Below are 72,089 nucleotides of genomic sequence, written 5' to 3' on the forward strand. Positions count from 1 at the left end.
TTACGCAATTGTTGTGGGTGTCGTTTAAAGCTATTCTTTCAAACCCCCATGAGAGCATGAATTGAAGCCAATTTTTTTTGTTCTTGTATTTTCTTTTATTGGTGCATGTGTTTTTGTTGGGAGAGCGTGTTCAAGGTAGTCATTTTCTATTACATTTGTTCAGCCTTTCTGACTGAAGTGCTGTTGTTGATTTCGTTGCTTTATATAAACTTTTTGAATGGTTAGCTAAGTTTGCACAGTTTTAATGAATAACTATCTTAGCTTCGCCTTGCGCGTACTTTGGATCAGATGCACGGCGTTACGCTGCTAGTGCACTTTTACAATATTTTTTTGCCTTTTAGTTGTTACATTAGGGCTTTTTTATTTATATTTCTGTAGCTTTGTTAACCAGTTTTACGCTCAATGGTTTTGCTGCGGAGAGACGGGGGAGAGGAAGTCTTAACTTCTTATTTATTCAATGAAAGTAAACAACAAATGTATGGCGTTTTTCCAAGTTGTGAAGTTGATCTGTGGCTCGACGTTTATTCATGGTGCTAGTTTTGCATGCATGGACAAGGGCACATCCCGAACACCAGGGTTTAACGTCTAGAATTACTAAACAAAGTGATTGTTTCAAAATATGCTTCTGACTCACAGAGCAGTATTTTTAGTGAGTGGAACGTATTCCTAACCTGCACATATCACCAAAAATATCTAAACTGCGCTCTCTCAAGTACGTCGAGGAGCGATTCGGAGTGCCGCTCGAACTGAGGCGATCTATAGACTTTTCCAATGGACTTTTTACGACCTGTGAGCATCCCCTTAACTTTAGCCGTCTATAACGTACGCTGATCATCATCATGGACAAGCCAGAACTGTTCCCGATCATGTTCATCCCGCCGCAGTGAAGGATCACCATTAGTGTGTGTGGTTCGTTCTGGCCAGGCTTCCGCTTGCTAATGAAGCGTCGATCACTAATGCTGCTTTCTTGGCTTTCCAAATGTTAGAGGTCCGTTTCAGTCAAGGATACATTTCTCAGGGGTATTTTTCTGCAGCTTCGCTGAAGTATGGGTGTTACCCGGCACGTATTCGCCAGGCTTATTGACCGCGCCGGCCATTCGGCCAGCGCTGCACCCCTCCCCTGCATTGATAATCAGCTGCCCCAGCGGGATCCACGCATCTTTGCTGGAGAACTCATTCGGCAGTTGCAACTTCGTCGGGTTTTACACCAGCAAGAATAACAGTATGGTGCGCTTAAGCTGAAAGCGTGAGACTTTTAGCTCACTCAAGTAGCCAAAATCTTGCTTTTGAACCAGGAGGAGAACGTCACCGCCTGCTACCCACTCCCGAGGCAACTGCTTCACAATTTTTTGCACGCCTAACTCACGATCCGCAGTGAACAAAGCAATACTGCATGAACGACTACCAACTTTGTCGGAGAATCGCACACATCTTGCATAGCAGATTTTTTGCACTCTGCCGGCGAACTATCAACAAAATGCCAAAGACTGGCAGAATTTTGAAAAAAAACTTGGAAAGGAATCTCTCCTTTCCCATTTAATACTTATGCAAAACAGAACCCGACGACCATCCACAATGTCATGAGCATTTTTTCTCAGCGGCTGGAAGAACTTCAATCCGTACGCCTCCGCCCTTGGCATACGAAATGCGTGATGCTGTAGATGGTGACCTGCGGGACACAATTTGGATGCTCATGCTTGAGGAACTACCGGGGCAAACTTGGCCGTTTTCAAATTATCTGCGCCATGCCGCTGTTCCCGACCTCAGGGAGATGAGAAGGGAGGAACGGCCATCTATTAAGGCCACCGTGTCCCATAACTAAGACTATAACTAAGACACCTAAGACAACTAACCATAACTAAGACACAAGCGCAGACACCGAAATAATTTGCACGTGAGCTTAGTGATTCCCATTTTTCTCGGTTTAAACTGGTTAGTTTAGTAAGTGTGAGAATTGCGAGAAAGCCGAGGGAACTTTTACAATCCCTATGTATAAGATCCAGCTCTTCCTTTCTCATTTTGAAACACCGCTTAAAACACTACCGAATTGGTAATCAATTTAGAAAATTAAGTCGCATTCGTGGCAAGCCGTGCGCAAAAAGTAGCGTTTCTCTAGTAGCCGAATACCTGTGTGGGGTCTCTACATTTTGTTTTCCCACCCTGCGAATCAATTCTTAACATATCTTTGCCGTACGCTCACTTAATTCCGTCGGGTCCTAGGTACCCTGCACGCTGTCAAAAAGGTTAATCAAGCCATGCGAAGAAAGCGCGCAATGAACCCGAAGCAGCGCCAAAAAGACCCAAAACAACTGTCGCTAAAGCAGATGACAAAGGCGTCGCGCCTACCCACCCGCCGGGGCGAGCAGTTACCTGCGTGTGGGGAACGCTGGGTAATAGCGCCCTATCGCCGCGCCGTCTATACTATGATCCGTGAGTGAAAATTGCCCTCCCCCCCCGCACGGGGCACCTTGAGTATTCATGGTGACGATGAGCAGCGACACCGCGGACCCCGAGCTCCCAACATAAGCCGTGTCCAACCGTGGCGATGTGTTTAAAGGTGAAGGGTAGAAGCCGTAAACGGTGGCCGTGGGAGCCTTGGTCAAGCTCCGGCCGATGGGCTCCCTGCCTGTCTACCAGGCAGGGAGCTCCGGGACCTCTTTGACTACCAGGGTAAGGTCAAAGGAGAAAGTACCCCCGTCTCCCTGCTTTCCAATGTATCATATGGCATTTTCGAACCCCCCCCCGCCCCAGACGTGATCGGCCCCCGAAAAGGGGCCGCACCGAAGGTTCCTTTCCACCACTTCCTGACTTGAGTCCTCCAAAACCGAATAACTATCCTCGCTTCATCGTGATGGAATCTGTAGACCAATGAAAACCTCTTGCTTCACAGTCGGTATTTCTCATTTCAAAGTTTCTTGACGGTATTGTAGGAGGGTCGTATAAGGCCAAAAAACATCGAACCGGTGAAATTCTTGTCGAGGTCAGTAGCCAGGATCAGGCCAAAAAACTTCTTGCTCAAACCAGCATCGCCGATCTGACAGTCAGAGTCACGCCCCACCGCAGCCTAAACAGCTCCCAGGGCGTGATTTCCGACTATGACCTACTGAATGAAACTGAAGCCGACTTGCTGGAGGGCCTTCGTGGCCAGGGCGTAACAGTGGTCAGGCGAATAACTATACGAAGAGATGATAAACACATACCAACAAAGCACCTCATCCTAACGTTTGACAGGTCGAGCCTTCCGGAATATATCAATGCAGCTTTCGTGCGATGTCCAGTCCGGCCTTACATCCCGAATCCGCGGCGCTGTTTCAAGTGCCAACGGTTCGGGCACGGCACGAACTCCTGTCGCGGCCGACTTACCTGCGCGAAATGCGCCCAGCACGACCACGCGTCCGAAAATTGTAACGTGCAACAGTCTCGTTGCATAAACTGCCAGGGTCCACACGCGGCCTACTCTAGGACATGTGAAAAATTTCAACTCGAAAAGAAAATCATAAACATCAAGGTAACCGAAAACATCACCTTCTCAGAGGCGCGGAAGAGGTTCGCCTCCTTCCCTCAGGGCAGGTACGCCTACGCAGCTCGCCGGGGGGCGGAGCGGCGTCTGGTTTCGGCGGGGACCCAGTACCGCGAGTCGGACTTGGTCCCGCCCCCGCCCCCCCCCCCCTGGGTTGCCTTTGGCAGCCCAACCCGCCTCCGCACCGCTCGCTGAGCCAGCAGCGGTTGAGGTGGCAACCTCTTCCGTTGGGACCGGTGCCGCTCTCATCCGTGCCTCCCCATCGTCCAGTGCGTTGGAGGGTGCCATGGCCACCACGAGCCCCGCACGGGCTCCCACCGCCACCACACCGCCCATGCCACTTCTGGTGCCTCCGACACCACCGGCGGTGGCGGCTCAAACAAAGGGCCCCCGAAGGGGGGCCAAGTCCGGGGGGCCCGGTTCGACGGGCACACCCAGGACATCAGACGACGAGATGGACGTCGTGCCGTTCTTGCCTTCAACGCAGCGCAAGGAGCGGCCTCCGACGTCCAAGCCTTCGGATAGGCCGCCCAAAAAGCCCAATCCAAGAGTCACAGCCCCGAAAGACGACACATAAACATACACAGTTCAGTAGCTCTCACACTAAATAATGGGAAGAGAAAATATTGTTCAATGGAACTGCAGAGGCCTTCTGAATAATCTTGACGACGTGTATGAGATTCTGCATACCAATCAGCCAAGTGTAATGTGTGTTCAGGAAACACATTTGAATTCTAAACACACAAATTTCTTGAATAGTTACCTGGTATACAGGAAAGACAGGGATGGCTGCACACACTCTTCTGGCGGTGTGGCCATAATCGTCCGGAAATCCTTAGCATGCCACCCTGTCACCTTGAACACTATCCTTGAGGCTGTAGCAATACGCGTAATAATATTTAATAGGTTGATAACGGTATGCTCCATATACATTCCTCCTGATGTTTCACTTACGAGCTCTGACTTCGAGGCGCTGGTTGACCAGCTGCCCGAACCATACATCCTGACAGGCGACCTTAATGCTCACAACACTCTTTGGGGCTCTTCTCGCACGGATGCCCGAGGTCGCCTTATAGAGAAATTCCTTACATCTTCAGGAGCATGCCTTTTCAACAATAAACAGCCTACATACCATAGCATAGGACACAACACATACTCATGTCTTGACTTGGCGATTGGCTCCGCAGTTCTCTTTCCTCTCCTCGAGTGGGCTGTGGCCACTGACCCAAACGGTAGTGACCACTTCCCCACCTCACTCACATACATAGGTAAAGCCCCACGCAGTCCATCTTCCCATAATAGGTTCAATGAAGCACGAGCTAACTGGAATACATTTACAGAGACATCCAAACTACACCACACATCTATAGGAAACCTACACGTCGAAGAAGCTACCCAACTCCTCACGGCGCACATGCTCGATGCCGCCGAAAAGTCCATTCCCCACACCGCTGGTGCCCCGCGCAACCAGAGGAGGCCGTGGTAGAATGAGGACTGTAGGCGGGCGCGAGAGGCCCAGAACAAGGCGTGGGGTATCCTTCGTCGGTACCCCACGTCGGGAAACCTCCTCTTGTTCAAACGGGCCAAGGCGTTAGGAAAACGTGTGCGCCGTGGGGCAAAACGAGAGATTTGGCGTACATTCATAACATCAATAAACTCCTACACAGACACAAGGAAAGTATGGACACGAATACGTAAACTCAAGGGACAACAAACACAAAGCCTGCCTCTGGTCAGCACTACAGGGGACACACTCGAAGACCAGGCTGACACACTCGTACAACACTTCCAACACGTGTCCAGTTCAGCACACTACACAAACACATTCCTGAAACATAAAGCCTGTTGTGAAAAGAAGTCCCTACGCGACAGCAAAAAATCACAGACTTCTTACAACTCCCTGTTTTCACTACATGAGCTGAGGGCTGCTCTAAGCACGTGTAAACCCTCAGCTCCAGGCCCAGACAACATCACATACACAATGATACAACACCTGCACGCAGACACTCTTCTAACACTCTTACACCTATATAACAAGATTTGGCTTTCGGGGCACATTCCAAACTCTTGGAAGGAGGCTATAGTTGTAGCTTTCCTGAAGGAGGGAAAGGACCCGTCGTCCCCCTCAAGCTACCGTCCTATAGCCCTGACGAGCTGCCTGTGCAAGCTCTTCGAGAAGATGGTAAATCGCAGGCTCGTGTACTTCCTCGAGTACAAAGGTCTTCTCGAGAGCTGCCAGGCAGGCTTTAGGGTGGGGCGATCGACGAACGATCAACTGGTAGCTCTTGACTCGTACATCAAGGATGCCTTCGCGCATAAGCAGTATTGTGTAACTGTGTTTTTCGACCTCGAGAAGGCCTACGACACCGCTTGGCGGTACGGGATCCTCAGTGACCTAAAGTCATTCGGTGTCTCGGGTAACATGTTAAACACTCTTGTCAGTTACCTGTCAGAAAGAACGTTTCGAGTGAGAGTCGGTGGTGCACTCTCAAGGGTTCACGTGCAAGAAAATGGCGTGCCACAAGGTGGTGTGTTAAGCTGCACTCTCTTCACAGTAAAAATGAACTGTCTTGGTAAGGCACTGCCACCCACAATCTCTTATTCCATGTATGTAGATGACGTCCAGATATCCTATAAATCATGTAATATGTCAATCTGCGAACGTCAAGTCCAGCTTGGTGTAAAGAAACTTGCCGGCTGGGCAGACAAGAATGGTTTTAAATTGAATGCTGCAAAAAGTTCCTGTGCTGTGTTCTCCAGGAAGCGTGGGGTCCATCCGGACCCAGACATTCATCTTAATGGCTTGTCGCTTCCTGTGAATAAGGAGCACAAGTTCTTAGGTGTGGTGTTTGATCACAAACTAGCATTCATTCCCCACATCAAAGAACTTAAAAATAAATGTCTCAAAACAATGACTATACTTAAGGTTCTCTCCCATCAATCTTATGGTTCCGACAAAGAACTCCTACTACGGCTCTATACTGCTTTGGTTGGGTCTAGTTTGGACTATGGCAGTGTGGTGTATGGGTCGGCGAGCAAAACGGCGTTGCGAATGCTTCACCCAGTGCTACACTTGGGGCTTCGTCTCGCCTCGGGTGCTTTTCGCACTAGCCCTGTGGAGAGTCTGTATGTCGAGTGTGATAAGTGGAGCCTTGAGAACCAACGAACGTATATGGACTTGCTTTATGCTTTTAAAATTTCATCACTCAATAATCATCCTTTTTATTCTGTCTTTAACGATACATCAACATCTCTGCTCTTTGCAAATCGCCCATCCGTTCCTCTGCCCTTTTCATTTAGAGTGAGAGAGCGAGCCTCGGATCTGAGCGCTTCGTTTTTAGATGTGTACAGGTCATCCTTTGCTAACAGTTTACCGCCTTGGCAAGTTTGCCCTGTGTCGTGCGACCTTTCTTTTATGAGACGTGACAAAAATCGTGTACCACGAGCTGCAATACTGCAGCACTTTCTGTCTTTGCAGTTTAAATACACATGTGCAGAATTTTATAGTGACGCTTCTAAAACCTCCAGTATGGTGTCGTGCGCTGCTCATGATCCAAACTTCAATGCAGCCAGAACCATGAGCGTGCACACAACAATTTTTTCAGCAGAAGCGTATGGAATTTTACTGATTGTACGACACATCCTTGAAAATCACATTCCCAATTCCATCATATATACAGATTCTTTGAGTGTTGTTCACGCACTGTCATCGCACAAGCCCCCCAGAAACCACATAGTTAATCTTGTATTCTGCACTATCATGTCCGTGTGTGCACAAAAGCATGAGCTAGTCCTCTGCTGGGTCCCAGGACACGCAGGGATCTCTGGGAACGAGTTGGCAGACGAGAGGGCCGGTGCTGCTGCACTCAGGAACACTGTGGACATTACAACGGTACCCTACACAGACCTCAAGCCACACATAAGACAACACCTGCGCAGAACATGGCAAACACACTGGGACGAACAGACAGACAACAAACTACATGTAATAAAGCCACACTTGGGACGGTACACAGCTGACTCACACAACAGACACACGGAAGTCGCTTTGGGTAGGCTGCGGATAGGGCACACCCATGCGACGCACTCGTACCTGCTGACGGGATCTTCTAGACCCCAGTGCAGCAGGTGCGGAGAGGCCCTATCCGTAGTGCACATACTAATCACATGCAAGGCACTTCACACAACGCGACACAAACACTTCAGAGAACTCTACAGACAACGTATCCCCCTACATCCATCTCTGTTTCTAGGTGACGATGCCATGTTTTCCGTTAAACGTGTTTGAGTACTTGTCAGATGTGAATTTTTTAAACCTCATTTCCTATCACACATAATCAAATCTGGCCCTATACACCAGCCATCACCATTGCCGTTAATTGATTTTATTGTTGTTTTGGCTTTAGTAGCCACTATTTTATTTTAGATACTTTTGTTTGGCGCTCTTTGCCCCAGCTGGCCTTGCGCCAAAAAACTCTAACCATCATCATCATCAAATTGCCCTCCCCATCGCCGGCTGCGCGTGCAGTTTCTTGTCCCACACCTCACAAAAGGGCCGTTGGCAGGTAGAAATAGAAATCTTCGCTTCTACCTCTTTAAGAAATCGTTAAAGAGCGCAATCGTATACACACCCTCCCTCCACAAAGCACGTGCCCCAAAGAAAAATACCGGAACAAAAGAAATTCTGCAGGGGCATAATCCTCCAAGGGCACTTATATCACGAAACTGCGTCATTTGTACGATTGACAGGGTTAGCGGTATAATAAACAAAATAGAGGTAACTAGACAACGTATTCCTAACCACACGAAATGCAAACTTCAAGAACAATTATAAGTATAAAAAAAGGAATGCCCTCATCCATTATGTTTTCACTATACAGCACATCACATGACATGAAAGGACTCGTGAAAAAGTAACTACTAAAGACGAAAACGAAGGCAAAGTGCGAGGAATGGTCACCCGCGGTGCTAGAAGAAGCGGTGACCAAATATTTGCAGATATGCTAAGCGCAAAGTGGATAGCTCACAAGTTGCGTACAATGGCCACAAGTGTTAAAGATAGCGCCGTTTAAAAGTTGTTGCGGGGAACTACGTTGGTGCAGGTCTCCCCTCCTTATTTGGGGTACCAGCGCCGTGCTCCTTAATTTCAAGTTTTGCATTACCGTAACAGACTTGTAGCTCATTTGGGTGTCCTCTTTCCTCACGCACTCTCTTTTTCTCGGTGCTTTTGTCGCTTCGCAACCACTAGTGAATAGCCTAGAATTTTTCCGAAAACCTTAATGAGCTGCTGAGCAATATTCTAGGATGTTCAATACATAAAAAACTGTAAAACAGAGGAACGGCCCTAAAATTCGGAGGAATGGCCCTGAACTTCTGTGTCATAATCATTTTAGCTTTTTATGTATCATAACGCCAGATAACCATAGGGCTGATTGCTTGTTGCCTTTCTTCGTTTATTGTGGCCATAACGATATAAAGGACAATTAAGGATATTATAAGCAAACCTACATTTAAACATTTTGTGAACGGCACTAGACCTTTACCATTCCCCGTTTTCATAGCAAGTAATAGTTATTTCGTATTTTTCAGCCCCCTAAACCTAGCGTCCAGTTCTCTAAAAAAAGGGCCGTCGTTTCAGAACGACGGCCCCTCGTTTTAGAGAATTGCGCTTGTGGAATAACATTATTATTAATAATGAGGGGACGCAGACAATACGCCAAGTAAATAACGCTATTAAGGTAATACATTAAAGCTAGTTTATTTATTTATTTATTTATTTATTTATTTTTATTTATTTATATCTATATTTATTTATTTATTTATTTAGTTAGTTATTTGTGTATTTTTTATTTTTTATTTTATTTATTTATTTATTTATTTATTTATTTATTTATTTATTTATTTATTTATTTATTTATTTATTTATTTATTTATTTATTTAGAAATACTGCAGGCAGCATCACTGCCCTAGCAGGAGAGGGTTAGAAAGAGTGATTATAATATGTATGTTCAAATGCACCAATACTTGTACATTCCATAATCGATAATGGCAAACAGTTCCATTGGTCCGTGTGCCCTTGTGTCGCCAACTCTTATTAGGGGTCAGAATCATGCTGTGGAATTGGTTATCCAAATTATCTATGAGCATCATCACCATCCTATCTACGCCCACTGCAAGAAAAGGCCTCTCCCATTAATCTCCAAGTATCCCGGTCCTGTGCTACGACCAATTTATCACCGTCAACTTCTTGATCTCATCTAGCCCATCTAACTTTCTGCCACCCCCGGCCACGCTTGCCTTCTCTAAGTATCCGGTCTGTCACCGTTAATTAATGATCAACGGTTATCTTGCCTTCGCCTTACATGCCCTTCCCACGACCATTTTCTTTCTTCCTAATTTCTACTAATATGTCCTTAACACTCGTTCGTTTCCTTACTCACTCCGCTCTCTTCTTGTCCCTTAATGTTCCACCTGTCATCTTCCTTTCCATTGCTCGCGTAGTCATCCTCAATTTAAGTTTAACTCTCTTAGTGTGCCTCCAAGTTTCCGTCCCGTAGGTGAGTATCAGTAAGATGCAGCTGTCATACACTTTCTTCTTTAGGGACATTGGTAGGCTGCCATTCATTATCTGAAAATGCCTGCCGAATGTACTTCACCCCATTCTTATCCTACTAATTATCTCTGCCTCATGTTTGGGATCCGGTATCACAACTTGGCTTAAGTATATATGTACGCTTACCACAGCCACTGCCTCGCCACCTATCTCAAATCGCTGTGCTGTCCCGAGGTTATTGATCATTACTTCACTTTTCTGCATAATATTTTCTGGCTCTCGGCTCTACTATGTCCACTGCGGTCAGCATGGTTTGCAGTTCGTCCCCCGAGTTACATAGGAAGGCAACGTCATCAGCAAATCTGAGGTTACTAAGTTATTTTCCATTAGCCCTTACTCCCACCTGTTCCCAATCCAATATTCTAAATACTTCTTGTAAACATGCTGTGAATAACATTGGAGAAATTGTGTCGCCTTGTCTGACGCCATTCCTTATAGGTATTTTAATGCTCTCCTTATGGATGATGATGGTAACTGTGGACCCATTGTAAATATCCTCTAGTATTCTTAAATAATGCTCGTCTACACCCGGGTTCCGTAATGCCTGAATGACTGCTGAGGTTTCGACTGAGTCAAATGCTTTCTTATAATGTTTGACGGCTCTATATAGGGGTTCGGTATACTCCGCGAAAATCTTTATCACTTGATTGATCGTGTGAATATGGTACATTGTTGAATAGGATTTACGAAACCCTGCTTTTTTAGGTTGACTGAAATCTATGGTGTCAGAAATTCTGTTAGCGGTTACCTTGGTAAGTACCTTGTAGACGACTGACAGTAGGCTATTCGGCCTGAAATTTTTCAAATCATTTACGTCACCTTTCTTATGGATTAGAGTGATGTTCGCGTTCTGCCAAGATTCCGGTACGGTCGCGGTGATTGGGCATTGCGTGTACAATTGGGCCGCAATCCTTCAAGAGTTCTGCTGTTATCTGTTCTTCACCAGGTGCTTTGCCCCCTTTCATTTCTTTCAAAGCCTTCCTTACTTCTTCAACCGTTACTGGTGCGATATCTATCTCCCGTGGACTAATTTCTCGTTCGGCATTATTCTGGATGCCCTGGCTAATGTACAGATCTCTATAAAACTCCTCAAGCACTATCACAGTTTTATTTTTATTTGTGATGACATTCCCTTCTTTGTCTTTATGCGCATACATCTGATTGCTCCCCACAAGTAAACGCCTCTTCATGGCATACAGGCTGCCTGCGTTCTTTGCAACATATTCGATCCTCTCCATGTTATGCTTGCGTATGTCCAATCATCTATGCATTTGTGCAAATCAGGGGTCACTCAGTACGATTCCCTTGCAGAACTTTACAACCAATACACGCCAGAAACCTATTCAAGCTCTTAATTAAACATCAAAATCAGTAGCAGTGCTGTTTTTGGTTGATTTAATATTGGTTAAAATATTTGTGTACATGTGGTACATTGATGAGAAAGAAATTATGACTAGGATGCCAGATATTTCAGACAATTTTTGTGTTTTCTTGAAAAAGCTTACTGTACGCAGTATGTTTATTGTGCGCCTATGTACGGTGCTCGGTAAGGACTTCGTAGTCAAAGAAGAAATGCCCATACCTTCAGCCACAAACAAACTTTCAGGATTGTTTCACGCCGACAATTATGATGATATGGTTCTAACTCTTCTAAACTGCTTACAATCCTGGTTTATGAGAAAATTTTGACCAGGAACTGCTCAGGCGTCTACTCGTAAGCAATATACACTGTCCTGTTGGTTTACTCTCGCAAGAGAACAGCATTTGAACTGCACCGAGCGTGAGATACTTCTATTCCAGCTCACACTTGCGTTCAATAAAGTAACGCACTAAGCAAGCGCTCAGTTTGGTAGGCCAAGAAAACGCAGGCGCAAAAAAAAAGAATCGATAACCTCAAGCTTTCGTCGTAATTCAATGACTTTTCCATTTGCCTCGTTTTTACACCACGTGAGTTGTTAATTGAACTTTGAATATCCACGGCACCGTCGTTCAATAGGCCCTATGCTATTCATTACCAACTTGGACGCAATCACCTCAGTACGTTTTGGGCACGCATAAAATACATGACATATAGCGACAGGTAAGTGCGACACCAAGAGCACTAACCTCCTTCAATCTATGTTTGGTAAAAGCCCATTTTTACACATGTCAATGCACTCCCCTATTTAGCAGTTCCTCGGCCGAGAGGTACCTACAACGTTGGCTAACGCAGCGTTATGTCATCATACTTCTCGCGGGGGACGTCGCACCGATAATCCCAACTGAATAGGTTGAGTGCTGGCACACCGGCTGCTATTTTGATGGAGGACAAAAACAAAAACACCCGTGTTTCATGATTTTGCCGTTTTTTCAATATCCACGTTTGTTCAAAAATAATGTGAGCGAGCCAGTGCAGATCACCTTGTAGCCCACGTGCAGCTTCTGAGGGGTCTGCGACAAGATGCGTTTTTAGGGTACCAGTATTTAAGCAGTCAGCATTTCTTGCCTCTCCTGAATAATTTCTTAAACGTTGTAGAGTCGCGCGTGATGTGGTTCTGTTAACAATACTTTTACTAGTCAGTGCTGCATGATCTTTGCCCAACAGAGGAATTCCGTACAGACCGAGTTGTCTGCATTGTACGTCCAAACGTTTGCGGTGTCAAGGCTACCGCGTCTACCGTTAGTGTCAGCACTTGTGCATTAAACAATTGAGCTACTTTTAGAGGCGAAAACCCTTCGGGGCTCGCGCTGTCAGCGTCTCCGGTCGTCGTCGCCGTTTCATGTTGTCACTGTAATAAAACACGGGAAAACTCGTTTTCCGACGCCTCCCGCTAGAACGTAACGCGGAGTAAAAGAACACACCGGGACACTGATTTTGCAACGCCTCGCGCTAGAATGCTTCATGCTTCAAAGACACGAGAAATTTACAGCAAAGCTCTCTACCTCTACCCTCCAATGGCTTAATCTCAATTTTAAAAAACGCCAAGGCCTACAGAAAACACTTATACACTGAATGTTTCGCCCCTCTCCAGGTTTTCCATTATTAGAAATGACCCGGTTTTTTTTTCACGGGCAAGAAAACGCTCCTATGCTAGGTAGGCCAATATTTTGCGGTAAATTTATTCCTTCGTGCTATAAAACCCAACATGCTATCGATTGATACCACCTCTTCGTACTCTTCGTACAGCCTGGTACATTTGGAAAGGCGTCGCCAAACCGGGTTCCGCCACCTCCGTTATCTGAGGTAGCGTAGTCATCGAGCGGCAAGTCATAGTTGGAGCCTTGGAGTTGACGACAAAACGCCGGAGCCAAACTTGGCGGGTGTACTGCATGACGAGAGATGAGGTGAAGCAACACTTAAGGAAGGAAGGACGCAACCTTTATTGGCCAGAAGATGTAGGGGAAAGGGGAGGGCAGGAAGGACGCTAATAATGCCCAGCCACGGGCAGGAAGGACGCTAATAATACCCAGCCACACCCTGGCCAAGGGCGCTGCCCGCCAGGAAGGGGTACCAGCCTCTCGGGATGTGGTGTCGTTCGACGCTGCAAGGACTATCCTGGCCCGAGTGGTGGAGGGTCAACATCCAGATGGTCGAGCGGTCAGTGTTCAGGCCCCACGGCTCCTGCCCGGCCGCATCAGTAGAGACGCCCGGTCGCTCCTGCTTCGCCTGCGGCTTAATTGCTGCAACGTGGGAGCCCGCCTGCACCACCAAGGCCGCCGGGCGTCCCCCACCTGCGCCGACTGCCCAGAGCCCGAGACGCTCGAGCACTTACTGTGCTCTTGCCGCCAGCACGACACCGCGAGAGAGGAACTCCGGACCGCATTCCAGCGACTCGGTGTACCAAGCCGCAAGCTGGAAGACTTCCTGTTCCCCACGGGATTGGACGCATTACGACGGGAGGTCTTCCAGCACCTCCTTAACTTCCTAGTTGTGACAGCACTGGTGCACCACTTGTAGCCGTCGCGCCTTGGACGAAACGAACGCTACATAGACTGTGCCCCACTCTCTTCCTATCCTTTGAAACCCCCCTTCCCTTCCCTGGACTGGGTTGTATGTGGGTGAACTCCCCGACTGAGTTCAACAATATCCCAGCTCTTTCCTCTTCCCTTCTTTCTTAATAAATCACAACCACCAATGCACAGCCATGGAGGCCGCGCACACGAGGCTCCAGAGCACTGTCAATGTATCTCTGATGCGCCAAGAGGGCCGACTCCACTCTACATATCAGTGAATCCGCGACTTGCAGGGTATGGCGGGAAGTACTGCATGGCCCGGGCAACACCAGACGAGGTGCGGAAGGTCACGTTTGTATGTGCCGTGGCATGTGTAGCATAGCACAGGAGGGTCCAAGAGCGAACGGAGGAACTCAGTGTAGATACCGTCTGTTGAAGTCCTTCAAGATCTGCTGAACGGGAGTATCCCGCCTAGGTTGCCATTGGAGAAGCGGCCAGCAGTAGGTTGTTTCCTTTTCATTTCATTTCATTTCATTTATTGTGCCGCTGTAACACGGGTTCACTACAGTCCGTTCACTCCAGGACCCCGACAATCAGCGTGACTTCCTGAAGCAACGTGGATGCCAAGTGCTTCTCGCATCGGTAACGCTTGACCCCCCTCCGTTGCCGACCGGACTGCCGGGTGCTGCCGAGGTTTTTATCCATAAGGCTCGAGCTGGAGCGCACTCACCGATGATGTTATTGCTAAATGGTGAGCCTACATCCCTCGTGGTAAAAGCCAGCAACCTGCATACGTTGAGCCCTCCCATCCCGACATCACCTGTCGAACACGCGACCTGGGAGTCCACCTCACTGTGCAGCATCCTGTGTGGGAGTGTCCCGGACTAGAGACTATTCACGCGTGCCATCGCCGCCAGCTTCCGACGTGCGAGTACTGGATCTCGCCACCACAGCACAGGCACGCAGCCCGACTCCTGCGTTCCCTCTTGGACTTCGCACGCGATGCGGACATTGTGAGCCAGGCTTAATTTCACCCTCTTCTTCCCCGCCCTATCCTACTTATAGGCCTCTGAGCCAGCCCTTTCCTAATAAAGTTGCATCTATCTATGATACCGTCAAGGACCCGGAAGCATTACATAAAGGGGGGGGGGAGGATAACAGAGTTTCCAGGAGTACGATGTAACAAAACAGGCAAATAACAAGGAGAACATAAAAGCCGGAAAGTACGAAAGAAAAAACACCCTAAATAAAACTTACACAAAAAATATACAAAGCTAACAGTGAAGTCAAGCGAACAGAACTGTAAAAGCTGATCGGTACATTTTTGGCGTGATAGGTGCACTGAGATATGGCATGCTTCCGAGAAATTGAGAGTGATTTGCATTTTGTTAGGTTTGCTGGCATGTTCCATTTGATACACCTTAATGAAATGCTGTCTAAGTTAGATTGCAGGTTATAATTATCATCGGTGGCGTAAATGGTTTGTTCCAATATGCAGTCGTCTGCAAAGAGTCTAACGCTTGTTGTAATGTTAATAGGCAGGTCATTTAGAAGCACGTCGCACCGGACAGAGGACTCTGTGAGCGGAGCATTTTTTCTAATAAAGTTGTCTGTAGCGCACGATAGGGCATCCGTAAACGAGTGGAGATTCCTCGACCCGTTATCACCCACTGCCTGCAGCATGCCGTGCCAACGATGTATGGGATTTACAATGACACACGGTGTAAAGAAAGGCGGCCGTGATGAATTCGTCGGTTCCTTCCGGTCATTTGTATTATCTGCACTGTAACTGGTCGTCGAGAGCTAACGTATTTTAGTCTCCGTCACTTAAACTGTTCGTTCTTATCAGCCTTGTTATCATGACTTTACCTTAGATGGCTTCTTCGTGTGGGCGCCCGTGCGTGACCCGTGATGATCCCAGCTGTTGCTGTCTAGGAGAAGGCGCCGACACTTACGTAATATGAATGCTACGAACCAAGCCCATGATATGCGGGGCGTCTTTCCTACAAAAAAATCTCCCCGAAAAACCAGTACAAAGAAAACGGCGCTTTTGTTTGCAAGGCAAACATCAGGCAAAGGTGCCTATATGTATTAAAAAGAGTAGAGGCGATATGTCGGCACCCTGCGGGACACCGGAAGATACGCTGGTTAGAGAAGACTTTGCTTATTAGCCGAGGTGAATTCCGTGCGTCAGTTTATGAAGTGTAAGGTCCGTGATATCAAGTTATAAGGCATGTTTAGTAGGTAGCTAGTTTGTCGTAGTGACGGACACAATCAAGTGCTTTAACGGTGCTTTAACGGTTAACGGTGGAATGTATTTGGTTTGTAATCTAAGAAGCTCATTTTTATACAGCTCTCAGTTCGCATTTACGGTTCCGGTTTAAATGCGAGTCTTTGGATTGTTCGTGAAAGCGACCAAGTGTATATTGATGGCTTCATAGTGTCATCTTTTAAAAGCAGTTATATGTTTTGTTTTGTAAGTAGTTTATTTCTTAAAGGGAGAGATATGGAAATATTTAAAAGGTTATGATCACTTAAGACCGACAATGATATCACGCTTAAAACTTCTTCGGGGAGCGTTGTTAACTGCACATCGGGCGTGTTGTAGCCTCTAGTCTACGGGTTATGACTTGAGGAAGGTTGAAATCGCGTAAAAAATTGACGAATTGATTAGCTTTGTTGGATGGAGATCTGTTGGGAACTGAGGTCTGAGGCTAATTTGTGTGTGGGAAATTGAAGTCACCGGATAGGAAATTAGAAGCGTCGGGAAGTTTTTATAATTCAGTTAGGGATTGGCTTACTACATTGAGAAAATACTGGTTGCTGTCGGCTGGTCTGCAACATACGCACATAATGACTTTTGCTGCGTGAGAATGAATTTGTACCCATGTTAGTTAAAGTGAGTCGTCGTGACATATGAGCGACGAAGCAATGGTGTTTTTGATAGCAATGAGAATGCCTCCTCCCCTGCTGCCGATTCAGTCACGGCGAAACAGGGTAGAGTTGTGATTTGACAAAAAGATATCGCGGTCGAAAATGCCAGCATGTGGCCATGTTTTAGTTAGAAGGACTATGTCAGCACTGATGCCATCTATTAAACTGAGAAGATGGTACGCTTCGGTAATAGGTTAGGTATGTTCGTAACTGCAATGTTGCAGTTCAGTATGACAAATGCCGAGAAGGTGGGCGTGGTTTGGAGCGTTGAGAATGGCATCAGTTAATGACATCAGTCGATAATTCGGTGGTTCCTGTGATGTTACAAAGGGATTTGGTGCATTCTAGCATGGAGACGGAGAAGGCGTCGTAGTAGTAACACTTTTTAAAGACGATAGTCTTTCTTGGGCTACTTAAACCCAGTATTATGGTCTGTCTGTATGTCTGTCTGTCTCTCTGCCTGTCTGTCTGTCCGTCTGTCTGTCTGTAACTCGATTCAGCCACCCGGCCAAAGAAAAATTAATATTGCGCAAAAGTCTTGTATACTCACAGCCAAACGTAAACGTCTAAGCCCGGTTTACACGTTCATACTTGCAACTTTGTTGAACAAGAACAAGACATTACGCAAATATACGACAGGAAATTAGTACGCAAGGGATATTTACAGTGTTCCTTTATTAAAAAAATCGTGGATGCTTGGTTTTTCTATAACAAATGATATTCTACATCTACTGGAGAAAACCGCCGCCTCCTGGCGGCATATGAAAAATCACGCGGCAACAGCAACGAAAGGTTCCACTAGCTTGGTTCCACGTTCTGCTGGGAACGCACGTGGAGCACGGCCACGTGGTTCTATAAACCTTGTAGTCGGCCGCCTCCATTCACGCGCGTCTCCGCCGTACTGCAGCGCTATCATCGAGGAACCCGGCCTGTAGCAGTGGAACGCGGTAAATTCAAATCACCTTGCGCAAACCTTTAGTGTGTTTACCTTGGGATGAGCGCGACGGTACAGGAACAGCATGAGAGGTGAGCGGAAAAGCAAAGGGGGGCATTTCCTTGGCAAATGTCTACAAAGACTGTCGTCTTTTGACGACATTTGCAATGAAAGGAGCAGATACGCGGCCAATTTTTCAAACATGCAACGTGTCAAGCCGAAGTTTTAATGCCCATTTGGCCGGGCGGATAAACTTCTGAAGACGAGAGCGAGCAAGGCGAGTGGTCGCAGCAAAATCATCCCTTATTGTAAAATTTGTGTTTTCTAGCTTAGGTCCCCAGCACAGTAATTCTTCTTTTGTTTTAAAGTTCATGAATATGACAAATATGGGCCGCTTTTTCTGGGGAAGTTGTTCCAATGATGTGCGCTCATTACATACCGTTAGAAAAAAATCCTAACGATAGCTTTTTCTTGCAAAATGCCAAAACCTTATCTTCTGAATCCTTCCACGTTTCTTTGTTCGTATCGTCAATGAAAGGTAAAAGTAGCGTATTTATACGCATGCGGTTGCCCACGTCGACACTTGAGATTGGTTCGGCGAGAGGATGATCGTGGAATGACTCTAGCTTAGTCCCCCTTTTATTCATTGTATCTAATAAGCCTTCATGAATATCATGGGCTTCCTTCAGTTGATTTAGCTGCTCACGTATAGCAGCCTGACCATCCTCCAGGTCTTTTAATGTGGTTAAAATGGCTGCTATTTTGCCAGATTTCGGTAGGCCAGGGCTCCGCTCGACGTCACCGCTAATTAGCAATGTCAGTTGGCATAACAGGTGTTGCGCGAGCATGTCACAACAGGTATGGTACACGAGAAAGGTCAAGTCGATGGAGAAGGCACCGCTACAAGATACCGATTACTACAATGAAATTATTTGGCATATGTAAGATAAATAACCTCGAAAGTTGGGAGTGTAAGCATGTTGCGGCGGACGATGTCGTGCGCCAAATGGTTAGTGGTGGTTCCACGCAGATTATATCCACCGCGCTCCGTCCTTGGGACTGGTGACGTAGTCGACGACTGTCGTTGCCAGTCGATGGTGGCGGAGCAAGCCAGATTTGGGATATCAGGCTGCAGCGGGTTTTAATTGATGGAAAATGGTCCACTCCACTGTTGTGAAACCAGGGCCGGGCAAGCACTGCTAGGGGACCAGCACAACAAAGCCAGGAAAGTTAGGAGCGTAAGCATTTTGTGGTAGGCGATGTCGTGCCCCTTGCTGGGAGTGGTTGCCCGAGGGCCCAAAAGTATATATGCATTCCTGCCACCTTGCGATGATGTCAGCGGTTATGGCGAAGCCAGAACTGGCCCGTTTAAGAAAAACCTGCATACCGCGGGATAAACCTGGAGGCAGAGGATGCGGGTTCTCGGGGACTAATGACTGGAGGTGAAGGCGCCGGGCAGTCTGCGACGCTGGCGCTCCTCGTCAGGATCAAAGTGGGCCCCGCTGGCAAAGCTCTCCCCTAGCCGACGGCGGTACAACGAAGATGCCTTGGTTGCCAATTTACGGGCGCTTTCATTGCAGGGATCCACCGTACTGTAATGGGTGTGTGGAAGGCGTCGTGCAGGGAGCTGCATAATCGTTTAATACAGTGTGCTGCAGATTGCTCCCGTGGAATTATGTGTTCCACGCAAGGAATGCACGCAAGGGAATGCAAGGCCTCAGCACACTCCGTGAAAATGTGCGCACGATGGTACGTGCGCTGAGTGCATGCCTGCAGAGTGGAACTTGCTAGGCGTAGGCCTTCTTGAAAGCGCGCAGCTCAAGCTTCGTGCTGCCTTGAGCGTAGTCGACGATGTAGGTTCTCATGCCGCATTTATCGATGATCGATGTCTGGCGCTACAGCTGCCAGAGCCACAGCGCTCATGCGAGTTTATGAGGGGGCGTTCACGGGCAGACGTAATGTCCGCGCATCCTCAGCGTCGGTGGCTGCGGCGGCCTGCAGCAGTGTGGTACGTTGCGGCGTATGACAAGCCCCACCATTGGTGCAGGGTGCTGGCCTCCGCTTTCTCATCAGCAGATCCTCGTATGAGTTAACGTGCAGATGGATGGGTGGCTCATCTAGAGTTCACTCACTGTCATGACGTAGCACGCGATATCCCTCCAGTCTCAAGTGGTGATGGTTGTCGCGCCTGCTTTGCGCGCAGAAAGGGTATCCCCAAGCATCGGCCAACCAGCATAGCGGTACCCCTCTTAGACGCGAGGGTAACGGGGTGGGCCAGTAATAGCCCTCAGCGCATGTCAATACAAGACTTCTAGCTGGTGAATTTGTGCGTCGGGAGATTGTAACACATGGCGCCGTAAACAGATCTAGGTACCACCACTGACTGCACTAGGCGTCGAGCAATATCTCGCGAAGCACCGCCGAAAGTGCCACATATTCGACGTATCATGTGTAGGAGACGTTTGAGCTACCTTAGCCACTCATCATGGTTTGAGATGTCTCAGCCACTCTTCAGCTTCCAAGGTTTCATTAAAGGTACACCCAATTGCCGGATCCAACTGTCTGGAGGTGGCTGTAGGGTATGCCTTGTGATAGTTAAATGAATACGCCCGCGATTGGCCTTTGCCGCACACATCAAAGTAATTTGTTTTTGTTGCTGACACCTCCATGCCAGTGGGTATCAGAAGTGCCGTGAATGTGTTCAAAACATGTTTCAAGCGTTGCGCGGTGGCATCATCCGTGGGGTGATCCTTACCTCCGTCCAGATTGTCACGCCTTCTGCATAAGCGGTTCCATAAACCACTGTGATGGCAGCAACACCATTTACTAGCTTTTGTGGTATGATATTGAATAATATCGGATACATTACGGTGCCTTGGGGAACCCCGCAGGTGTTCTTGAAATGCTGTCATTCACACGTCGGGAGCGTATTTCAAATGGGCTGCCTACCAGAAAGGAACGCACGAAATGTTTCATTCTTTTACCCTGGCAAGCCTCGCAAAGGGCTTGTAGTAGAGCTTGGTGAGATACGGTGCCGAAAGCCTTCCGAAGTTTTACAGCACCAAATTTGTTGATAATAACGCCGTGATCGCCGAAGTACCCCCGAAGGAGAGGGATGCTCTCATGCGTGGCGAGATTTGTTCCAACTCGAGTCTGCGTGGGAGAAAAAAGAAAGCTCCTCTTTGAAGTAGTGCACAAGTCAGGTCGCGGTCATGGGTTCAAGTAATTTGCGCAATGTCGGCGTCAGGAGATGGGACGTAGATTAGAAGTCATGGATAGGTATTTTCCAGGCTTAGGAATGGGTGTGACAACAGCGTGCTTGAAAGATTTTGGCAGCTGACCTGAGGTTCAAATGGAATTCGATATTGCCAGTATGTTGCGTCTACTTTGGTCATCTAAATTCTTCAGCATAGCCAAAGTCACGCCAGCGTTGACAGACACACTGCGCACGCTCACTTGTTCCAGTGCAATGATAAGTTCAGTAATAGTGAAAGGTGCCTCAAGGGGGTCGTCCTCGCCTACGGGCTCCGAGAAGGAAATGTTCTAGGGTTCATAGAGGATGGCTGCATTAGGAATGTCTTTGCAACTTCAAGCTCAAATGCTTCGTGAGTGATTCCGTTGCGCAAAAGCACACCCGGGACTATAGCCTGCGAGCTCCTGCCACAAGTCATGGCCCGGAACGTTCCCCACAACTTCCGAGCTCCGGTTCGAGTAGAAAATAAAACTCAATGCTCCTCCCAGTGGTTCTCGCAAGTTGCCTCGTGTTGCACCGATTGCGAGAATTGTGTTTACGGTTTGTCACGAGGTCTCTATTAGTCCGGCCTCCAACACAGGAGCGCTCTTGTAAAGTGTCTCGAATCCGCCACAAGTTAATTAGGCGGCGGTCTGGAGCTGGTGTATCCGGCTCAGTCTGTAGAGTTTGAGTAGCTCCTTTAGTTTCCTCAGTAATGCGGGGAACCAGGTCATGTGGAGGAGTAGCACCTGGCTGGTGGAATACCTGGAATGGTGTTTTGGCCAGAAGAAATCGGTAACGTTGCAAATCTGTATACCTGAGTTCCTTGGTACGCAGTGTGGCACGAGTGCAACTACTGAGCGGAATCCATAGAGGGTAGTGGTCACTACCCCACGGAGAGGTTTCGCGCCACCAATTGGCCACAGTGTTGGTAGTGGCCCATGTGAAATAAGGAATCGCGCCTCCTTGACGCGATCCTGAGCCTATACGGGTCGCGACCTGTACTAAGTCTCCATCCTCAGCCCCCTTTTCCAGGCTGCGACCTCGAACAGATGAGCGGCGTAGTTCCACGTAGGGGTTAATGCATTAAAAGTACATCCAAACACTGCCATGTGGTTAGGGTAGAGGGTACGGAGCCGTTGAATCCTTTCCAAAATCGCACCTCCAACAAAGGTCGAACGTACGCTAACGCCATTAGGAGGTTTTGACAGCCCAGAGAAATCCACCCCGCCATGGCCTGTTGTGCCTCGCTACCAAATTCCATCATACGCTCTTGGCAGTGGAGAACACTTTGCTTGACCTCAACGGTGACATCTTGCGCCACTTCCATTAGTCCCGATCTCGGAGGAAGGACCCGTCGGGTGTCCGAAGCCGTGTATCCCCGGTAACCACGTATACAGGGCGAGTTCCACGCGTCTCTTGCAGCAGGATAGCAACGGCTTGTTTGTCATACCGTGTAGGCGTTCATTTATTTTATAAGTATTGGCTAGTAGGCCGTGACTGTTCTGTTGCAGCAGCAGTGGAGTTCACGTAAAGAGATTCAAAATATTAGAGGGTCGCCACCGTGGTGCTTTCAGGCACAGCTCTCTCTTATAATGACCTGCCAGAGCACATGTCCGGTACACCGGGGGAGGGTAGGAATTTCTGGTTTGCTTTTGTAACAATATCTTCTACATCTTTAGTCAGATGTGTCGGATCCAGGCGACTAGTGGGATGGAACGACTTCTCCGGCCGCGCTTAAGTTTAATCTTAGCATCAAGGAATTGTTAAACTATTGGCCGAATCCTCTTCTGTGTGTCTTGTTGAAGGTATTCGATAGCTCTAATTAAATCAAACTAGAAAACTTCACAATACATTACACGTAATATACAATAAATAGAATGGTCTGGAGGAAACATTGACTGAATGAGCTCGCTAGCTTTCAAATGCGACATTAAACTTCGCTTTAAGTAAAGCTTCCACACAATAGAGCTATTTATTGATCTATGCTAACCATTTGATTATATATCTTACGAAGTGTTACAGAATAAATTTTATATAAAAAGAAGTTCGAGGCATTGCGTTCGCAATAACTAAAAGCTGCTTAACTAACCACAACAAATAGCGAAAACAAATCAAGCGTTGTTATTAATAGTATGGTTACGAAGTGGTGCACTACAGGGTTGAATAACCTGACCGTTGTTATTCATCAAACATGTAAGTTTCTTACAAGCGTGACCCACCACATTGATCATGTACGCAATTGACACAAGTATACGTTTGACGTCTTAATCGCATACGCGTCTCCAAATCGCAGCCAGCGCTTCTACTAAATGGTTATCTATCTGGCTGCCGTTCAAGACGTTGCAGCTGAAGGTAAACACAGCCAGAAACGTAATATTTGCGCCAAGGAACAGTCCAATAAAAAAATGCAGCATCTCCACTCTGCGGTTGATGGCGAGGGTGGGGAGTACGGGAACTCGAATTGACATCCAAGTTGCGCCCCGAGTGACATCCGATTTGCGCCCCGAACATCATTCGATTTGAGCCCTGGGTTTGATGCTTCCCTAAATGAAACTGCAACTCCCAGCTCAAATCGAATTTCGCTTGATTTTCGCTTGATGGTAGCGTGCGCTAGGATGGACGCGGACCGACATTCGGAGGTCTTAACGTACTGCGCACCGTTACAGGCGAGGGAGTAAGTCGTTTAACTGGGGGGTACTAACTCACGGTCGTATCCCAATGGGTAAGACGACTGACGCTAACTCTGTCTGGTCTACCAGACATAGGCTCGGATCCTGCCGGTGCGTGTGTGATTTTTTGCGATTGTAAATGCTATGCGCACGGACGCGGTCGGACAATGTGCGGTCCTATGTGGCTCCACACCTAAAATATCGATATTGGCTATTCCTCGTTTTACTATTGTAGGTTATGTAGCAGAAGTTCCACAAGAATAGAGAATGTGATTTCAAGGTTATACGAAGGATATACCAGCCCACCTCGACACCCCCATAATATCCCACTGTTTACATGCGTATTATATTGCGAAGAATTCGAATTGCTATTTTCGGTTATTGCACTACAGCAGCAGCAACGAATTGCATACCAGAAACAATTGTGCCCGATTTACAAATCCACTTTCAGAAAGACACGAAAGAGAACAATAATTACAACTACTTATTGCAGGCTTCTCGTAGTAGTGGCCTTTCGAAGTTCGGAAGAAATTTTGTGCTTTCTAAATAAAGTTCATAAGAAATACACCACCTAAATTGTAGTATGAAACACTACGTATTTACACGACATGGAGTTTTCTCAACAGTTCAAGCTGTATATCTGTAACAAGCCTGGCGGAATTCATCTATGCTTCAATGTTGAACCAACTTTGTAACTCTTTCTCCATGCTTTTTGCGTGCCATGCTAAGATTCAATCTTTCTGGTTTATTATGAGATGAATGCTCTGCCTTTTCAATACATTGTTTGTTGTGCATATGTGCCACGTTGTTAGAGCATTTTTGTGAACATCCAAAAGTATGCTGACTATTCTTTTTTTATATTAGGTTACTATGAAACTGTAAAGCTCCGATTTTCTGCAGCGGGAGGACGACCGTCTATCAGTCTTCCAGCCTTTTGTTTTTTCCCCGTACCTCCGTCGTCTCAGCCTGTATTCAGAACAAAATTGTTAAACTGCAACTTCACTTAAACAAAATCAGTGACATCTAATTGATAGAAGAGCCGCCGTGCGCATGCAAAGCCAAAAAGAAGCACGTTGAAATGAAAGAAAAATTCTCCCGCATCAGCTCATATTTCAACGTCATGTTTATAATTCGACCAACATACGTGCACCCTGCTCTCACAAGGCCACACATGGCTTGTGTAAAAATTGTGGGCGCAAATGACAAAGCGTGTGTATGATTTTTAGATGTTGCACCACAGAAAAAATTCCCGAACTTTTCAAACGTATATCCTATTCCAAGATTTCTTCATCTTTTGTGAAAAAAAATTACCTTAAATTCGTTGAGAAATTGGCACTAGTTTCCTTAGATACAGCGCCATTCAGATGCACTTTTCTTGCATTAACAAAATACTCCACTAAAGAAAATTTTCAGGGCCTTTTATACCATTCGTGTAAACTCCTTCTCTTACGTATTTTCAACGTGCATAATGCAGCAGCAGCCGATGCGCATATGAGGGGAGACACCGAAGCATTTCATTGCCCTTACACCGGTATGGGTAGTACTACTAAAAGCATGCATCTCGCCCTGTTAAAATTGCTTATTTTGAAAAGTAACCAAATGCGTTTACAAACCTCTTCGGCCTCATGCGCACTGGCTAATGAAGCAAGACAGAAAGAGATGAAGCCTACACTCAAACGCATTCTGACGGACATAATTTTTGTTCCGAGATGCCGGCATATATAGCCGTGCTTGGCGGCCATAAATTGGAGACTTTTTCTCAGTACCATTAAGATAAGTATATGTAGAGCAGATTCATCATTCATCTTAGAAGCCATCAAAATGCCTGGAGTTGGTAAACGTAAGCTAGCCTTATTTTTAAAAAACAGTTGTATCAGTAAAGCTGTTTCTCTTCATTGTTTATCTAACGATATAAGCATAAACGATGGCACTTTATAAAACGTCACATTCGTGTAATGCTATTTTCCGCTGTGTCTTTTTTTGCAATAAATGATGAGGGCTGATTCTAACACTTCCTAGACACACAAAAAGCCTTATTTCTAATCAAAATGGTGCAACTTACGGAGTATTTGTTTCTGGTGGAGGCGAAACGCGAAAACTCCCATGCGTTCGACATTTCAGCGCATGCCCATGATGCCCAGGAGGTCAAAATTATTCCCGAGCCCTCCACCACGGCGTGCCTCAGCGCCCGTGTAGCCTCATAATAAAACCTCGTAGTAAAGGGTCATCATAAAAAAACACTCAGGGAGTTAAAATAGTATGGTACTTTCACCCGCCATTTTTTGTTCGCCTGTGCCTTTAGGTCGAATATCAAAGTGTCCCATCCTGCCAGCAATGCTGTTGTGGGAGTTGTTGCTAATCAGAAAGCATTAAGTGTCCCATTCTGCAAAACCTAATTGTGGGGAATCCACCGGAGAATATGCAAGAAATCGGGATGTCTGGAGGCTAATGTGCCCGCTCTCTCAAAATTCATGAAAACGATGAATTGGAAACGAGGAAGTTATATAATCCTGCTGCCTGCTACCTGTAAAAAAGGGCGCGTGAGTAGAGGAGGCCCACACCAGCGGCGCAGAACTCTGATTCTTGGAAAGCTGTGGCGTATTTCGGTACGGTTTCTTACTTAATTGGAGCCGTAAGGCGAAAAAACAATACGAAGAAAGAGAGGGAAGCACTGTGTAGCATAAAGGAAGCCCGTCGAAGTAATTCGCACTAAAAGACAAATAACTTCCAATAATAGCTTCCAAATAAGTTCCGCCTTCCAATTGCGTAAGCCGTTTTAAGCCCAGAGGAATTTTTTGCGACGTCATGAGGAATATTATTTTTTCCGCGTTCTTACATCAGGGCATCACATTGATAGTGGGGACACTTGTGTAAGTTTAAGGGTCAGTTGCTCACTATTATAAGCAAACCGGCCCTCGTTGCCTTTATTAAGAATCTCGATTTCTCACGCTATTTAGTACCCTTAGATCTAAGTGTGAATATTGAGAGTTTCGCTTCCTCGTACGCATTATCACACAGCGTTTATTTTCTGCTCAATCATTTATATTTAGCTTCATTCTAGTAAATTAAGCATTCCTTTTTTTACTAACTGACTGAAATAGTCTATGGGGTATTTCAGTACTATCCTATAATAAATAGTGTTCATGAGGATCGTCGACAGTTCAATGTCTGTGGCTTTAGACGTAACATTATGCAAAATATAGCGAAGTGACGTTTATAATTCTGTTATATGTGTTGCCTATCTTGCGGCGCCTACAACTGCATGGCACGAGTCTTCTTTACACAATGTCTGCTTCCACCTAACTAAATCCTGTTAAGAGAGCTATTGCAGTTTGTGGCTGGCAAAACAAAGAAATAGTGAGGAGCAAATACCCTCAACCCCGCCACGTACAAGACCGAACTAAAACCCTTTCAGCAGTTTGTTGTTGCATACTAGTGCATACGCTTTATAGAAACAGCGGCTGGATCGGGAAGGCATTTCTTTCATGAATTAAGTTCATTTCGAGGTAGGTGGTGGAATATTAAATTCATAAATAAATTTAGAAGCAAGTGAAACTGCCTAAGCTTGCGCCCCGTTAGCTGTTATATTTCCGCCCAACGTTGGCACTTTAAAATAGAATCTGCGTTGTGGTCACTTAGCTGTGCCGTATTTGTGTAAGTTCAGGGAAACGTCGCTTCATCATGTGCGTTTCAGCTAGGCAATGGGGTGCAATGCACGTGGCGGCAGGCCGTATAAACATATTCTTTTTCGGGCAAAAGAAAAAACGAAAAGGGTAGTGTGTACGTAAAAATGTCAGCATAGAGAATTAGGATAAGGCTACAATGGAATTGTTTCTAGCTGTTCAGTATCACGCAACGCATACATTAAGCCAAACTGTCCGTTAAAAGATAGTTTCATTGTTGCACCTAACTCTTCGGTGTGCATAGAAGTAAGACTAGTTTTAGTTGAAGCCGTGTTTGAATGTACCTCAGAGCACAAGTCTTTCGCAGTTTAATGGTGGATTTCACCCTAGGTGCCTGCTAGGCAGCATTTGCAGAACGCTCGCAGTATTGAAATCCTTCCTTCTGAAACTCAAATGACTCTTAGCACATTGAAAATCCCTTAGGAAAATAAACTCACTGCAGTTTTTTAGTGGTCGATGAAGAGAAGCATGGCATTGTTTATATAACACTCTCAGAACAAAAGCTTGATCAGGGCTAGTTGGTTGAACATACTGAATAAATTTGAGGCGCTAAACAACGGGGACCAGAAGAAACACGTAGACACAGACAAGGCGCCACTTCCAACTAAACTTTAATAGTGACAACCCCTGGATTAAATACACTGTTTTGACGTCATGCAAAAACGTCACACCAACAACGTGTGCCAACCTACACGTGTCCATCTAAAAACTGGAGTTCTTTGAATGATAATGTAACCGATGGTGTACTGATGCACTTATCTCCCGCCTTGTTAATGAAGTACGCCTCCACAATTTCTCTTTCTTGCCTATCTCTCACCCATTTTAAAAACGTGGCCTGTTTGAAGAGCGGAGTGCATTTAGTTCCCTGCTGAGTGCACCTTTTGCAGTGCTCAGCCATGTGGCCCCCTGCGTTGTTTTTTACAGCCCAACAATGCTCGCGCACTCTGTCGTTGAAACATCTGCCTGTTTGGACAATATAACTCTTGTTACAACTCATGGGAATCTTGTATACAACTCCCATGGTGCATTCCGTGTATAATTCGCCGTGGTTCTTGGAGCATGATTGCCGCTTCCTTTCCTTCATCATAGAATAAACCTTCGCCAATGTGCAGGGCGCGCTAAACACCACATTGATGTCGTACCTTTGAGCAACTTTATTGAGGTTATGCGAGATCCTGTGCCAATACGGGATAACGTGAACTTTCTTTTTTTCTATTTTCTTCTGCATGTCACCTCCCGTCTGTTTTTGTTTACATTTTTGCACCAATGCTTCGCAAACAGCAGAAACAACTGCAGAAGAGAATCCCGCAGTGTCAGCCGGGCAATCTGTTCATTAAATGCGTCTTGTACCTTGTGCGCGCACGACTTGTTTAAGGCTGCCGTGATGCATGTCTTGGCCACACCCCTTTTGATTAATTTTGAGTGAGCGCTACCAAATGGAATCAGCTGCTTGTTAGCGCGCGGCTTGTATTGCCAACACACTTGCGTGTTCTGAAAAGTCAGGATCAAATCTAGGAACCGCAGGCAGTTATTGCTTGGTAGCTCCCACGTAAACTTAAGTGATTTTGAAGAGCTGACAAACGTTTCAATGACTCCATTTAGAACATAACTCAAGCTGGTTCCAGCAACCTGATTAACCACAACAAGATAGTCATCCACATATCTCAGTACGGTGAGGTGATGTGCATCTGCCAGTTTCGTCTTTACGCTCTTATCAAAGGCACTCAAATAAATGTCAGAAAGAAGGGGGGCTAGCGACGAACCAATGCACTTACTCGCCGTTGAACATAAAAACTGTCTTCAAATTCGACAACAGTACTCTGAAGGTAAAAATGAACAAGTTCTAAAAAACTGTCACTGCTAACACCGGTTTTTTCGTAAAATTTGAGTTCACCGAAGTCATCTATTTTGTCTCTCCAGGCAGTGAACAACCCATCATGGGGAACACTGTCCATAGTTCAGGCGGATTAGGAGGGTGGCTTTGTGATCCTTCCTGCTGGGGCATATCAAGAAAAAGCCCTGGGTGCCGTAGAAAAGAACTTCAAGCGGGTTCCTTTTGACCCGAAAAAACAGAAAGCAAGGGCCCTCAAGCCAGTCACTGACGTCAACTTGGAGTCCCTCAAAAAGGCTATGACCAAGGCAGTGACGGGAGTCCTGGAAGTATTCTTCACGGCCAAGACACACAAGCCCGATTGCCCGTTCCGAGCTATAGTTTCTGAGAAGGCTACGTGGCAGGCTCAGGTTGGACTATACCTGCAGCGGCATCTTCGCCTCTTGCCACTACAAGACCCTTTCCTGGTACGGAGTTCCGATGAAGTTGTACAACTACTAGAAGATGGTCGCTGGAATGGAGTGCATGCCTTCTCTCTGGATGTTGTAGACTTATACCACAATGTTCCCCATGATGGGTTCTTCAGTGCTTTGAGAGACAAAATAGATGACTTCGGTGAACTCAAACTTAACGGAAAAACCGGTGTTAGCAGTGACAGTTTCTTAGAACTTGTTCATTTTTACCTTCAGAGTACTGTTGTCGAATTTGAAGACAGTTTTTATGTTCAACGGCGAGGAATCTGCATTGGTTCGTCGCTAGCCCCCATTCTTTCTGATATTTATTTGAGTGCCTTTGATAAGAGCGTAAAGACGAAACTGGCAGATGCACATCACCTCACCGTACTGAGATATGTGGATGACTATCTTGTTGTGGTTAATCAGGTTGCTGGAACCAGCTTGAATGATGTTGTAAATGGAGTCATTGAAAGGATTGTCAGCTCTTCAAAATCACTTAAGTTTACGTGGGAGCTACCAAGCAATAACTGCCTGCGGTTCCTAGATTTGATCCTGACTTTTCAGAACACGCATGTGTGTTGGCAATACAAGCCGCGCGCTAACAAGCAGCTGATTCCATTTCGTTGCGCTCACTCAAAATTAATCAAAAGGGGTGTGGCCAAGACATGCATCACGGCAGCCTTAAACAAGTCGTGCGCGCACAAGGTACAAGACGCATTTAATGAACAGATTGCCCGGCTGAGCACTGCGGGATTCTCTTCTGCAGTTGTTTCTGCTGTTTGCGAAGCATTGCTGCAAAAATTTAAACAACAACAGAGGGGAAGTGACATGCAGAAGAAAATAGAAAAAAAGAAAGTTCACGTTATCCCGCATTGGCACAGGATCTCGCATAACCTCAAAAATGTTGCTCAAAGGTACGACATCAATGTGGTGTTTAGCGCGCCCTGCAAATTGGCGAAGGTTTGTCCTATGATGAAGGAAAGGAAGCGGCAATCGTGCTCCAAGAAGCACGGCGAATTATACACGGAATGCACCATGGGAGTTGTATACGAGATTACCATGAGTTGTAACAAGAGTTATATTGGCCAAACAGGCAGATGTTTCAACGACAGAGTGCGCGAGCATTGTTGGGCTGTAAAAAACAACGCAGGGGGCCACATGGCTGAGCACTGCAAAAGGTGCACTCAGCAGGGAACTAAATGCACTCCGCTCTTCAAACAGGCCACGTTTTTAAAATGGGTGTGAGATAGGCAAGAAAGAGAAATTGTGGAGGCGTACTTCATTCACAAGGCGGGAGATAAGTGCATCAGTACACCATCGGTTACATTATCATTCAAAGAACTCCAGTTTTTAGATGGACACGTGTAGGTTGGCACACGTTGTTGGTGTGACGTTTTTGCATGACGTCAAAACAGTGTATTTAATCCAGGGGTTGTCACTATTAAAGTTTAGTTGGAAGTGGCGCCTTGTCTGTGTCGACGTGTCTCAGAACAAGTACGGCATGTGAAGTTTCTATTACGGCGCTTCAAAACATTGCTCAGTATATGGTAGTATGCGAGAGGAGCTGCCCCAGTCGTGCTTTAAAGAAACTGGAAGAAGGAAATCTGCCTCTGTACGAATCTGGAATTAGTTATCGTCTTATCGAACCCAGAGGTTCACAATAATCGCAGAGGTTGACGGACTACACTGAGTCAGATCTTACCCGCTCCTCTCGTTAGCTCTAGCCGTAGATCATATTCCTTACCCGTCATGCACGCAAAAGCCTTAGCCCTCAGGAACGTGATATGTTTGTGTCTGAACCGGGAGGCGTATGTGAAATCTTCGCATGTAATTTTTCTTCCACTTACTCGGCGTCTGCCAACCGCGACAACAAAGTGTGTTTCCAGTTTCACGTGCGCGTATTGCAAATATATACCATTAGCGAGAATGATGTCCTGTCCGCTTTCGCGAACTCCCCTTGAAAATGTCGGTAGCAAACCAAAGAATTCTTCGCTTCAACATGCAAAGGTTGTTATGTCTTTGCACCTTTTCCCTGTCATGTCATACCTCTGTAACCTGTTAAGCCCCATTTTCAACACACTAGGAATTAGGTGCTACCTTCCTTTGCACAAATTAAGAATGGCAACAATGTCTGGAAACTAAACACCGATCTGTCTCTTGCCTTTTTTACACCAAAGTCTTCGAAAAAGTCATGCATTGATACGTTTGCGAAGTAATGCGCGCAATAATCTATTCTAAACAAGTCGGCTTCCTGCCCAGTAGGCTTCACTGTTTGAGCTGCAAGTGAGCACATACCCTGCGCGGACTGCATCGCAGTGCATCAGGGGGCAAGGTGCAGCACTCGGACTGATGAGCCATCAAGACCGTCGTGGACTCTTCTGTGCCACACAAAAGCTCATTAAGCGTCTGATAGGATTTCATAGGTTTGTGTACTATTTGCTTTCATAAGGAAGGTCCATCTCGGCGCCTGTTGAGGTATGAGTACAAAAAACCGTCCGATTCCTCGAAAGGCTCCAGGTCCTCAGGTGCCGGAACGAAGACCCGATCGTCCAAGGAACTTCCTCGAGCTTGTCGCCAGGAGGTTCATTGCCCGTTCTAACAATATATGCTGAAGGAGCTACCGATCCAAGAGCTTCCTTTAAGCGGCAGGAACACAATACTCTGTCTCGCAGAGCTGAAATTTTAATGCATTGCGCTGATGCATTCACATCTTTTATTTTAATTTGTAACGTCATGTTTCACCGAGTTCATATATGTTTTTCACATTTATCATCCACATTGACGTCACGCAGCAACAGTGAAGTGGGAAACGCAGATAAGTAGTGCATCACATTTTTCTCACATATTTTCAAGCTGGTGTTTAAAGTGCATGCTTTCCTTCTAGTTTGGAATAAAGAACGTTACTAGGCTCGGTGTGTTTCGAATACAAGTTAGTAAAGTCGTCCACCAGTCGTCTTTAAGCGCCCGTGGAAGATCACACGGTTGGCGATGCGTCCGCCCGAAGCCACCGACCACAACCGGAGCTATTAAATATCGATCAGTAGCCGTACTATATATAGATATAAATGGTTCCATGAGAGTTGAGTCGATCCTAGAAAAACGCATTCCCTTAGTGCCCCATTAACATTAACAATCGCGTTCGTTCAGAACGCTTGATGGCCCTTCATCGCTAAAAATGAGCACGGCAGTCAGTGGCAGACAATTACAGCACTACCGGTATAAAACTGCTAGCAGCCATTTATACGGATGGTGGAAAAATAATGTTGACAATCACCCCAATCGACGAACTTAATTCACAGGAGCAATAAGCACGTGTCATTAAGAAACGCCGTCAAGGAACGTGCTGAAAATTATAAAAACGGTTAGAAGCTTTAAAAAGGGTTATATTTTGCTGAGAGATTACGCCGAAGGTTATAAGAAACAAAACCCATTGAAAGGATATAGAGCCGTTCACAAATCACGCAGGATATACATGTCATAATGGACCCATGTTACCCCCGAATCAGCCTTGACATAATGTTTGTGCGTGTGATAGAAGGAAATTAGTTCGGGTGGGTGTGTTAGCACAGGAATGCATCCATCAAGCAGGGACGCAGGGACTAATACTTCACTAGAACGGCGTTACGCGGGCCAGCATGTTGCGCACAAACGCGTATGGCATAATTGCTTTAAAACAATTTATCGCACCATAAATTCTATTTACCCCTGCGCTACTACTGCCGACGCATGCACTATTCGACGATACATTTTGTGACGGGAAGTTAGGTGCGCCTCTAACGTGTACGCTGAAGTGTAAATGCATCTGCCAGAGCCGGACGCTTGTTTGAGCGCGGGCGCGAGGCCGACACCGGCCCGCCCACGGGCTCGCCGGGCCCACGCTGCTGCCGGCGCGACGGTGAGAAACAATAATTTCCACGGTCAGCGCCTTCTCTAGTTGCCTCCTCGCAATGCACGGCAGGCCGCCTCCAATAGAAAAGCGGGCGACGTACCGGTCATCTAGATAAAGAAGCCGATTATTCAGCAAAATGACACCTAGCCCCAGACTGCCGCATAAGGGTAGCGGAGATTAGACAACGCACCATAAACTGGAGTAATTCGGCTACAAACGCTGCCGAGGCATCTGTCACGTGATACATGAATCAATAAATCTATGACTACACAGTGCAGTCAACTAGGATGGTCTACATCTGAACTCAGTGTCCGATATGCGTACTCTGAAACATTTAAACCACGCGTTAAGGGTTAGTCCGCAACCCTCTACACGCAGGAATGAATGCTGCTTTTGTGCGTTATACGTAGTTTCTGCTTGTGCTTCCACGCCATCTACGTTGGGTACTGTGTGAGTACCTCCATGGTAGGACACATTGCAGCCGTACTGCCGTACTTAAAATTTATTGACGTCTCCGACTGCGGTACAACTGGCGGGACATATATAGTTTCGTCCGCCCGTACGTTTGTGCTTGCGTGAAATGCCAACGCCGAAAATCACAGCGAAACGACCGACATTGCCAAATGAAGCTTTTGTCATGCTCTATGCGGCTGTTACAACGTGTCGGCGTTGTCGTTTATGAGCCCCTTTTTTTGCACCGTGTGTGGCACCCGATGGGTCATAGTTGCAGTAGACTATTTTACTCGGTATGCAGAGATCGCTGCGTTCCCAGCTAGAACCGCGCGCGTTGCGTCTTTTCTTCTACGCTACATCGTTCTCCGACATGGGGCACGAAGCAAACTTCTCAATGACCGGGGAAAAGTTTTTGTGCCCGGTGTTGCAGAGACGATTCTCAAGGATTTCTATAACACAAATTTGCAACACAATTTGCAACAAATATTTACAACAGATTTTCCATAATTTCACATGAATCGTGTATAAGAATGAAAACATAAAAACTACATTTTTTCTTAAATCACTCGAACACGCCGGGTGGCTTGCACGCTTCCCTCGTGCGATGCTAAACCCACAGGACTTCGCTGACAGTCCCAACGAAGTCACTTCACCGGGGACGGCGCCGCCACTGTGTTTGTACGTTTTGTGCAAGTGTCTGTTAGAGAGTAGAGAGTGGGCCGCGATGTTGTGCTCCTCTGCAAGGGCTATTCTCTTATGCTGGGAATGATGGCAAGCATTGGAGAAAACCTCTCACGGGTATGCAGGTTATACCAGCCTATTGCCTCCTTGTCTAGATTCAAAAAGAAGTCCTCGTTGTGCGAACCCGTAAAACCGCAGTGCTCCCTTTACACGGAAGCAGCGTTTAGTGTAGTGCTTCACTCCCGCTGCGCACGCCGCAGCATAGCGTTTAGCGGAAACGTTTCGGTATATTCTAGTCAAAATTTAATATCTATACGACGAATCTGATATTTGCATCATAGTTTGAGCAAAACAAGAGGGGCCGGATTGAGCCGGCCCCGTGAAAAGTATTCAGCTGGAACGATGTCTATACCAGGTTTTACCTCGATTTATATCGAATCTTCATCCACAGCCATATGTTAGGTTGGTTTTCAAAGCTGCAGCGCATCACAGCGACTTGTCTGGCTACGTCGGCTAAGTGGCTTCGCATTAGATTCCCCTACGTTATACTACTAATCTAGCACAGTGCGTCTCTTTAGAGATAAAACTCGCTTTGTCGCGGGGTTGTCGGAGCAACATTTACCGAGCAGCGCTATAGCGCCACATGCGTTGTCCAACAGTCTTTGTCCAGATGTTCAGTTGCCCAAAGCTCTTATTCTAAGGCCACACTACTGCGCTGTTTAACAATTATTATTTGTCCGTGCGCTGTGACAGGATGTAAAGTGGCTCTTTGGGCATGTTGGTCGATCATGTTCCCCAAATCTAAGGTGGCTATTTGGGAATGTTCGTGCTCACCAGGTTTTTTGGCGTGTTATTTGAACATGTTCCCCTGATCTATGACACGCTGTTTTAAAACGTCGATGTTTCCGCAGTTTGAGCGACCAGTTGGTAGGATGTTGGCCATTTCGTTTTTTTTTCTATGTCTTATGTGAAATTCCTCTGTTTCAACGAGTTTCAGCACGCATAAAAACAAGAAAATCAGATCACCATTGAAACCTTCGTGCACAAACACAGCCAGGCGACAGAAAATGACGCCGGACTCACTGATATAGTTCCAGTTGTCGACTTTTAACCAAAAACTTCACCCCTCATCCTCGCGTCTCTCGCACACAAATATAACCCAATAAATTGCGCCTTTCCAATGAGGGCTCCAGTGGCTTGCCGACAACTGCAAAGGTCCGCGCAGACTGAATTATTCATTGAAAGAGCACAACATTTAATTCAAACCTTGCTGGCATAATTCGAGCTGCCGCGACAAAAAGAATCACACTTAGTTTCTACGGAAATATTATTCCCAAAACCGACACAGGAATGTCAGCTTGTCGCAGGCAACCCAGCAAACAATAGAAGGTAGCCCTGAGTTTTGAAAACAAGTGCAGCTAACAGAGTGTATAATAGATAGGATTTACAAATTAGAAAAACTGGAGTGTGTTTGCTAAATGTTTCGTCATATCCTTTCCGCCGGGGGCACAGCATGAGCGGCGTTCTCAAACGGCGAGAAATCAGATATTTTCTGATACGGAAAGAAAAAGAAAACGAAAAAAGAAATTCGTAAAAAAATGAAGACGCAAGCTATGACACGAATGTTCTGGAAATTGTTGACTTATGCGTACGTTTTTATGTCGTTTGTCTTTATCTCCATCTCCATGGTTTTTTCATAGCTTTGAAGGAACACGTCAACAGAGATAGCGTCATTTTCCTAGATTCTTGGTTGAATTGCAATATTCACTCTAGGGCGCTGCATAGTTAGAGAATTCTGATGTCGTGAGTTCATTTGTCTTCCTAATTTACAACTTTTACTCGAAAAGCCTCCTTCGAGAAGAGGTCGTCGTTTTTAGCAGCAAATGGCTCATAAACATCTCTTTTGCCTTGGCGTATACCTTATGCCCGCAATGGTGTATTTGACAACGGTTTTCAAACTTTTTTTCGCAATTAGTGCTGGAGTTACGCAGCCCTAATTGGGAAGCGTAACAGAAGTCCTAATTCCATTTTAAGGTGTTTGACGTTGCTTGGCGCCTGGTGATACTCATCATTGCGTTATGTCAAGCAAAAGCTTGTAGTACCGGTCGCCACAGTTTTATTGGTAAACGTTTAACAAAACATGCAGCCGAACATGCAACCGCAACCGTACCATGCTCGAATTCTACCTCGCCGACTAGCTACGAATCCCTCCCGGATAAAGAGCAACTTGCCCGGCTGCAACGGTAGTGTGAGCCCATTATTCTTTTATTGGCGAAGCACCTTAGGGGCTCGGACTGTCGGCTTCTCATGTAGTCACGGTATTAACAAACCGCGGCACCAGTTTTCCAATGGCCTGCCTTACAACGTAACGCGTACTAAAAGAACACACAGAGGCAATCGTTTTCCAAGGTCTCGCGCTAGCACGTTTAGTCTCAATGGGCAAAAGAGCGTGTAAAAAGAACACACTGGGACACGCGTTTTCCAAAGTATGGCGCTCGAAGTCTTCATGCTTCAAAGACACGAGACTTTTCCAGCGAAGCTGTATACCTCTACCCCTCAGCGGTTTCATTCCCGTTGGTAAAACGCCAAGGTGCCAAGAACTAAGACGCCAAACGGTCAGCATCGAAATCTCATCATAAGCTTCATCATAACTTCGAAACCGCATCATACATCGAAATCGCGTACCGAAACGGCATCATACCCTTATTCACTGCATGCTTCGCCGCTCACCAGGTTGGTCCAGATGGCCCCGTTTTTCCCCCTTCTTCCTAAGCTACATTTTTGCCGGTTTATATCACGCGTAAGTGCGTGCTCATCACCGGTTCCCGTTTCATGCGTGGACGGGTTGGAGGTGGAAAGAGGAAAGCGCACGCACAGCTGAGCTTCATGCCGTTATCGATGAAATGCCCGTTGTTGTGTTCGGATATTTAAACGCAAACGTTTCATGGCTCTATGCGCCCTGTCAGCTTCCCGCATTCATCGAGCGGTTTGGGTACGGGTTGGTGTGTTACGCAGAGAGTAAGGTGCCTACGGCAGGAGAGCGAAATGGACAGCCACATGTTTGTCTTCTGGAATAAAGCTCCAGGTCTTCTAGGTTCTAACTAGCTTTAGAACGGTCGGAGGTCGTTCGCTGGGAAGAAAAGCGGGCGTTGGAGAAGTCTCGGCCTGAACCAAAACGCGAATGGGCACGAAAGCGATAGAACGCCTCTGCCACCTCCACTGTCGCCTTCAGGTCCAGCTCGCCAAGTCGCAGCGGAAGCAAGGAATTTTTATTACCTTTCTTCAAATACGTGAGTACAGTACAAACCGCTCGTAGTTCTGGGCTCGAACCAGCCACACATAAATAACCCTCCTAAGGCATTCGGGGAACTCTATAACTGGATAGAATAAAATAAAACAATTGACAGGAAGAAACGTGCCCTTGGAAATCGCAAACAAGGTGCAAGCAGCACCAACAAGTGCAGACAAAAACACTGTACTAGCACGGCAAGCTATGCCTGAGGGGGGAGGGGATGTCCCCCTCACACTAGGTGCTGGTGTCCTTTACACATAGGCACGAACAGGCATACTACATCGATTACTAGTCCATCCTTTTTCCCATGTTGGCAAGAATGCTAACAAAGACATTTTCATGTTCTCAAAAGCTAGTCACATTAAAAAGGGCATGCAGACAAAACACAAGTTGAATTCATCCCAACGATTGAGTTGCTAGATTAATACTCACCCCACTTTTAACGGAAACTTCACTAGAGTGAGCTATATAATATAGAAAAAAATTGCATCGCCATCTGACTCACTAGCTCGTTTTCCGCACTAGAACGTAATATAATGCAGTATTTGTACTTGTAATGCATATTCATTTTATAGCAGCAAGAATGGTGGGGTAAACAGCGGAAGTTACGAAAGCACAGGTAAACATAGAAGTACCAATCCGTAGTGTTGGTACTGCGCGCACAATGCTTGGTAAAGCTGCACATCAGTATAGCGCTTTTAGAATATCTCACACGACACAGGCCGATTGGTGCACTGCAGCCATTGGCTCTCAAGAAAGTGCTTGTCCAGCATACCCCATGTTTCACAAGGTGATTAGTATCTACCGTAACAAAAAAACTAAAGCGTAGCAAACTGTTCGCATGGCGACGCAGTGAAACATCCCCCTCGCGAGGGGCACGATCAAATGCAGAGCATTTTCGGGGGCGCACGACATTAAGTAGTTTGCGTTACGTTAATGTTGTTGCACTTGTGGCAACTGCTGACGAGAGAGCGCTCGTCAGCAGTAATTTGAATGAGTCAAGGATATAAGGCGCGTTCGTAGCTTCCCATTCTGTGTCGGCTTTGTGGCGCAGTGGGTAGAGCACCATGTACATTGCTTTCCGCCCGCAGGGTCGAAGGATCGAAACCAGTCGTTGTCGGCTCGACGTCGGCGTTTCGATGCAGTGTAACGTTCTCGCAGCGTTGGATCAGCCGCCCGACGTTCACGAGCGACCGCCGCTTCTTGCTGCCGAAGTTCGCCTTCGGCGGCTCGGCGGCGTTTAGCGGCGGTTTCGCGTTCGCGAACGTCGTCGTTGTCGGCTCGACGTCGGCGTTTCGATGCAGTGTCACGTTCTCGCAGCGTCGGATCCGCCGCCCGACGTTCACGAGAGACCGCCGCTTCTCGCTGCCGAAGTTCGCTTTCGGCGGCTCGGCGTTCACGAACGGATGCCGCTTCACGTTCTCGCAGCGTTGCATCCGCCGCCCGACGTTCACGAATGGCTGCGGCTTGTCGCTGGCGAAGTTCGGCGTCGGCGGCTCGCTTGCTGCGCTTGCGCTCAGCATCCGCAGCACGCCGCCGCGCCGCCTTCTCTTCCAGCGTAGACATTGTCGAAGAAGTCGATGGTGAAACGTGAAACGTGCCGTGAACCCCCTGCCGCGGCTATGACACAACGTGGAGCGGCTATGACGCAACGTGGCGCGGCTATGACGCAACACAATCCAACACAATCCACTTTAATCCAATCCAATCCAAATCCAAACCAATTCAATCCAAGCCAAGCCAAGCCAATCCAATCGAATCCAATCCAATGCCAGACCGACGGGGAGCGATGCGGACTACGACTACGGACGTCAACGCGGGTGACATCGTGAGTTACTGAAATGCTCTGCATTTAAAACAAGCCAGGTGCAAATGGGGTCACAAACGAAGCAAAAGCAAACAGCGGTCCAGCGCAGTATGGGGGTGCCTTCTAGGACTAAGGGTAAACAAGACGTTCAGGAGTCCGCAGCAGACTTAATGGCGTTCTAACGTTCGCTTGAAAGCCTGTCCTTGTTACGTCATCGCAGACGTCATGAGGCACACGATTTAAAATCAAATCAAATCATTCATTTGCCATCATACAAGGTAGATGGAAGGGGGGCGGGAAAAAAGCTGCTCACAGGCAGCTTCAACAGCCCACAGCCCTTGGTTTATTTGGTTCAGCGCAGCGTCACAGTTGCACATCAGTATATAGCATGTAAGTGGCATTATAAATGAACTGAACACACTGGAAAAAAACCCCTCTCCATTCCTTGGGAGGAGGAGAAGAAAAAGAAAACAAGAAGAATAAATCAAGTCCCAGTAACAATAGAAAACACGTCATGGCAAGAAATCACACATAAACGAAGGCATCAAACTTAGGCACTATATATGTATACCTGAGCCGGAGATTCCGGTAAGAACAAGAAAAGAAATCAAAACCATCTACTTTGTAGGCGTTCAAAATTGTGATCGGTCCCTTTTCAGAGACCGATCACGTTTGGAGGGGGGTTTTGAATTTTCCATATCGCATAGAAAAAAGCAGGGGACGGGGGTACTTTCTTCTCAAACCTTACCCTGATAGTCTTAGAGGTCCCGGAGCTCCCTGCCTGGTAAACAGACAGGGAGCCCATCCGCCGGAGCTTCACCTGGGCTCCGACGGCCACTGTTTGAGGCTTCTACCCTTCTCCTTTAAGCACATCACAACGGTAGGTTACAGCTTATGTTGGGGGCTCGGGGTCCGCGTTGTCGCCAACACCGTCACCAAGATTGCTCAAGGTGCCCCGTGCGGGGGCCAAAGTAAAATGCATACTCCGCAAAGGTCCTATATACTCACAGCCAAATCTGAGTTTTAAACCCGGTTTATATGTTCATACCTTTCAACTTTGCTGAACACGACCAAGAAATTAGGCAAATATAGGACTGAAAATTGTTACACGACGGATATTTAGTGTTCTTTTATTTTAAAAAAAATTCATGGATGCATGGTTTTTCGATTGCAAATGATAATCTACATCCACTGCAGACAACCGCCGCCTGATGTTGCCCGTTCCACCTCCTGGCGGCATATGAGAAATCACGTGGCAACAGCAACGAAAGGTTCCGCTAGCTCGGTTGCACGTTTTGCTTAGAATGCACGTGGAGCACGGCAACGCGGTTCTATAAACCTTGAAGTCGGCCGCCTCGATTCACGAGCGTGTCCGCCGTACTGCGGCGCTGGCATCGAGGAACCCGGCCTGTAGCAGTGAACCCGGTACATTCAAATTGCCTTGAGCAAACCTTTAGTGTGTTTCCCTTGGGATGAACGCGACAGAACAGGAACACCATGAGAGGTGAGCCGGAAAGCAAAGGGGGGCATTTTCTTTGCGAATGTCTACAAAGACTATGGTCTTTTGACGACATTTGCAATGAAAGGAGCCGATACGCGGCCAATTTTTCTTTTGAGAAGTTCTCGATAGGATTCGTATGCTAGAAGGGCGTAGCAGTGGTCCTTGTCGCTGCTATTCGTGAGACCTATCGCAAGCTAGTCAACGCTCTCGTTTCTTTCTAAGCCTTCGTGCGCAGGGCACCATGTAATGTTGTGTACACGGTTCAGCTCCCTTCGGATGATATGTTTGGAGCCAATGGGTATTGCCGTGGCAGTGATAGATTCGATGGCTTTTATAGAGTCCGTAATGATGTTTAAGCTCCTGTTGTTTGCTTCTCCCCATCTGATAGCCATCAGAATAGCACTGGTTTCGGCTTCGTCAGTGTCCTGTGACCTAAGCGCGGCGTATTGACCTAAACGCGACCTAAACGCGACGTATGAGTAGACAATTGCTGCAATGGAAGAGCCGTGTGGCCCCTTACTGGCGTTAGTGTAGGCGGTGTTTCCATCTTTTCCGAACTTTGTTCTTTAAAAACATGTTCCTATTACTTTCATTTCCTTGTTCGGGGTCTTGTCCATGTGTTTAGTAAAGGTAGTGTTTTTATTTCCTTCCTTTGGTCTGGTTAGAGTTCTGTCGTTCTGTTCAAGAATTCTTTTTCTGCCGGAGGGCCAAACGTCATGCCGATGCCGTGCACACCCGAGAGTTGGTGTAAGTATACTAGAAAAGTATTGCGTACCTCCAGAGTAGAGCATACCCGCAGTGTAGGACTGGCCAAACAAGGAGTCCATCCCGAGAAAGCTTTGAATTCAACCCATGTACTCGTTAGATGGAGGGGTGCATGATTTCGTGTGAGGGTGGCCTCGCATATTTCTCCTTAATACCTTAGGTAAGTCCCACGCATTTTTTTCGGCTCTCAATGTTGTCGTCAACGTTGCGGGGCACACTTAATAAAACACTACTATGTAACCTAGATATGCCTTAACATTAGTTACAACAGTTCGCAGCTTACTGTACTACGTAATGAACCAAGTGAACACGATTCATTGTTGACCCTTGGTGGAACGGGACCCTTGATGGAAATGTTTGAGATGGCTTATGCAGCTTACACTACCTTGTACAGCAACATTGTCACAACGGACAGTACACTGAGAGGTGTGTGCTTCCTAAGCTCTTCGAAATCACGCGTCTAGGAATTAGAATTAGGCGGAGATTTTGTAGGCTTCTGGAATAATATAACTCCCGAAGCATTCCGATAATAATTTGGCCGACCTTCATAGTACAACAAACCCTCTGCCCCTTTGTACGAACCCAGTTGTCCCTTCATCAACCAACCCAAAATATGCAGAAATTCAGAGAATTGTCCATTAATCAGTAGTATTCTTAAGACGCTTGTCTAGAGTGTGAGCTATTTACAACCATGTTGAGCTCTGAGTGATCAAAAACATAGGGTCGTTTTATTGTTTTTCTGCGAAGCAGTATATCTGAACATGGACAATCAGGTGATTGTGGACCGCTACTTCTCTACCATGTACATCTTCGGCTACGTGAACAATGCCTACCGCCATCGCCGACATGTTGGAGTAACGCGAAAGCATGGGTTATCTCGACGTGCTCTAGGCGCTCGGTTTGAACATGCTTAAGGAGGTCGAGATGACGGCCCAGGAAGCCGCGTGGACTCTCCTCCGGTACCACATGTCCGAGAAGAGCAAGGGAGTCGTTCACATTGACAGCTGATCCCCTGAAGAGCGAGTAATACCGGAGTTGCACGGGCACAGTTAACCAGGGTTAACCAAACCACGGTCAGACAAAACCGCAGTTTCGGCATTACATGACAGACGAAACTGCGGTTATCTTACTAACCGTAGTTAGTAAGTTAAACTCAGCTTGGCTACCTCATTTCGGTCACGCTAACCGCAGTTACCGCGGCCGCAGTGTTCAAAATCACGCTCGTCAGTTCGGACGCAAGTGGCGGCGCATCATCGAAGGTGATAAAAAAATCACCTAGCGTTCCGAGGAGACGAAGGCCCTCAAATAGCCGTCCCCCAAAAGTAGCCCCCAAGAGGCGCATGCGTTTTTTGCGTTGCTCTCGGAGTCAGTGCGAGTGCCCGCGATCAGCGGCTCATTTCCCGATCCACCCGAATAACTACGACAAAAGCCGTGCCAAATTTGCAAATTCCGCTTGTCGTTCGCCAAAATAATGGATAAAGCAGGCATTCGTGAAGGGTTTCATCACTGGGAAAAGACCAATGCTCACGTGGGCCGAGCCTGCTAACAGACCGGCGCGCCTGGCCGCACGGCACTGGAAGCGGCTGGAACCAGCCCGGACTACGGAAGCAACAGCTTGCCGCCGCTCTTTGTAATCAATCTGATCACGACAAAGAACTTCCACATGAGAGAAAGTGGGTGTTAGTTTGGTGAGAAATTGTGCTATGTATTATAATTCGCAGTTGTAGTGATAGCGGCGGTCAAATATCCACCGCGGTGCTAAGCCTAAAGTTCCGAACACCTAGCCGACCCGAGAAAACCAAGGCCCTTGCTAGCTGTTGGCGAAGCGGCTCTCTCGCCACACGCGAGTGCATCGGGCAACTGTCTTAAAGATATTTCATTTTCTCTTCACTGCTTCTCTTTCGCTTTTTATCGTGAGATTAAAAGTTTGGCAATTTCTTTTTGTTACGCTCACCACCAAGTGAGCGCTGTCGATGTAGGTGGAATTTTGCGTGTAACAGCCGAAACCGCAGTTTGCGAAACAGCAGTTCAAGTTCAGTAACCACGGTTAAACATAACTTCGGTTACTTCCGCCTTGTAACTAGGTTATTAGAATCCGAAGGGCCAACAAGAATCCCGACATACCTCCCCCTATGTAAGGCCGCCGTATTTGCTCTTTCTTCAGCCTTTCCCCAGCAGTGGGAGCTGCGCATTTTGTAAAGATTTCTTTTGTTTTTTTTTTCTGCAGTAGCATAAATTTGTACCATTATAGTGATTAAGTGCCTTTACTTCACCAATTATGCATTTTTCCGCAAACCAGAGGGGCAGTGGAAGCGATGTTTTTTTTTTTTCAAGTTTTCAAGGCTCTTCGTTTGGATTGTCTCACTTTATTCTTGTTTTTTTAGAAGTATATGAGATGCATATTTCCGATTCAGTAAGTTTATGATGATGAAATTATAACTTTTTGGTTAAAAATTATTGGTTTTTCACATTGTGTTCTACAAATACGCGACTGTAATGATTGAATGCGTTACTTCACCAATCACCCAATTTTGTGTAAATGCAGGGCTCTAAAGGGTATGCTTTCTCGCGGTTCTTTTATTCGTATTTCGAAGGTTTCTCGGCTGATTTTTTGCTTATCCTCCATTTTTGGGAGATGTATAGGAGGCATTGTTATTATTTGTACTGGTTATTTTTGTAAATATTTCCGTTTTTTTCTTTTGTTCTTCGTTTTGGTTTGTCAAAGTTCTCTTCGACCAATTATCTCCATTTGCGCGGCTTTAAGGATGAATATGTTACTCCCGCCAATTCGGCATTTCCGTGGCAATGCAGTGCATAACGCGTTGTGCTATTTGGTTGTTTATATTTGTGGATTTCTTGGAGGTGTACAAAATGCACAATATTAATTTCGTCACTTCAATATGGTTACATTTTTCTTTATAGTTTTCTTGTTTCTGTTTCAAGAGGATGTTCAACCAAGTTTCTCCATTTACGCAAATATGTAGACTAAATACCGTACATCCCAGAATTCTGCTTTTTCTGTGTTAATGCTGGGCGTCAGACTGTCTGCAGTTTGCTTATTTTTGTATTCGTCTTTTCAACGTTGTTTCTGGGGTATTTCAGTATCGCCCCGTTTTTTTTTTTTTTTTTGAGCAGATGTGCGAGAGGCATATTATTTATTTAGTCAGTTCGTTTTTCTAAATTGTTTTTCTTATTCTGTATGGGTACTCAACATTCTGTTCGACTAATAATCTTTATTTATACTATTATAACGGTTCAACAAACGTGTTAATTCTGACAGTCATTCATTTTGATGAAATACAGAACATACCCGGTTGGCTCATCTTTGCATTTTCGATTCGTGGTTCGAAAGTTATTTTTCACGCTAATTTGTCTAATTTTCAGGTTTTTTAGGACGTGTTTTAGTTACATACATTTCATTTCGTCAGATAACTTTGTAAATTACTAATTTTTTATAGTTCTTTTATTTTGATTTCTCGGTTCGGCAAACAATCTCCATTTAAGGTGTGTTAACACTTAAATGTATTAATTCGGCCACCTAAGCACTTCTGTAGAGATGGGGGCCCTTTAACGGTCCTGGCTAGCGGAGGGGCCGGGTGTACTCGGCAAAGAATGCTACCAGTTAAAAAGGAGCACTCAAAAATTTTGACCGAGCCACCGCTTCAACTGTCGTTCGTACTGAACACGTGCCCATTTTGTATGGCGTCGAACTACCTCAAAAGGCCTCTCTTAATGTGAGGAGACTGTACCTGGCCGATCTGGTCCGTGGAAGCAGGAGTCCACATCGCATGCCCGAGTGACAAGTGCTCGGCCTGCCGTGTTGACCGTATCTTTCCTCCAATGCCCGTGTGGGCCGGCAACTTGGTTTCCGTTCGGTTACCCTAATTGTCTGCCGGTTGTCGGTTCGTCTCACTACATGGCCAGCCCATGTCCGTTTCTTTTCCTTTATTTGAACTATCATATCTTCTAGTGAAGTTTGCTCATTGATCCAGGGTGCTCGTTTCCTGTCCTTGAGGGTTATTTTAACAATATTCGTTTCATGGCCCCTGAGCCGATCTTAGTTTGCTTTCTAGTTGTTTAGTAAGGTGCCAATTCTCAGCTCCGTATGTCTCCGTATGTCGTAGATTTTTTTTTGAGTGACAGTGGTATCTTACTTTTAATTTCTCTTAAAGATACCAGTTTGTTTCTCTTAAAGATACCATTTAATACGAGCCCAGCCACGAGAGGCAAATACGAGCCCATGCTTTTTCTGCCTCGTATTTCTCTCTCGTGGCTGGGGTAAGCTCTAACCATCTGTCTGAGGAAGTCATTTTGTTACTTCTTGTAGCGTTTCATTTACTAAGCTGAAGAGTATGTTTTGGCATGATTATTCCCCATTACTTCATTTCTTCATATTTATCTTTAGCCCCAAGCCGTGCTTTTTAATTGTAGTTCCTCAAGCATTGTTTGCTGTGTTCTGCAGCCTCACTTAACAAGACTATGTCGCCCGCACACCTCGAATGGCTCAAGTATTTCCCGCTTAGTCCAAATCCACTTTTTCCCACTCAAGCCTTCTACATAACCCCTCAAGGCGTGCTGTGAATAGTTTTCGCGAGATGATATCTCCCTGTCTTACTCTCTTCCGGATGGAGAATTTATCGCTTTGTTAGGGAGGGCGGAAGGGGTATTCTGCCCGTGAATTCCTTATAGGTCTTCTCGAAGTCTTATGTAGGTCTCCTGAATTCCCTGGTCTTTCAGTTCCTGTAGCACTGAAGCACTGAGTGCGGAATCAACGGCTTTCTGATACTCAATAAATAAATACCGTTTAGAGACTATGAGTGTATTTTGGGGGTTTTCCTATCACTTGATTGCCAACGTGCATGTGAGCCATGGTTAAGTACCCTTTCCTAAACCCCCTGCTCTTTGGGTTGTTTCAACTACAGGCTGTCCAGGCACTTAACAAATAGGAAAAGCCTAATAATAATTATAACGCACGCCTAAGCAGTGAAGCGGTCCGAGTAATTTTGAAAGAAAAATTGAAATTATTCGCTAGTCAGGGGTGAAAGATTGTTCGAAAAGCCGAAGAAGACCTTCCCAATCTCTATGGGACTAAGTTACGAAGGTGAAAAATAGGTTCAGCGCTTCGTCAGAAACACCATGTTTATACCGGGCTAGGAATGCGACGCTGGGCGATACAAGTAGCACCGCTAAAATTTGCATAGCTCGTTAACGCTGGGTTAATGACTTACAACCACGAAACACAAACTACAACCCCGTGCTGTCACCGCCCGAGCAAGCGTACCTATATACGCAATTGTTTTTTATGTAAAAAATACGGAAATAGAGTTTTTGCCCACCTATCGGGGTCCCAGTGTTTCCAAGCTTTAGAGCACAGGGTTGACTATCTTTTTCGGAGCCCTGCCAAAAGGTCGCCGTTTTTGGGGGAGCGCACGCTTTTTTCCGCATATAATAGTGTTGAAACGGTGTTGATCGGTGTTAATAGACCTTCAGCGGCCTCTTTGGACGGCTGAGCCTCAAACTAACCATTTCTTTCTAGTTATACACTTGAGCATAGCAGTCGCTTACTTTTCCAGCGGCCAAACGTCAGTAAACCACCTATAGGTAAGCAAGCGTCTCAGCTAATTGCTTCAGAACTACGCGTATAAAAAGCGAAACCGACAAACGCTGGCTCAATATAACTCAATGCGACATGGCAACGTCGTCCTCAAAAAATTTCTCTCTCTCTCTATCTCGTTTCTTCTAGCTCTCGGAGCCAAAACTTGCCATGCCGGTGTGGAATGCTGTCGGCCCCAAATCTAACCATCATCGCGGATACCTAAGAGGCTGCACTAGGAAAGTGCACCCATGCTAGGAAGGATCTTTGGGGCACAAACAGCACTCCATCACCAGAGAAGGGTCAGGCTACCCTGGTGCAGTAGTTGACCGCCACCTCCCGTGACTAACCAGCTCCAAAGGGAATTAATAGAGAAAAGAGACAAACTACGTAAGCGATATTCAGAGAAAATTCAAGCACCCACGAGGCATCTTAATATAGCTAACAAGTATCCCGATTTGGCCACTGCTAATGAAGGGTACCGGCGTATGAGTGCACCTGTACTGAAAGGCGGTCGTACAAATTTCAAGGCATTTTTTTGCTCTAGGAGGCCGAGGTGTTCATAAAGAATAACTAAAGGTTACAAAAGGAGGTGTAGGCAGGCTGGAAAAAGTGAAATGAACGTAAGGTTTGGTGCATTTATTTACAACGTAGTTACGATTGTATTTGTTGTAAGGTGTTGTAAGGTAAGGTAAGGCAAGGCAATTGTTGTAAGGTAAGCACTGTTACAGTTGATGTAACCGACAGTTTCTGTGTTTTTTAAACAGCGGAGCTTATTAAGTTCGAGCTTGATCCACTGGCGTTATCAGAAAAAAAAACAAGAAACAAAAAAGACTCTGAAGCGAGGCGCATAGAACGACCCTCGCGAAGCTGCGTAGACGGAGCCAAGCCTCGCCTAGCAGACGAAAAAGCGAACGAAAGCAAAAATTTGGCACTCACGTAAACGCTATCCCTCCGCTCCTCCAAACCGGAAGGCATGATATGGTAGCCAGCTGAATGGAAATTTACTCTTGCGTAGTTTTTTGCATGCCAATGCAATGGCAATACAGCCAGCGAAACTAGTGCCAGTAGCCGGCTCATTAGCGCGCTTGTGTTCCAAGCTACAAGAAAGCTTCGGAAAATCGTGTGTTTTTATACTGAGCCCTAAGGAACAGCATCCGCCCGAAGTACACTGCATTTTGATTTTAAATAGAAGGATATCGCTAGAAATAAAAACAAAACTGCGCCAGAGTTTTTTTCCCGGTTGTTGAAAAAATCAACTTATGTTTACATCCAGCTGGGGTAATGCTCTCTTTCACGGCCTGTTAAGGTATGCACTTAAAAAAACTGTACTTTTTTTGCAGGCGGAAGTGACAAGAGTTCACTGGAATTCTAGCTTGTTTTGTATTTGTCTGATTTTTCTTTAAACATTTAGTCATGAATTCCAAACTGAGGTCATTTCTTTACACCTCCTTTGATGCCGCTGCCTCCATACAGTCTTGATTTTAACTGTCCATTTCTGGCACTTTGAAACTCACCAAATATAAGCTATTACACATTGTTCCTACATCCTCGCTATTGTCGGGTGTTTGTTTAGATTTTGTGCGTGAACAATAAAGCAGCCCATAAATAAATACTGAGAGGAAACGCCAAAAATAGTGAACTCGCCAATTCCCTAAAAATGAAACTTTCCTGACGATGATCAGCGTGCAGCAGAGAAACTGCTATTTCTGGAATGCAAATTAAGCGCGTCTCAAACGTTGTCGCAGTACTGGCCTTGTTCAATTAAATACAAATAAATACATTTTAAATGTATTTAAATGTTATACAATTACGTAATTGTAAATATCATTAAATGCCAAGTTGCGTTCTTGTTTTAAGGAAAGGCCGAAAGAAAAACAGAACACTCACGATTTCTGCGAAGGAAAGTTTGACATCCACCTAAACGCAGCCATACGGCTACAAAGGAAGCTAAACAGCTTCCTCAGAAACTTCGCATTTGAAGAAAAGTTTGTCCTGGTCCAGGATTCGAACCCGGGACCACCGCTTAACCGGAGCCGTCGCTCTACCAACTGAGTTAATCAGGGGGATAGTCGTTTGTAGCGCAAGAGCGAATTGATCAACAACTTGAAGTGAAGGACAGGTGTTGCATTTAAGTGGATGTCAAACTTTCCTTCGCGGAAATTATTCCACCGTGGGGATTTTCCTTAAATGTGTTCGATTAACTCACGATTTTTAGAAGACGTGTTGGTGGGCCAGTTTGTTCATAGTAGGAAAATTAGTTTAGCACAGCAAATGTCAAAGACTGCAAACGGATTAGGCGGCCAGTCCAGATAGCGTCGCGCCAGATAGCGCCCGTAATGTCAGTTCGCCGACCTAGTCGTTTGCTGCGCTAAATGCTATCCGACGATTACTATAACCCCAATGCAAAATTTCTCCGCTGCGCGAAACGCAGTCTTCTCGGTCATGACACAAAGCTTCTATGTCTCAGGAAGTAGTCGCGTGGTCAGCGAACGCACAGCGACGCACCATACTGCGCCGTTATATCACAGTGCGCCGCGGCCGCCGAACATGTTGTTGTAAATTGTGTTTCAACCTTCCGCTCTAATGTCAGGGGGTTGGGCTGAGCCACGAAACGACGAGAAGGAGAATTACACCCATCGGTTGCCTCACTCGTTGTTCAGCACTTACTCCTGAGTACTGCCGCTCCCTCAGGCAGCACTACCTAATGGATTCTCTCGACGGCAGCGATGCCAACGGCGCATTATACGCCTCGAGCGCGGCCTGTAGGGGCGCCACTGAAATCCCCCTAGCGGCCCGTTTCGAAAGCAGGCGCGGGAGTCTCCGTCAGGGGGGTAAAGCGAGCTCCGAGACCGTACGAATCGTGGGCGCTGACATGATACAATTCTCATGGTTGCCAGATCAATTTTATTCAGTCCTCTAAACAGTTGTTCCGTAATTATTTAACTAAAACAAAGAACTGAAGCAAAATAGTTACAAATAATTGTCTCAGTAATTAAACTAGCTCTATAAAAAACTTTTACTGTAACTAAGCTTTAATTAGCGAACAAAAAGAAAGTGCGTAGTTCAGTTTTGGTTTCGATTTTCGTTAAGTGTGCTAGGAAGGGGCGAGGCCACGGCGAGGCCCTTGCGCCTGACTTGCGAAGTGTGTGTGTGTGCAGTCTCCAGCTCAGATCTGCGTGCGTGCAAAACGTGTACAACTGGTACAACTCGTATGCACACGCTGAGCAAGTGCCTTCCCGGGTGCTCGCGAGGCTGTCATTCGTTTCTTCACGTTAAGCACCTTATCTATTGCCGCTGCACCGACGCCGGAACCCCAGAACAGCGATTCCGATCTGACCTTGACTACCGCAAGTTCACTACAGGCTACGGAGTGGCAGCGATCGTTCCTGTTGGAAGAGAAATAAAAGGAGCTTTTATAATCGTTCCGTTCCAGTTGTTTTATTCATGGAACTTCTTACAGCTCTTCGTGCTTCGAACTTTTGCGCAAACGTTCGCAAAGGTAGAACGAAAAAATAGGTAACGAAATGCGGTTTCTTTTTAAATCAGTCACAAAAAGAAAATAACTAAATGTTCTCTCCCCGCGCGCTTTGTGCAGCCCATTCAGTCCCGCAAGCTTTCCCTTTGAAATGTTGGAAAGCAGCTAGAGCTCGACGAATACAGACAGAAAGGAAAACGGGACACGCCGCTGACTGTATTTCGCATACTCCTTTGGCATGCATTCTGCCACTCCGTTGGTCTGCGATCGACCGCGCTCTTTCGCTACTGTGCTTCAAAGGGACCGCGACTCACCGGCAATATCAGCGTTGGCCCGTGCGATAACGTTTTTTTTCTTGGTGTCAATAAAGGCTCCACATTCAGCTAAAGTCACAGTTCACTTTACTTCATTTGAAAAGCATTCAGTGACGCGCAAAATGTCACAGAATGGCAAATAAAGCGGCACAGCGCAAAAATGCTCCGAGATCATGACGGAGATTCATTTTTCTGTGCGCCCCAGTACGGATCAGCTGATTCCTTGGCGTCCTCGCGCATGCGATCAGTCGCATTCAAGCTTGCGCGCAAGTGTTGTGTGAGCGTTGCCACATCTTGCTCAAATAGTCTCAGTACATATGAGACACACGCTGAACCGAGAACACGTCGTTTACCTACCCACAGGAGATAAAACCACGCAATGCTGTCGACGCCGCCCGCACAAAATCCGCCTGGGCAGCGGTCCGCCATGTTACAATTAATCCCGGCATGCTTCGCTAGCCGGACGCGGAAACGATACAGTAGCACGTTGCCAGGTTACAACCCATCGCTTTCGCCGTTTTTAGTAAGCAAAAGCTCAGCTGGCAACCTTCAAATCGTTGTATCATGTCTGCCACTGTGTGTCGTACGGTTCCAATGCATTGGCTGAGCGGCACGCTTTCCCTCTAGAGTCAGTATATTATCTCTATGGTCTCCGTCCTGCTCCCCACTGTCACCGCTGCTTTTGCGGCTTGTTCACGACTCAGATTTAGCGCTTGCGGGCGTTGGAAATCCATGTTTACGTGGAACAGTCACTCCGTTATCAAATGGGGTGTCTTTACGAGAGTGTAAATGTTTCTGACCCGATCTTAGTGTGGTATACTCGGTCTGTATAAACGCCAGGTGTGTGTCACAGGCCAGCATCGCGGAAGCGCCGTATGCATGGACCTGATTGTAGTTACACTGCCCTGAATTTACAAGCAGTGTCTCCGTAACCACCGGTTCCTCAGATGCTCATGCTACGGGTATACACTACGATGTAAATCAGTTTCGTGCGCTTACATATTCAGCGGAACACTCATACCTGACAGCCCGCCATTTACTTTTGGCAATAATATACCTCACATATTGATCACCACCATTTACAAGCCAGTGTGTGTTAATATCGGGAATATTCAACGTAAGTACGACGGATAATGCAGAATTATCCTCGGGGATCAGCACAAGACAAAGAGTAGTCGTCTTGTCGTGAGGTGAACGCCCGCAAACATTCATCTGCTACATATATCCTCTGCGAGCAGCGCGCAGACGGGCTTAGAATATAATCGGCGTCCGCAGCTAAACGCTTCTTCGAAATTTCGTCCCATGGCACAGGGAGCCTGCAGAATAAAGGAGAAACTGAAATCAGAGGGCCTTATTACGTACCACACTCTTCCAACAACACCTTTCATCGCTTGTGAACTGCCTACCCTGTATACTTCCAAAAATGCGTCCGCCGAACGATCAGCTGTTCGTTGAAGTCGAAAAACAAAACGACAGTGAACGCGAGATTTGTGTGTGTGATTACTAAAACGTTCATTGCTTGATTCCGCCCCGCATTTGCACACAGTGTCCGCCTCCCCTACCCCTAACCCCCCCCCCCCCCCTCCTCCTATATCTCGCGAAATATCAGTTCATTTCGCGTATAGTTGGTCTGGTGAGCCCTGCCTGGCTTAAGTTTCGACGAATGTCTTTAGCATGTCAGAAGCTGCACCGTATTTTTTTTTTTCATTTCCGTTAGAGCTATTATGTTTCTTCCGCACTTGCACAACATGTATTTTTCTGTGGTTTCATATTAGATTGCCTTGGTTCTTGCTATAAGGCGTGTGTGGGCACATATTTAACGACGCACTGCTTGGAATTTACTTAATATTTTTGCATGGTTTATATTCTTACAAAAGGCATAAGTTATTGTTCGGGATTGGCTAATCACATCCCCGAAAAATATTTTTCTGCGACGTATATATTCGAAACGAAGCCGCATTCGTTGTCCACGCTGCAAAATGAAGCCACCCTCTTACTGTGCCACTATTAGGTCTAAACGAGGCGATAGTAAAATTCATTTGTGCCTTACTTATTTGGAGGTGACAGGGGTGATTTGCTGCTACCGTCGCCGACGCCCGGAAGAGCGGCGACGATGCGCGCAGAACCGCGTCCTCGGGTAGCTCTTGCAGGCGATCGCGTGCTCTACGAAGACGCAGCTGCTTTTTAAGTGACCTAAGCGTACTCTTTGCTTATAGACGTCACCATAACAAGTTTCTTTTAGGGCGCGGAAAGACGAAAAGAAGCGAAACACAACCAAAACACTGCACGAACCCCTATCAGCCACGCAGCGCACACCCCGTCAACGCCGCAGAGAAGCGGCGGCAGGCGGCGCAGTGATCGCGAAGCTCGAGGCGTATACGCCTCGAGCGCGGCCTGTAGGGGCGCCACTGAAATCCCCCTAGCGGCCCGTTTCGAAAGCAGGCGCGGGAGTCCCCGGCCCGCTCCCCCCTGTCGCCGTTGCTTTTGGTGCTCGTACAAGACAGCGATTTATCGTTTGTACGCGTTCGAAATACAGAATAACGTGGAGCAGGCACTCTGTTTGCAAGCGTGGTGTATTTACGAGAGTATAAACGTTTATGACGCGATCTTAGGGAGGTCTATATGAGCGCCGGGCGTGTATCACAGGCCGGCGTCCCGAAGCCGGCATTTGCATGTAGCTGATTGCAATTCCGCTGCCCTGAAATTTAGTGGCAGTGTCTCCGTAAGGAGTGTTTCCCCCGAATGTCATGTTGTGGCCATACACACTATGATGTAAATCGGCTTTGTGCGCTTACAAAATCTAGCGGAGCACTCATACCTGACAGCACGCAAGTTACGCTTGCCAATATCACATATCAGATATTGATCAGTACACTGAACAAGCCAATGCGGCATAAATTTCGCAAATATTGTACCAAATAAGTACGATGGATAATGGAAAATTACACTCCGGAGTCAGTACACGACGACAAATTTAATGCTGGGTCGTCTTGTCCCGAGGTGAGCGCTCGCAAAGATTCATCTGTTACATTTATCCTCCACGAGAAGCGGGATGATGGGCTTATAGAGTAATCCGCGTCCGTGTCCAAACTCTTCTTCGAAACATCGTCATATGAGTCATGACACAGGGAGACTGCAGAATCTAGCATAAACCGAAATCAGAGACCCTTATCAGATACAACACTCTTCTAAAAAGCCCGTGTGTACGAGATTTTGGCGCACGTCAAGGATCTCCAGGTGGTCAAAATTAACCCGGAGCCCTCCACTACGGCGTGCCTCATCGTCTCCGTTGCGTCGGCGCGTTAAACCCTGCAATCAATCAATCAACTCTAACCACGACACCTCGTATCGCTTGTGAACTGCCTACCCTGTATTCTTCAAAAAATGCGTCCGCCGAGTGATCAGCCGTTCGTTGAAGGCGAAAAACAAACGAAAAGTGAACACGCAGCTTGTGTGTGTGATTACTGAAACGTTCATTCGTTGATTTGGCTCCGCATTTGTAAACAACGATAGTTGAGCGTCCTCCTCCTTATCCCCCCCCCCTCCCATGTCTAGCGAAATATCAGTGCATTTCGCATCTAGTTGGTCTGGTGAATACTACCTTGCTCAAACAAACGTCTTTAGCATTTCAGAAGCTGCACTCGGTTTTTTTTCCTTCCCGTACGACTATTCTATTTATTCCTGACTTGCAGACCATTCATTTTCCCGTGGTTTTATTAGCTCATACCTTGATTCTTACTATAAGGCATGAGTGGGCACATATTTGACAATGCACAGCCTTTGAGTGTACTTAACATTTTCGCGTGCCTTATATTCCCATAAAACACACTAGTTTTTGTCAGCTATTGGGTTATCACATCCCCGAAACATATTTTTCTACGACGTACATATTCGAAGCAAAGCCGCATTTGTTGTCTGCGCTGCAAAACGAACCAACCTCTTACAGTGACAATATCAGGTCTAAATGAGGCTACAATAAATAGAATTTACTTGTGCTGACGTGTTTGAAGGTGACAGCAGTGATATGCTGCTTCCGTCGCCGACGCCCGCAAGAGCGGGCAAGAAACGCGCAGAACCTAAGGTCCCTAGGGACCTTAGCAGAACCGCCTCCTCGGGTAGTTCTTGTTGGCGTTCGAGCGCTCTACCAAGACGCAGCTGTTTTTTTTTTAATTGCCCTAAGCGTGCGATTTGCTTACAGACGTCACCATACCAAGTAGTTTAGTACGCGGGAAGGCAAAGAGAAGCGAAAGAGAACGAAAACACTGCATGACTACCTATGAGGCAAGCAGCGCTAATCCCGCAAACACCGCGGAGAAGCGGCGGCAGGCGGCGCAGCGATCGCGAATCTCGAGGCGTATACTCAGAAGGTAACGTAGGCGCGAGTGCGCGCCCGCCACGGCCCCGCTACGTCGGCGAATGCAGGGCCCTATACACGTAGACGTCAGATAACCGCTGTCGCATTCTGTGGACCTGCGCGCACTTCGGCAGCAAAGGCGTTGAGATAGGACATGTCTCGATCCCACGCCCGGCGTGTCGCCCACACCAGCCACGCCGCTCCCGTATCTTAGAATGCCCCTCGCCAGCCCGCCTGGACTGAGTACGCGCGCGACCGCTCGTTCGCCATCAGCCGAGCTACAAAGGAGGTGCGACCACTTCGTGAGTTCAAGGAGAGTTGACGCACAAGTCGCGAAACCTTCTGCGCATTTTCCAGCCAGAAGGCGGCTGGCTACCATGCGGCTCCGCATAGCTACGCTACCTCGGCCGTGTTGGAGTGTACAGGGGTAGAAATTTCCGGTGGTGCAGCCCAGTTGACGTGCCATTGCTGGCAGGGCGGACGCGCGCCCGTCTGGTGGAAAAGTCGCAGTATCAACGCGACTTCAGCCCCTGCATTGGCGGCGGGAACTGCGTCTCAGGAAGGGACCAAGAACTGCGTCTCAAGAAGTGAACGCACATCACCATCGACCACACGACGTCACGCGCTGTTACAGCGTCATTTCGCAGCACGTTGCCACCGCTTAGCATGTCTCATTTCCACCCCCCTCACACTTCTGCAATGCATCGCCGCCGAGTATCGTCTCGTGCTGGCTCAGCATACTGCTTCCGCCTCACACTTTCGTGCCAATTTCCTCCGCCATTTTTTTTTTTCGGTCTTCGTTCGCTCGGTTACGTCGCCGACACCGATTTCAAACCACGGTAGCGGCCGCTAAAGTGCGACGCTCTGAATGTTTAACGTCGGGTGGAGATCCCAAGCCTGCATGCCGAGTGCCACTGCAGCCGCCCTGGCCAGTAAAAGCAGGAACGCATCGTTTTCAAGCCAGCTGCTACGCAGTCAGCTTGTGGCGATAACATAAGCACAAGCCTGGCGGGCTGTCATACGGATAACTGGTAGGTGTGACTGTAATATAGAGAATTGTGGTAGTATATGTAGTGGGAGGGGCGTGGTGGGAACGGAAACATTAGTTGGGACGTTTGGTATTGGAGGGACATATTGCCGCGAACCATACATTGGGTTTGTTTATTTGTGTCTTGCTTTTACCGCCCGGCTGCGCCGGTCTGTGTTATCTCTGCGCCAAGGGAAGCGCGTGTTCCATTCTTTCTTTCTGTGCCGCATGTGTTATCTGTTGTGATAGGGAGAGCATTCCCATCTAACGTGAACAGCCCAGAATAATCTTCTTGGACCTACTATGTTCTCGATGCGAAACGACGTTTCGAGAACCACGCGCGCCAAAAGATAAAAAGCCTGCAGTGCGGACGCCGGGGCATTCGATTCGACGACACTCGCCTGTGCAAGTCACTTTGTTGACCGCTGCTTCGCCGCCTCTGTATTCTTTTGAGTTGTTAGGGGAGCACAAGTTCGCTCCAATAAACGTGTTTCTCATTCAAGACAACTGCATCGTCCTTGTCTTCGCGACATCTGGTGGAGGTGCTAGGTAGCACCCTTCATGCCCACTGCAACCTCGGGAAGCCGCCAAGCCAGTCCAACAAGAGCCAGCCTCCGCCTGCAAGATTTACCACCCGAGTTCGGTTTGATGCCAGAAGGGCCCAAGAAAAGGAACGCTGCAACCAACACCATGGTGCAAGAAACAACGTCGCCAATCGTCCTGCAGCAGTCCCGGGAACCGCCATCGTTCCGGGGAGCCCCCGCTGAAGACCCCGAAGAATGGTTGGAGAAGCTGGAGCGCGTCCGCATCTTCAACAGGTGGGACGACGAAGAAACTTTCCGGCATGTCTTCTTTTACTTAGAAGATGCTGCTCGAACTTGGTTCGAGAACCATGAGAGTTCTTTGACCGACTGGACTCACTTCAAAAGGGAGTTCCTTAAGACATTCACTACCGTTGTGAGAAAAGAGCGAGCTGCACTTATGCTTGAAACTCGGACACAACACCCCAACGAAGGGGTCGTGATCTTCGTTGAGGTGATGAAGCAACTATTTCGCCGCGCGGACCCCGAAATGACGGAGGAAAAGAAGTTACGCTTCTTGATGCGTGGTGTGAAGGAGGAGCTGTTTTCTGGACTTGTCCGCAACCCGACCAAAACCATCAATGAATTCGTGACCGAAGCCAGCACGATTAAGAAGGCTCTCGAAATGCGTGCTAAGCAGTATGACCGGAACTTTGTTGGCGCGGCCAGTGCGAACTACGTCGACAACATGCGGATTCCGGCTGATAGCCTACGCGAGACCATCCGCGCAGTAGTGAGAGAGGAGCTGCGGAAACTTTTCCCGACGACGCCGCAACCCCAAGTCGCTTGCCTAACTGACGTGATCCGGGAAGAAGCTCAAAACGCTTTGGGAACTTCTGTGGCATCCGAAGTACACTGCGAGCCCCAAGCTATGACGTACTCCGCGGCTGTTCACCGACCCCGCCCTGCTCCAACACGTCGTGAAGAGGCACGTCGTCAAGAGGCATACCACCCCCAAACGAACGGACTAACAGAACGTCTGAACAAGACAATCGCAGATATGCTGTCAATGTACGTTGACGTTGAACATAAGACTTGGGACGAAGTGCTCCCGTATGTCACGTTTGCGTACAACACGGCTATCCAGGAGACGACGCAGCTGACGCCGTTCGAGCTTGTCTACGGTAGAAGGCCGACTACGATGCTCGACGCCATGCTTCCTCACGTAGAAGACGACGACCTCAACGCCGACGTCCACGGATATCTTCAACGTGCGGAGGAGGCCCGCCAGCTCGCTCGAGTTCGTATAACGGACCAGCAGCTGGTGGATGCGGGCCGCTACAACCTCCGACGCCGAGACGCCGAGTACCGCCCAGGGGACCGTGTGTGGGTTTGGACTCCCATCCGACGACGCGAACTCAGTGAGAAGCTCCTGCGACGGTATTTCGGACCCTACAAGATTCTACGACGTGTTGGCCAACTCACCTACGAAGTGATCCCGGATGGTGACTCCGGTACATCACGACAACGCACGCGGCCTGAAGTCGTCCACGTGGTTCGCTTAAAACCTTTTTACGGACGATGACGAACTTTTATTTTCATTTGTTCGGACTGTCGCTTATGTTAGCATCGGGTCGATGCACTCTTAGAGGGGGGGTAACGCCGCGAACCATACATTGGGTTTGTTTATTTGTGTTTTGCTTTTACCGCCCGGCTGCGCCGGTCTGTGTTATCTCTGCGCCAAGGGAAGCGCGTGTTTCATTCTTTCTTTCTGTGCCGCATGTGTTATCTGTTGTGATAGGGAGAGCATTCCCATCTAACGTGAACAGCCCAGAATAATCTTCTTGGATCTACTATGTTCTCGATGCGAATCGACGTTTCGAGAACCACGCGCGCCAAAAGATAAAAAGCCTGCAGTGCGGACGCCGGGGCATTCGATTCGACGACACTCGCCTGTGCAAGTCACTTTGTTGACCGCTGCTTCGCCGCCTCTGTATTCTTTTGAGTTGTTAGGGGAGCACAAGTTCGCTCCAATAAACGTGTTTCTCATTCAAGGCAACTGTATCGTCCTTGTCTTCGTGACAATATCAAATCCAGTGTAAGGCATTCTTGTAGTCACACACTGGCGCCCATTCAATAGATTCGCTCCTAGATCACCTGTTTGAATGGAATAACCGTGTTCTGAAGTGAGGCTTGTCTAACTGCTTCCACCCGCTGCCCGCAAATGCGAATGTTCTTGTCCAATACATCTTGCACTCCATTTTTAAAAATAATTTAAGAGTAAACAGTAGCTATTATCTGGACAAATCTGAAGTTTGTTAAAACTTCAAGTTTTTAACAAACGTTCTTAAGGTACTGATGATACCATTGGTGGGAAAGCTATATACGGATTCACTGGGCATTGATGTTTGCTATGGTTCTGTTATGCCAGGATCGCTTTTTATACATCACGAGTTCATCACATTGATAAATATAATGGCACGTAAAGCACCCACCTTAGTGACTACGTGTGGATGTTGCAAGCTTTCGTGCAGCTGACGTAGGGGAACCCCAGAGAGCTACAAGATTTGGAACTTCACTTTGGATTGTCATCCCACTGGAATAGGGCAAAAACGTAAATGCGCGGCTCCGTAGAAATGCGTCGACGAAAAAAGCACTCCATAAGGCCCAAGGACGATTTCAGAATACTGACAGCAGGCAATCAGTAACTAAGCCAATCACTTTCAACAATTTTTCGAGGAGCTGATACTCTGACAGCAGGGAAATAACCGTCTGAATAAAATATTAATGGGCAAATTCAGTTCGAATTTCGATTACTTGTTGGCCTGCTGCACGTGTAGGCTCCTTACCACAATGTCTCGAAAAGGAACCGCGCTTTACTGCGTAGGCCTTACCCAAACTGAGGTTCATTGCAATGCCTGCCGCTATTTGAACGTTAAATACATATTAAATAGGTTTAAATGCGTTTAAACATTCATGCATATTAGCATGTACTATTAAAAACGTTTTGCCACCTAGCAGAACGACTGCCGCCGACATTGCTGTGACCTCTAAAAATGCGACATATGAATATCTTTGATTTCATTGCGCGACAATAATTACCGTGTACGCTGTGGTACATACTTTCGTCGCACTCTTGTAGTTCCGGAGCCATGCGGGCTCTTCTTGTGACTTTTTGTGGGGCAGGTAGATGGAAGCTTCTCGCAAGAATAGGAGCATCTCGCTGGACCACGGGTTCGGTGCTTGGATACCTACCGCATATACGAAAGCGGTCATCGAAATCGTTGTTTTTTTTTAAATTATGCTCTCATATTACGCTGGAGAAGGAGTCCCAATATTTCCTTCATTGTATCCATTCCTCTTCATGCAACTGCGAATATTTACAACTTATGTATTTAATATATTTACCATATTGAAGGCAAAACTGAGAAACGGCACCTACCTATTTTTCCGTTATAGTTAAATTCTTCGAGTGTGAAGTTTATCAATATCTATAAATATCCTCCCCTCCGTCTTTACAATCTGTAAAACTTCAGTAGCACTAAACAATACCACAAACTCGAAAACCAATCCTGCACCGTATTTTCATGTTTAAAAGAAAGCTATGCAGAAACATTTCGCTGGTAGTCGACGCGACATATACCAAATCTGGTTTTGTAATCTTAGAAAAAATAGTTTTTTTGGCACAAAAAGGCAAATATTTTCAGAAAAAAGTAAAGCAAAATACCTAGAGCCGTCGGAAATTACTATTTTAGCTTTACTTTTAGCCACTCAATTCCTGTAAGCACAGTTGTTTGCCAGTCTATTTCTGTACGTACATTATTATAGAATTTTATTGATTCCGACTGCAACCGTCGTTCGCTAAAAAGATTCGTAACTCCAAAAGTGCGACATTTTATACGAACTTCAAATCTATTCAAAAGAAATGACTGAAAATGAATGACTGCAAACTTTTTGGCAGCTAAAAACTTTTCCGTTTCGAAAGTAACACTTAGAAAGGCATCGTAAGCTCAGATAAAACTAGTACACTGCACTGTCAGGGGTTCAAAAATGAAATCACGTTTCAACTTTAAAAAGACAAACGGTGCGATGAATATGTTCTAAGGGCAGATCGCGACGCTCACAAATACACGGTAAAGTACAACAATAATATTCCAGTACATACCGCTTGAAACAGAAAAACTTAAGCTGGTTCTGCTACAAATAACAACAAAAATACGGAGCAATTTTTGGAAAGCAGTAGTATTGCATGTTTTGTAGTTTCGACTTCACTCTCACGTTCACTTCAGGATATAACAGTACAAAAGTATGAAGAGAAACAGTGATGGATGACTATTCGTACGCATTCCACTTATTTTTAAAGCACTCATTTCAGAATAGGGCCCAGAATATTTTGGATTATGTCAATATCTAACCAACTGAAATATCCCAGTCTACAGCTGACACAAACACCAGTTTCTTATAGTGCACTGGAAGGTTTGTAGGAATTTTTTCTGAATATTGCTGCGATATTATTTACAACATATTTGTTTTGAATTATGTTGGAAGCAATTGAAGTTTGTTAGAGTACAAAAAGGAGCCTACGGGAACAAATCTGTAGAATCCAGTGGATAATCAGATGGCGACGGAAAAAGATTCAATAGGAACAAGGTAAATACATACGCTAACATGCACACAACCACCTTAGAAAAAAACTTAGAAGTGCAATTCTTGAAAGAAATCTGGTTACAACAGATATGTTATCCAGGCTGCAAATCAATAAATGAGCGACTTTAAAAACTTTCGTGGGCAGACAGCTACTCCTTTCGCCCATTACCTTTACATGAAGGTCGCATTTACTGGTCTATTTTGTTCACCACAATGACCTGACACCGCGGACGGCAGTTAAGTGCTTTTTCAGAAGATAGATAAAACGGTTTTGGCTTATAGAAAATTGGCGGCTGATTCGGTAGTTCATGCCGTAATTGGAACGGCGGCGTGACATGCCGTATCCAGAACTTAACTTGCGACTGCGGTTCACGATACCTAGGAGCCCCATACAGCAGCGGAAGATCTTGTTTCGATAGTTTATCATTGCCAGAAATAGTTACACAACAGTTCGATTGATTGTGGGCCTTAACGCGCCGACGCTTCACAGGCTTTTAGGCGCGCCGTAGTGGAGGGCTCCGGATTAATTTTGACCACCGGGGAACTTTAACGTGCGCTGAAATCTCTAACAAACAGGCGATTTGGCTTTTTACCCCCATAAGAAAAGCGGCCTCCACTGCCGGAAATCGAACCTGCGTCCTCGTGCTCAGTAGCACAACGACATAGCGACTGAGCCACCGCAACGGTTTTACATAAGAGTTCATACGAATCATAATAAAATATTTCTCCTTTCATCACTACCAGTATAAACGTTTTTGAATGATTTGGTATGGTCTGTATGTTTATGTGCCAGGTTACCCAGCTTTCCAAAATGAGACTGGCAACTCCTTAATAGACAGTTCACAGCATACTTTTATTGTTGACGTCGTGTCTGTGGTTGTGACATACCATTATGAGATCTCTCGCTGCGGACGGATATCAGGTTATTCCTCTGTACTGAAAGATCTCCTAACTTCATGCAACAATCACAGACACACACGCACATTATAATAAAAGTAAAAAAAACAAACGAACAAACGTGAATAAAAATCGTAGACCTGATTCCGATACACAGATCTTCACAGAATTACAGGATGCCTCAGTATTCGGAAGGCCTTAGTGAGCAAGTCCGAGAGACACCTTAACCCTGGTCTAAATTTATACCCATGCGTGTTTGTTTGCTCCTTAAGGCTGCGAATGGGAGGCTCACTGCGGGTTTTGTTGCCGTTGCATTGTTTAAAAAAAGAACGACTATTGTGGTACTAAGGCACTTTGAGTGTTCAGCTAGTCGTAAAGCAGCCTTGTTTTCTGTGTTCAATTTTTATTCTTGCGAAAACTGCAGTAGCCTGTACTTATTTAGACATTGGAGCTGTCTGTGGCAAGGATCCAACAGACTATCTGTTGCTACAAACCGAGCGTTGACCAATAATTTTAGATGCGAAGGATCTCATGGTCGGGGCTATGTCTCTCCCTTGTCGTTGTCGTTGTTGCGCCGTCAACACCTCCCCTGCGCATGCTCGGCTTCCTGAACGCCTGGTGGTGTCTTACCCTTATAAGGCTCCTGGAGCGACAGTGTTGCCCGTGTCTTCCTGGGCCGGCACGAGACGAGCACGCTTCCCCTTTAAGGGCTCCTGGTGCGACAGTGTTGCTGGTGTCTTTCGGGGCCAGCACGAGACGAGCACGCTTCACGCGCCTTCGACGTTCCATCGTCATCGGCAGCGGCATGCTTCGGCGAGTCTCGGCGGACCATGATTACAAGCAGCCCACAACCACCAGGGGAATGTGCATCGACCTCATCTTCAGCAACTTTAGGGTCCATCCACTACAACAGCCCTTGTTGTTACATTTCACGGACCATAAGGCGTTCATAAAGCCGAACGCCAACCACAGCTCGACGTCACCTACGTTGAACATGATGATGATAATGCCTAAATAAAGACAAACGCATACCACTATAACATCTCTCTCTCTCTCTCTATCTCTCTCTATCTCTCTCTCTCTCTTTAATGCCTCTCCCATCTAACACCCCCGACTCCCTCCAATAAAATTACACCATCTTCCTGTAGGGGAACCCTGAGTCATATGTGGAACAGCCATGGGGTCAACGCAATTTCCCATTTCGTAGTTCGGGTAAATTAGAAGTGTGGTAGTTACCATGGAAACCAAACGGTAAATGTAACGGTATCTACGTACCCCAACCTCACGGAAATGACGAACTGAAAACTAATGGGCACTTGAATCCACCCCATGCCTGCTTCGCATAGTACTCAGGGTTCCCTTACGGGAAGATGGTGTAATTTTTTATTGCGCGTGAGGAAAGATTATAAAACAAAATAGTACTACAGCCCCTATATTGTTCTAAAAAACAGTTTTCTTGCCCCGAAGAAAATGTCTTCCCAGCAAAACACGTGCTTATAAGCCAGGCCGAATTTATTGCGATCGGTGTAAGGTTGGGTTTTGCAAGCTGTGTTTACAGATGGTGTGTTGCACAGTGAAGCATGCCCACTTAGGGAGGAAGTATTTCACAGCTTCGCTTTATAATGGCCGACGTCATAGCGAAGCAGACTTCCAACAATCCACAGCTCTCAGAACTTTCCACAGTGATAGGTCAGATTGCCGCTAAGTTCGCGGAAACCACCCCCACGCTCTGTTGGCAGCCGACGACTAACGCCTTTCCGGGAGCCTGGCAACCACGCCCCACTTTTAGGGTTCCTCATAATGTGGTGACAAAGAACCAAAATACGTTTAGTAATTCCCCCTGCAACTTCCTTCGTACCATACGCTGCTAGGTGCACCGAATAAGAATGTGCTGACGCAAATCTTACACGCCGCACTCGTATAAAGTGCGGCAATCTGGACACAGTGCCAAGCCACGCTCAGTTCGGTGGCCGATTTTTAAGACCATTTCGGGCCTGAGTTGCTTCTGCCGGGTTACACACTCCTCATATAGCCCCATGAGCGGTGGCTTGAGAAGTGCGTGAGGGCGATGCAACAGCTGCACAAAAGGGCCGATCAAAATACCACCGACGCTAACTGGGCAGCTGTCCTGTGCAACCAAAGCCACCGTGTTTCAGACCGAAGTGGCGGCCAGAAACTTCACCCCGACATTCCGTTCCTAACTAGATGCAACTCCGCCACTTCACTTAAGCCTACAGTGACACCCACCAGTTGCCTTAAAACACAACTTGAGTTCTTTCGGCCTACGACAAATTTACTGCGGTGCTTGGCGTCAGCAGCCGCGGGATTAGAGTCACGGCTTTGAAGCAGACGTCCCGGGTTTGAGCCAAAGCAGTACTGAATTTTCTCCAACAAAAATTTTCCTTTACTGCAAAAAGGTTTTGCTTGCTCTATCTTACAAAATCGTTTTTGAAAATAAGGGTCGTTCGGTACCTGTCTTACTAGTTAGGGGAGGGGGCGCGGAAAAAAAAAACGTGTTTCATTTACGTTGTGCATCGCACCAAAAGCGCCGGGCTCACACCTATCTTCGAACTGAACATCGCAATTGGACAGTACCATGGTCGACGGAGAGAACGCGAGCAAAATAGACAACAGAAATATATTCAGCATTTAAAGTACATGTAGGAACTCGCCGCGACAAGTGCAGAGCCTTGCTCATTTAAATAAAAAGCGCTTGTCATGACACCTTCAAAATAGCGCACATTAGTTTTTGTAGGTGTTGTTTCTTTTGTTCTTTATTATTCGAGAATCGGGCTCGCTGAAAAGACTCGATAGAGATATGAAATCTCCCAGGAAACCACCTCCTCACGACACTACAGGCACTGAAGTTTATCGCTGTATATTCTAATTTTGAGACTTCCGCAGTCACAAGCGTAAACCGTGTCGCATGTTGGGATCCACATTCAAGTACTTCCATCTCGCACGAGCACATCTGACAATCAGTCTGGCACCCTTCTAACTTGGCAGCTGCAATAAAAATTCGTATCTCTATCAGCCGCAGAAGACTATGTTGCATACTAAAAACTTATAGAACTGACTGCTTTGTCACAGGTGGTGCACTTATGAAGAAAAAAAACTTTTGGAAATGTAACAGATTTTTATTATCGCGCACCTGCAGTCGTTTAACAGGTTCGTAAATTAATCGAAAGTAGAGTATGTATTTATTGAAGTTTCAAAATATTTCTTTTTCCCTTCAGCTGCAGACTTTTGTGTGCCTCTTTTAGGCGCTGCAGCGCGTCACTCCTGCTGTTAACCAAATTTTCAGTTGTATTCCTGTAACTTTACACCGCAGTGCTTGCGTCAATTACTCGGCTGGGGTAATACCTCTTGCAAGGGGCCCGCGACATTTGGGGCATGACGTCTCTGAAAGAAGCTGTATCAGGTATGTTTCCTGCATACAATCTGCAGCCAAAATAATGTTTGAGAGTTCCTTACATTCGTTTCAGTTTATTTTAACAACTTAACCCATACCCTTACGACTTATATAGTTTAAGTTCCTGCACTTGTTTCGCGAAGGGAAGACTATAATACCGACAGTCAACATTCGATACAAAGAGTTTTTGAACCACAAAATTTACCTGCCCATTATGACAAGTTCTCGCATTTCTCCCTATGTCGACCTCTTCTGGGATCACCGACACTTTGAACATACGTGTCTCGATAATCAGACATTCGATAGTTCGCTAAAACCAAAATTGCAGCTTTTCTTGACAGGTATTCGAAAGTATAAAATTTATAGGCTATGTATTTCCGCCAAACAACGCTAACCATCAGAACGACGTTGATGAATGCTATAAGAATGAAGACATGAGTTATAAAATTATATTCAATAGCAATTGTATATAATATTCACATGATTACTACAGTAAAAATTGTATTAAATAATCAGTGTTTGCTTACTTATGGTCACAGCAAAGACCACGCGTTTGTTCGGCTGCACGTAAGAAAAAAGTGAAAGACGACACTAATGTCGAGTATGGTGACAATATAACAGTCAGCAAAAACGACCAAACGAAAGAAAAAATTAACCCAGAAAGTTAGGAAGCGCCAAACTTTCTCACTGAGTAATGCTTAAATCATCACTAAATTATGCCATTCGATGTTCGCACCAGCTTTATAGAGAAGTCCACGAGCAGTTATATTTTTACAGGCAAGCGAGCAAGGCAATTAATTGAGAGCAATACAAAATAACTATAGCATAATATTTATCATCATTGTGACTCGCTTATCTGCACTGGCTAATTGAAACTGCTCCCATAAAGCTTAACAACTCCTTTGTTGTGATGCTGAATTGCATCGTGATTTACAATAATTTTGGTACCTCTTATTCTCATGAAGTTTCTTCCCTTCGCGTTCTTATGGTTTATCTCTCGGTAGCAGCTCTGTCACCAAAATTGTTCATCTCTTGTCCGCTTTGCGCATTACCTGCGCGGCCTAGTCACTTATTTCTGTTAGTTTGAGGTAGGTATATCTTGCCCCAATCCACACTACTATTGCATGACATTTATTCCTTGTCGTTTATATCAGCACTGATATACTCATCTACACCTCCACGGATTTGATTACCTTCCATAACAATTCGGCTTTCCGCATTGTGCTCAGAAATCCCTTTTCTTAGTACATGCATGTCTTTAACAGGATTCCGTTCTTGGGAATTTCGAGAGACATTGTTGTAGGTGTTCTCAAGGATCGCTGATAAAACAACGCCAACCGCTGACTTCTAACGGAGACATTATACTGCACCCCGCTACAAATGGGGCACTACTATCAATAATCATTATCAGCATCGTCATCATTATCACCGTTCAGGTGAAGATACCTCGCTGGGGCCACAGATGACCTCACCGCCTCGGTGGGAATCCAGTGCAAATCTCGGCACGCGGCGAACATGGACCTCGCGGTATCTCCACCAATATACCACAAGACCTCTCTGGGTGAGCTTCCAGTTCGTACATACCACGGCGAGTAGTGTTGTGAGCCCCATCTTAGTGGGAGATGGCCGCCAGAGAGCCGAAGTCATCTCCACAGTTTCAGCAGATTTTTGACGCGTGCAAAAGTTTTGTACTCCATACATAATTTAGGACAGTATCGGCCACATGATAATGATTTACTCTTGATTAGCCACTTATTATTTTTACAACTGCTCGGTATCATTGATTAAAATGTAGTGTGCCCCTCGTGCTGCTTAGGAGTACCTTTGTAACCGAATTTGATGAAACAGATATTACGATGATGGGTCTGTACTTCTTTTGCTCTTTGATATCACTTTTCCAGATGATTATATTTATACTGCGTTTTACCTTGTTTTCTCAAGATTTTAAGTCCTGCAGCATTCTCTTCATTTCACAAGTAGTGGTATATGAGTCAATATAAATATTAGGTCTACAGCTTCTCAAAATTAGGCAACTGTTATAGTGATCAATCAATCAGTCAATCAATCAACCTTTATTTTCGGTGCCCAGGAACAACCCTAAGGTCTTGGTGCTGGCACACCATATACAAAACATAATAAAAGAAACGTAGAACAGCACGGCACAAGACACAAAATCCTCGATATGACAAAAAAATAAAGTAAAAATACTTACAGAAATTTAGAAAAAAAGCAAAAAAAAACAGTGTTGCAAGCTATGGCCCTCGGCCAGCGAAACGTTCAAGGCACTTGAGAAAAGGAAATATACAACCAAATACACAGTGCATATGATAAAGGCAGAGTGTACATATAAAACGAGAGTTTAGATTTCTGAAAAGTTACACTGCAATAAAGTATTAGCGTAAAACGAGCGATGCCTTTGCAATGTCCCATCTTGTCGAGACACATGAAAAACATAGCATCACGTTTGACAGAAAAATAGCGAAAAAACAATGGCAGGAGTATAGACATAAATGATCAGACCAACAATTCGCAGGTATAATAAAAATGACGAATGAATCAACCAATTAATTGTTTATTAGTGTGTCCAGGAACGAGGTGCTGGTGAGGAAAGAAAATTTTATATCTCAGAAAAATATAGAAAATAGCATTGCTTAGTCTTAACGAGAATGAGACACTTTGAGATACACACACGCCGACACACGCACATGACCCGCGCACATATGCAAACAAGGCAAGTGTAAGACAGGATTAAAACTCTGTACACTGAAACATGTAAACCGGAAAAAGATATTAGCTAAAAATCACGCCTTAATAAAGGCGTAAAACTTACATACACAAGTGAATAATCGCAACAATTAGCATACATACATAGATAACCCTAACCCCGGTAGCATAAAGTGTGTGAGTTGAAGTTACATACTAGGGCAAGCAAACTACTCCTGGTTTGTCAAGCTACGCAGTTCCTTACAAAAAGCCAGAAAGGGACGATGGAATACGTCCAAACTTCCTGGGTGCATATTGTATAGGTGCTAATGCGTCCCACGGGACTCTTGACACGGGCGGGGACATGAAACGGTCTAGGTGCCCTGGTGTTGCCATTCGGGGTTCTCAAAGTTATAGCACCCAACAACTCTGTAGAATCAATGAGGCTGTGGACCAGTTTGTACAAGAATAAAAGGTCAGGCTTGGCCCTCCGGCTGTGTAGTGGGTTCATTACAAGGAAGCTGGCGGCATCAACACCAGGATAATCTTTAGCCTTCGCAGTAGCGTACCTATGTTTTAGTATTGAGAGAAATTTAGAGATATTTATTGCATAATTAACGAATTTTTGTCTAGCATTGGTCATCTTAACATTCAACTACATTCAGAAGCTCCTAGGATGAGCGATTCCCTGTAAAATGTATAGCCAAATATTTTTAGAATTTTCAACAGAACATTTTGCAAACCAGCTTAAGGGTGCATTTGGTACAAACAACACACGATTTTCTGATATGTTTGTTTTATTTGTACTTCCACACAGTGTTCTTCTCCCGTTTGAGTCGTACCATACGCTAAAGTTGGTAATAATAAAAAAACTTCCGTTCATAAGAGAACGAAAAACTGAACTCAAAGGCGTGTTCTTCTGCTGAGTTTGAAGTGAAAATTCAATGTTTAATGCCGCCGAATCACACTACCCATGCCGATTTGTCTTTGAATTATGAAAACCTTGCGGATGAGTAACACAGTAGACACACTAAATGTGATGAGAAGAAGGTAAACAGCGCTTCCCGTACAGCAGTGCGGAGTTCGTACCGCGGAGCAGTTTCCACCCGTGAGCAAGAACGGATACGTAGCGGTGTGCTTGCGTCCTGCGATTTAGAACCGTGAGCTTTAGTTTTGAATATTGTGTATAATTGATAAGCGCAAATATATTATTTAGCTATTTGTTGGCTGATATCGCCGTATCAAATACCTACGTGGTACTAACCGCCCAATGTTTGAAGAAAACTTATCAGGTGCCCTCGTCATAAAATCGGCCACGTCACTTTAAACATTTCTAGCGACGACGTGCTCAGTAGCAGAGTGCTACCAACGTTGTCTCAGACTAAATAAAAACAGTAACCTGTACAAATTAATGCTAAAAACCGCTTAAGACAATGCGGCCACATTTTAGTGCCGCGTAAACTGATAGGACCAATATTCTAGTGAACCGGGTGTTGGCCAGTGCTCTAGTGCGTTGAGAACTTACACGTAGAAATATTGTTACCTTTTTCTGGATACTATCCAGAATATGTGGCAAATTGTTGTGCCAGGGGTTGTAGCGTGAAATACCAAGGTTACGAAGCGTGCCCCCACTTCGTTTTTGTTGACTGTAGATATAACCTGTGCTTAAAGGAGCCATGAAGAGAAAACACAAGTTTGGTTCACTCAAAAGATTGTCTCGTTAGAATCATACTGACACCACTTTTAACGTAAACTTCGCCCAAATAAGCTACATAATTAGGAAAAACGGGAATGGTCATGCGACCCACCAGCTCATTTCCCGCAACAGAACCTATGTCGTCACATGAGCTAAGCTCTGCGATTGGCGGAGGCTGGCAGAAGCAGACGCAAATTAGGTAGAGCTTACAAACTAGACGAACGAGCGATCTGCGCTTAAATTTAGGGCACATTCTTTACAAAGCAATAACAATGATGGGACAAACAGTGGAAGTTACGAAAGCACATGTAAACATAGAAGTACTGATGCGTTCTGCTGTTCGTACTGCGCACAGCATGCTTGGTTTAGCTGCACACATGGAGGAAGAAAAATTTCCTCCATGGCTGCACAGCACTACGGGGCTTGGGGTTGTCTCAGACGACACTGGCCGATTGACGCAAGCAACGGTGTCTTACGTGACCCCATTTGTCGAGCGAGCACTGTTTCAGGGAACGAATATTTTCTCCCAGAACAAAAACAAGTCAGGTTTAAATGCGGGCAAAAACAAACCAAACGCTTGCCACGGTATGGTGGCGCCATCTAGGTTACGGAACGTAAAGAAACGCGGGAACAAACCACACCACTGTACAGGGTGGAGACAACCATTGAACGATCCCGTGCCGCCGCAATTGGGCCAGGCTCAACGCGTTATTCTTTTCGTTTCCCACGAGACCTAGCAACGCGAAACAGACAATGTGATTCAAACTTCTTCAGTAAACCGCGTTGCGGCGATAATTTTAACGCGGTTTTGACACAATGACTTGCTTCGGCGGCGACCGAGCAACCGAAAATGGCGGCGCCAGCGTATACGTGTCTCTACCCTGTACGGCGGATGCGTGAATGAAGGTATCCTAGGCTGCAGAGCGGTCGGTTCCTGTGATGTCATTTGGGACCACGAAAACGCACGATTGAGCGGGAAAATCAAAATTTTAACCTAAATTGTTTAATGTCTCAGTGAATAAAGCACCGTTTGTATCCGGACATGCGCTGGGGGCACTATAAAACACGAAATCTTTCGAATAAAACCAACTTGCATTTTCTCTTCATGGCTCCTTTAAGGTCTCACTGCGCTGTAGAGAAACACAGCCCAAAACGGATTGCGGAAAAATAAAAAAAAAACATAGGTCCCGTCAGTGTACCTGCTTTCTTTTACCCCTGAAACTTGATAAATATTTGTGCAAATAATTCCGC

The sequence above is a fragment of the Haemaphysalis longicornis genome, unplaced genomic scaffold (assembly GCF_048455015.1).
Source record: "Haemaphysalis longicornis isolate Haplotype H1 unplaced genomic scaffold, Haemaphysalis longicornis Haplotype H1 scaffold_2, whole genome shotgun sequence".
Taxonomy (NCBI): Eukaryota; Metazoa; Arthropoda; class Arachnida; order Ixodida; family Ixodidae; genus Haemaphysalis; species Haemaphysalis longicornis.